This window comes from Azolla caroliniana, unplaced genomic scaffold (genome assembly GCF_043228905.1).
Source record: "Azolla caroliniana isolate FFs.n. ecotype wild unplaced genomic scaffold, voAzoCaro1.0.p SCAF_16, whole genome shotgun sequence".
Classification (NCBI taxonomy): Eukaryota; Viridiplantae; Streptophyta; class Polypodiopsida; order Salviniales; family Salviniaceae; genus Azolla; species Azolla caroliniana.
In genome coordinates this window covers 15,302,329-15,374,417 of record NW_028230451.1, presented here as the reverse complement: position 1 = coordinate 15,374,417, position 72,089 = coordinate 15,302,329, and the positions used below count along the sequence as shown (strand labels likewise).

At 44.6% G+C, this 72,089-nt stretch overlaps 2 protein-coding genes and 1 non-coding gene across 4 annotated transcripts; 2 read left to right on the top strand and 1 right to left on the bottom strand.

Moving 5' to 3' along the window:
- Positions 1 to 19,242: 19,242 nt before the first annotated feature.
- LOC147854065 (RNA-binding (RRM/RBD/RNP motifs) family protein) lies at positions 19,243 to 21,886 on the top strand. Its single transcript, XM_087332649.1, has 3 exons — positions 19,243 to 19,839; positions 20,480 to 20,540; positions 21,417 to 21,886. Exons 1-3 carry the CDS (start codon positions 19,349 to 19,351, stop codon positions 21,570 to 21,572), a joined length of 708 nt encoding a protein of 235 aa, XP_087188775.1. The 5' UTR covers positions 19,243 to 19,348; the 3' UTR covers positions 21,573 to 21,886.
- Positions 21,887 to 32,537: 10,651 nt separating this feature from the next.
- On the top strand, positions 32,538 to 36,276 carry LOC147854064 (uncharacterized). Of its 2 annotated transcripts, none has more exons than XM_087331844.1 (4): positions 32,538 to 32,992; positions 33,819 to 34,060; positions 34,587 to 34,844; positions 35,207 to 36,276. In XM_087331844.1, exons 1-4 carry the CDS (start codon positions 32,743 to 32,745, stop codon positions 36,185 to 36,187), a joined length of 1,731 nt encoding a protein of 576 aa, XP_087187970.1. In that variant the 5' UTR covers positions 32,538 to 32,742; the 3' UTR covers positions 36,188 to 36,276. The 2 variants fall into 2 exon arrangements, with proteins under 2 accessions (XP_087187970.1, XP_087187969.1); XM_087331843.1 differs by having other exon boundaries at positions 33,786 to 34,060.
- A 33,716-nt stretch (positions 36,277 to 69,992) lies between these two features.
- Positions 69,993 to 70,065, bottom strand: TRNAV-UAC (transfer RNA valine (anticodon UAC)). The gene has a single exon. It is a non-coding gene; the product is annotated as a tRNA-Val (tRNA).
- Between the last annotated feature and the right edge of the window lie 2,024 nt (positions 70,066 to 72,089).

Genomic DNA, 72,089 nt, shown 5'->3' with positions numbered 1-72,089 from the left:
TTGAAAGCGACAAGTATCATTAGGAACATACAAGAGTTTCTTAAAGAATAGTAATCCATCATGACATTCGAATTGTTGATAATCCGTACTTGGGTGTTGGGATTGTGAACAAGATACTCGAGAGGGATCAATTTGTGCTAGAATGGCTTGAGCGAAAACATCCGTCTTCAAGTCCTCACGTATGGTATCGATAATGTGGGAATCCAAGGGCATACCGAAGACCTACGTTGCTTGCAGTCGTGCCAGTCCCAAGATTACTTGCTTTTGGTTATCGAAAGCCGGCTCGCCGGGACGCGGTGCTAGATACGAACGTCGTGATAATGCATCTACCTTCCCTTGTTGCTTCCCTAGAAGATATGTAATTTTGAATTCGAAACGAGTGAGGAATTGGGCCCACCGAGCTTGACGTCAATTTAACACACGAGCATTCTGAAAGTAGGCAAGGTTTTTGTGATCACTGAATACGATGACTTGATGAGAACACCCCTCTAGAAAATGCCTCCATTGCGTAAAAGAGTGCACTATTGCTAATAGCTCCTTATCATGAATTTCATAGTTGATTTCCGCGGCGTCAAACTTACGTGAATGGAAAGCCACAGGATGGAGCTTTTCATCATCGCCTGTTGAGACAGAATGCTACCCAAGGCGAAATCTGACATGTCTGCTTCAATGATGAATGGTTTTTTTGGATCAACATGAGCTAAAATAGGAGCTGATGTAAATGCCTTCTTAAGACTCTCAAAAGCAATGTCCGCTTCTTCAGACCAGACGAACGATTTTCCCTTCCTGGTAAGTTGTGTGAGAGGCAGAACAAGCTTTGAGTAATCTTGTATGAACTTGCGGTAAAAATTGGCAAAGCCTAAAAAGCATTGCACATCTCCCAATGAACGCAGAGTCTACCACTCTACCACCGTTTTGATCTTAGTTAGATCCATGGAGATGCCTTCTGAGGAAATGACATAGCCCAAAAATTCTACTTGGTTGCGCCTGAAACTACATTTTTCCAGTTTTGCATAAAGACCATGTTCTCGAAGTCGTTTTAGTACTAACAATACATGAGAATGATGTTCTTCTTGGGTCTTCGAATAAACTAGTAGATCATCCAAATAGATGATCGAAAAATCATCCAAGAGATATCGGAATATATCATTTGCCATGTGCTGGAAGACTACTCGCGCATTAGTGAGGCTGAACGAAGTGCCCATATCTGGTGCAAAACGCAGTCTTCCATTTATCTCCTGGTCAGATCTGTACGAGATTATACGCTCCTCGTAAGTCGATCTTTGTGAAGAACCTTGCATCATTGATCCGTTCTAAAAGACTTGAGATAAGAGGAAGTGCATACCTATTCCTGATTGTGATTTTATTCAACCCATGGTAATCTATGACGAGACGAAGTGATCCATCCTTTTTCTTGATGAAGAAAATGGGTGCGCCGGCTGGAGATTTCGAATGTCGAAGGAAACCATTTGCCAAATTCTCCTCTATATATGCTTGAAGGACTTCTAGCTCGGTTGGTGACAAATTGTAGATCGGTTCCCATGGTGGCTCTTTTCCCGGTTGTAAATCGATGGGGCAATCATACGGTTAATGGTGAGGAAGTGTATTAGCTCGTACTTTATCGAACACATCAGCATAATGACGATACTTCTCTGGAAGTTTAATGGTGGACTCCTCTTTATTGATACTGGAGGGGTTTACTGATATTGCGAAGAGAAACATTTCTTCCTTGCGTCCTTCCTCACGCAACTGATGTAGCGAAATGGTTGCAATCTTACAAGTAGATCCTCGGGTTTGTCGACACCGTATTTCTCTTGTTCTCCAATCTATGGCTAGGTTATGTAATTCAAACCATGGTAATCCCAAAACAATGGGATGTTCTAGGATACTAATTATATTAAATGATACTACACACGCTAAGTTATCTAGGACAATATTAATGGGTTTTGACTCTTCTATAATATTCCCAGAAGCAATGGGACGACCATCAATGACTACTACAAAGGCTGGACATGGGAGTTTCTTTAGGGATATTTGATGAGCTTGGGCAAAATTCCTATCCATGAATCAAGAGTTGGCTCTGGAATCTAAGAGTTCTAAGACATGTACTGGAGAAGTACTTTTAGTACTAACCAATACTTGAGCTAAGAACACATTGCTAACTTGCTTAGAGGAAATGGAACCACTAATGGGTTGAACAGATCTAGGGTTGTCCAACCAAACGGCTCCTATTTTGGCTAGACTTAATCGTTTAACTCTTCTTCTAGTTGACTAAGGATTTCAAATTTGTTTGAAAGGCTTGGGCTATTAGGACTATCAGACACACCTAGAGGAATAGACTCGGGTTTAGTACTATTAGTACTAGCGGTTATTTGATTTACTTGCCTTTTCAGCGATGGGGGCAGTTCATTGCAATATGCCCCGGTCCACCACAATAAAGACATAATCGATTTGCCCTGCGTCGCTGCTTTTCTTCTTCCGATAGTGGTTCGCAGCGACGTGTGGTGTCGATTTCCATTGGAGTGGGAGCATTTGTTGGAGACGTATTGAATGACTCCCTTGGGAAAGGTTTTGCTACGATTGAAGCGTAGGTGGGCTCCGATCTTGTCCGTGGCATTTGTAACTGATGTTCTGAACGTCATTCGTAGAGGCGATTATCGCATCGCACCACACGACTGATTGCTTGTGTCAATGACTTTGGCTCCTCGAGGAAAGTTAAGAATAAATCTTTAACATCATTACGTAGGCCAAAACGAAATTGCTCCATTAGTGCCTGGTCATCCCAGGGAATATCGGTGGCGAGAAGACGGAAATCCGCAGCATAAGACGAGGTCGGCCACTCACCTTGGCGCAATCTTCGTATTTTGTTGATTGTTGTTCTAACACTGTCAGTATCTCCAAAACAGGCTTTAAACTCGGTAATAAACTCTTCGAAATTATTTAACAAGGGAGAGCTTTTTTCTAACAAGTGGGCGAACCATGGCAAAGTTGTGCCACTAAGTAGAGTGCCTACTAGTCCCACTCGTGATGCATGGGTGGGATATTGAGAAGGATGCATTTGAATGACTAATCGTACCTGATTAAGGAATCCTCTAAATTGCAATCGCGTTCCATCGAATTGCATGGGTAGGTCGATCTTGGGTTCTTTATGAATCCCTTGTGTACTGGATCCTTGTTGTTGCATCGCTACTAAGGCTGCGTCGAGTTGTTGCACGCGTACCACTAGTTCCCCATGTTGTTGTTGCTTCTGCTGCTTTTCTAAGGAGATTTGATGAAGATCCCCCAACAACCGTTGATTTTCTTGTTCCAAAGCAAGGAACTTCTCTTTCAAGCATTGCAACTTTGAGAAAACGGATTGATATTCTTGAGCACTAACAATGGCCATAGTATGAGAGAAAAGAGGAATAAGAGATTAGTATGAAGGGAGGGAGAAGTACGAAGATAAAGGAAGAGAAGGAAGGAGAGAAAAATCGGTTCAAACTGTCAGGAGCATTACTAAGACAGAGAAGTATTGTCAGGAACAGTACTAAGATAGAGAAGGAATTAGTACTAAAAAATGAAGATTAGTATTAAGGGAGGTGTAGAACTCTCAAGAGAATGAAAGAGTGAGACAGATAGATAGATTATATTATCGTCTTCAGAGGTCAAATATGACCTATGAGACCAAAAATATTACATTTCACGTGATACATGTGAAAGTGAGTAGTGACTCTCGATGTTCAAGAACTTTACCAATGAATGTTGCAATTGAGAGTGCACATTGTGGTTGTGAGAGGAATTCATGCAAATTTTGGGATCGGTCGAAGAGATGTGGAAAGCATGGTCGAATATGATCAAAGGTAGAGTATTGTATCAAAGTGTGATACTCAGACTCGCGAACTTGTTTAGGGCAAAGTGTGCATAGTCGACCACTCTCATCACTTGTGCCCCAACGCCCTGTTTCACATCACAATGCATGTGAGCTAAGTCGCATGGAAGCAACGATTCGAATGGCAGATAACAGTATGGGCTCTAACATGTATCGATGTGTACGATTTCCCCGTTCCGCAAAGAATATGGTTTTGTAGTTAGGTGCAACATGTGTAGTATAATGTGTGAAGTGCAAGCCTCCACATTTGTCCCATGTCATGATACATTGGCGTTGCAAAAAGGCCTCATTTACAGAGGAATCTAATGATGCATCATGAAGCAAGTGTCTCGCATCCCATCTACCAAACCATTTTTCTATATCTTGCATCCAACCGGAACACAAAATTTTGCTTTTATGCGTCTTTTGGATCTTTTTGCTTACTTCCCACGCAATTCTAGGAAGTCAATGCGAGGGACTTTTTTGAACCTTAAGCATGTATTCAATGTGAGAGAGTTGAGAGAGAGAGAGAGAGAGAATGAGGATAAAAAAAGATATATATTATGTTAAGGGAATATACAATAGTAGCTAGGAGGCTTAAGACTAGCGTTGAACCGATTTGGTTCGAAATAATGCCTTGTGCCTCCTTTTATAGTGTTCTCACGAGTACTCCTGAAATTTCTAGAATGTTCCAGAGAAATCTGGAATATACATCAATTTTCTATAGTAAAACCTAAATGAAAATAATATCCTTTGTATTACAACATATAGTCTAATGGTCAAGAGCTCGACCCATGTAACATAAGGTCATGACAATTCTTAGTGGAGAAGAGATTGAATTAGTCAATACCCTTATTATGCCCACTCAGAGTAAAACAACAATGGTATCAAGTAAACAACATTTGAACTTGCTTAATGCATCTCGACCATTTCATATATCTATAAAATGATCGTCTAGCTTGACAGGGTTTAATGCGAACTTCATTCGCACAATCAGGATAAACTCTCAAGTAGAAAATACTTGTGATTTTGCAGTCACTAGATGGAATGCCACAAATGGGTTTGAGTTTTTGAAAGTTTTGGGAGAAATGGTTGATAATGGGGTTGCATCAATGTGTGTTCATGTTCCTTTCAAGTCTACGCAATATCTTGTAGGCTTTTCCTTTCCTTTTGTGGATATGATAAATAAACAGGGGTGGCAACGGATGTTCGATTGGTTGTTAGACAACAAACATTACATTTCGCGAAATATGTTAATTGTGAAAATTTTGGGGAAGTAATATTAAGGGGATTTGAGGTAGCAACTATGCAACTTTTGCCAGTGTTTGATGTGATGGGGCAGAGGCAGGTGGTTGTCTCCTTAGATTCTAAGATCCTTCCAAATTGTGGATATACCTATATTCATGAAGATGGGTTATCGGAAGGGCAAGTATTAGCTAAAGCTCATCATCATTATAGAATGATACCTGATGCGATACCTTTATCATGTTCAATAAGTGGTGAGCAAGATGGCAATGAGGTCAATTTGGAACCATTAGCAAAAAACATGAAAATGGTGTCATAGCAACCTAAGTTTCCTTAAATGCAAGTGATGTCATGGAATGTTCAGGGGTTAGGGGACCCCTTATATAGACAATACAAACATCATCTCCGTCAAGCAATTAACAAATGCGTAGTGGGTGGATCCCTGGATTTTCTTTTAATACAAGAACGTCATTTAAATACTTTTAGAATTTCTCGTTATGGTTCTATTCTATCTAGAAATTGGGACATGTTTTGGTCCCCCGTAGTAGGCAACACGGAAGTCTGTGGTGGGGTTTGTATGGCTACTTCTCAAAGGTGGATTCCATCCATTATCCAAAAACAAGTGGTTATTCCTAGAAGGGCTCAATTTGTTATTATCCTAGAGGGAGAGATTACATGGGGACTCTTGAATATATATGCTCCCAATACAGCCTCTGCTCGACAACAATTTTGGAAAGATTAATTAAATAATTTGCCTCCTCTTGATCATTGGTGTATCGTTGGTGATTTCAACATGCTTGAGGACCCCATGGATAAAATGGGAGGTAGCTCAATCACGATACATGGCCATGAATTAGCAATGTGGGAGCAATTCGTGTTTTCCTTACAAATGTTAGATGCTTGGCATGGTCCTTCGATGGTTCGTACAAACACCTCACTTTTGTTTTCAAGATCAGATAGGCATGTAAATGGTACTAATCTATCTCATTTGGATAGATTTTATTTATCTGGCAAATTTCTTTCAACAACTGGTACAAACATATAATGCCTGGAACTACCTTTTCTAATCATGCTCTAGTTATTCTTTCAGTCTCAACTCAAAACCTTAAAGAATTTTTCAATTTCAAGATTCCTGAAAATCTGTTGTTAGACAATAACTTTTCATTACAAGTCACTGAATTATGGTCTCAAAAAGATGTTGTGCAAGAATCAATGGCTATGTAGGTAACTAATGGCTTACAAAGTATTTCCGAAATTTTCAGGTGTAAAGCCAAGGAAAGGTTTTCTATGATGCAAGAAAAGGAGAAAAGGTCTTGTACTTCTCTTGTTTCTTTACAACGGTTACATGAACGTTATCCACATTGTACTTGGATTGTTGCGAAACTTGGGTCAACAAAACAAGAACTTGTTGAGCGATTAGAAAAGCATGCCAAATTTCAATATCATTGTAGGACAGGTAATTGGACCCAAATGGGTGATAAATGCACAACTGAATTTTTTCATGCAATGAGACCCAATCATAATGTGGTTTCACTCAAACAACTACAACATGAGAATGGGACCATCTCATCTAACCCTCAAGTGATGAGAAAAATAGCCACACAATACTCTTCCAACCTATTATCAGTTGTTTCCTTTCCCAATGAGGAATTAATAAGTCGGTCCTGTGTATGGAATAAGTTGAATCCAAGAATAATATAAGATATGAATGTATGTCTTCAAGACGTTCTCACTTATGATAAATTGAGTGAAGCACTTCAAACTTTGCCAAAATGATGTTGCCCAAGTATGGATGGTCTAACCCCAACATTCTTCATTAAATATTGGGACTTATTCAAAGTAGATTTATGTACAACATTCCAACAAAAACTTCGAGAGGGTAATATGCCTTCACATTTTATAGAAGGACTAATTTACCTTATCTCTAAATCAGATAGTCCTTCACTGGATATCAAGAAATGACGGTCGATTACACTATTGAATACAGTGTATAAAATCCTAGCTAAAGCAGTTAGTATACGACTTAGTACTATAATGCCTACAATTATACATCCCACTCTAACAAGATTCATTCGAGAAAGGAGCATTTTGGATAATGTTTATACATTTAGGGAATCTGTGGCCTTGGCAGCCAAATCTAATCAAACGTTGGCCGTTGTTATGCTTGATTTTGAGAAAGCTTATGATCGTGTTGACTGGGAAATTCTACAAGGTGTATTGGCTCATTTTGGTTTCTCGAAAGAATGGATAAGAGGTATTTCTTCATTATATAATTCTGCACAAAGCCGAGTCTTACTGGATGGGAATTATGGCCTTTTATTTTCTATTTCTTGATTAGTTCGATTAGTTTGATTAGTTTGCCAGGGTTATCCTTTGGCTCCCTTTCTGTTTCTGTTTTTTGATGAGGCAATGGTTTCTTTTTTGAATGTTGGTGATATTGGTATACAGGGGACTATGCATCCCACTCTCACATATAGAAGTAAGGGATGCTGAATTTGTAGATGACATTGCCCTATACTTAAAAGGTGATTTGGAAAATTTGCAAATAACAGAATTGGCTATATCCACATTTTGTAAGGCTTCAGGTGCACTAATCAATTGGAACAAGTCCTTTGCATTTTGGGTGGGGGATGTAGATCCTCCTTTATGGAATCCACATCCGCAATTTTGGTGGATACCATCAGGTTGCCTAGTTCGGTACCTAGGATGCACTATAGGAGGTATTGATCTTTCAATGGAAAATCGAGTGGCAACCCTCCTATTGTCATTACGGAAAAAGTTGTTATTATGGAGTTCAGCCAAGTTGTCTTTTGCTAGTCGGATTGTAGTTGCTAATTAGGTTTTATTGGCTTCAACATGGTATGTTTTGTCACGTTGGATATTCTCCAAGTCGTGTATTCTAAAAATACGTAGATTGATTCGTAATTTTTTGTGGTCCAGTAAAACGGAAGGCAATGCTCATTCTAAAGTGAAATGGGATGTTATTACCTTACCTCATTCTAAAGGGGGATTAGGTATTGTTGATCCAGTAGACCAAATGAATCAAGAGCATTGTTAAGTAAGTTGCTCATTAGAGTATTTATGCTGGGGCGAGAGATATGGAAAATATTATTGCTTGACTCGCTTATGTTCCCCTTGGTTGAAGGATGTAAATTGGATATTTAGGGAAAATTTCCGAGTACCTTCAGCCAATAGATGGGAAGACAATTTTATTAGGACATTATTTTCAGCATGGAAACAAGTATTTTCTAGTTTGCTTCGTAATAAACCTAAACCCAAACATTATCTTGAGTATCTCAGACAAAGGATAGTTTGGAACTCGTTGTTTACAACATCAAATGGTTTAGTGTTGGGTTCTAGACAATGGTTATCATGGGAAAAATGACAGAAGGTCCTGCAAAAACAGTTCAGACTTGGCAAGGATTTTTATTGTGTTCATGGGAAGAGCAAAAAGAAATCCTAGGTAATATGCATGGTGGCCAAATAATATATCAACAAATTCAGGAATCTATGAGTAGACTCCCCATACCACCCAATAACTCTAACCACAGATGGGTTGGGGTTTTTCAAGATTGAAAGTACTCTTGGCTGTTAAGGGGTATTCCGATGATAAGACCTACCGTTATTTTGAGGTGGATGAAACAAACCAATTGTCTCAATCGGGGGAAATGGTGATATATTACCCTTATGCTATTGAACACAAGATAAGGGTCATCGAATATGCCAACCGTAATTGGTATATTGATCCAGTGATAGAGGAAATAAGGGCACATTGGAAGTTGTGGGTGTTGGCTAAAAAATCAGTATTCAAATTAGGTTGGGACCCAATTGATTATCAGTGGACAGATCCTTTTACGTGTAACAAGTTCAATTTCTTCCAATATTTTGTACAATTAGGAAGACATTTGCTTTCAGATACACAAGATGTGTTACCGGCTTCATTTCAATATTGGAATCAATAAAGTATTCCTCCCCAATTCCTTGCAAACTTTTGGGTTATATTATGGGCAAGAAAATGTCACACCAAATATTGTAGGTACAATGGTTACTTGTACACTGAGCTTTGCCGGTAGCAATGGGCGCGGTTCGGTTTCGGTTCAGTTCGGTTTCTTGGTCTTGAAACCAAACCAAACCAAACTGTTTTATTTTTATGAAGCCATTTAAACCAAACCGTTCATGAAAAATTTAGAACCAAACCAAATCGATTTATCATAAATCAAAACCAAACCAAACCTATAAACCGATAAACCTCTAAACCTTTAAACCCTCAAAACTTTTTGTAAAAAATAACGTGCGGAAGCAGGTATAAAGACCGAACAGAAGGAAGAAAGACTCAGGTTTAATGGAGAGCTTGAGCTTACGCAGTATACACGGGAGAGACAGAGAGAGTGAGAGAGAAAACACAAGAACTGTATTCCACCAAAAAACAATCTCAATACTCGACTCTATATTTCTTACATGTGTGTGTTCAATGAACACTTTTATACAAGTCGTAGAAGGACTGACCGAAGTACTGACAGTACTTCAATGCTCATTAAGAGCTCCTACACTAACTCCCAAATATATTCCTCACGGAATATCTTTCCTAACCGCCTAACCGATCGGTCCCAACCGATCTAGTCCTCGGCTTCTTCAGCCGATCCAGCCGATGTTGAGCTTGTCTCTCAACACTCCCCCTCAAGCTCAACTTGAGGCTCTTCGGGATCTTCACAGCTCCGGTTCCTCCTGGCTTCACGCCTCGCTCGCGCTCCTCGACCTGTTCGACTCCCGCGCTTCGACCCTTCCGGTCGGCTTGTCTGCTCATGTGGCCCTTATCAGCTCTTATGTTGTTGCGGTTGTTGGGAAACAGGTCCCTCTGGATGGGAAGGTAGAAGAACAGTGCCGACGAACAAACTCGGCCGAGGCCGACAGGCCAAGGCCGACCCGGTATGAACCGGATGAGGAGTACCCGACTGCGGAGAGCCGGATGGGGAGTACCCAACTGCGGAGAGTCGGATGGTGTAGGCCCGGTATGAACCAGATGGGGAGTACCCGACTGCGGAGAGTCGGATGGTGTAGGCCCGGTATGAACCAAATGGGGAGTACCCGACTGCGGAGAGCCGGATGGGGAGTACCCGACTGCGGAGAGCCGGATGGAGCCCATCGAGGCTACATTTGTAAATAGCCGAAAAGTCATATTAGTATAAATATGACTTAGGGCAAACTTTTAGCGGGGTAGTTGTTGTCGTTTTTTTTGTGGTTATTCTTCCTTGTTGGTGCAAGAAGAAATCAGAGCGCGTAACTGTACAGAGAGACAGAGAGAGAGAGAGAGAGACGAGGTCGTTGCCTCTGTTGTAACCGCCGCCTGTGGCGAAGATCTGAGAGCACGAGGTCGTTGCCTCAGTGATCTCACTGTTGTATATTTCTGCATAGTGACAGTTTGCAGCTTGTGGGCTGCCGTGGTTTTTCCTCTATTTTGGGGTTTCCACGTATACCTCCTGTGTACCATTTCTCCTCTTTTGTGTCGCGTTTCATTACCTGTTTTTCTGTGTATGAAAAGAATCTCGGTTGTGGCCGAGCGTCGGACATAAGGAACGTCGAGTTCCCAACAAGTGGTATCAGAGCGAAATCGACACAGAAAAATGGACGAATCGTTTGGCGGCATGTTCAAGCTCACCGGCTCCAACTATTCAGTGTGGAAGTCGAAGATGAGGGACATGCTCCTGGTTAAAGACCTCTGGCTGCCGGTTCAGTTCAGGGACAAGAGACCGGACAAAATCGACGCCGCAATATGGGAGGTGATGCACATGAAGACAACGGCGTACATACGGTGCTTCATCGACATGAGCCTGTACAACAACTTCAATGAAGAGAGCAAAGCTCATGAGCTCTGGGAGAAGATCGGCATGATGTTCCAGAACAAAAATGTTGTCAATCAGGCGTCGGTATTCCAGAAGCGAATGAGGGTGTTCGGGTGTCTCGCGTACGTGCATGTAGCAAAGGACCGGAGAGGAAAGCTAGATCCAAAGACCCGGCCATGCATATTCCTCGGTTACGGTGACGATGAGTTCGGCTACCGAGTGTGGGACCCGGTCGACAAGAAGGTATTCCGGAGTCGAGATATTATCTTCATGGAGGACAAGACGCTCGCCGACTGGGAGTCGGAGAAGAAGATAATGAACTCCGAGTCGACCGTTAAGGATAGACTCTACAATGAGCAGACCCAACCGGCAAGAGACCGGTTAGCACTCGAGGAACCAGCCGGTTACGGTGAGGATACCGAACCGGCAGAAGAAGAAGTAGAGGAAGCTGAGACCGGAACCGGTCAAGACCCCGAATCGGATTCGGATGAAGAGAAAATGGAGGAACCGATTACCGAAGCCCTAAGACGTAGATATCCTCTCAGAGAGAGAAGGGCGCCCCGGAGATTTCCGGATGCAGAGCATGTCCTGCTGACCGATGAGGGGGAGCCGGAAAGCTTTGAAGAAGCGAGTATAGCAGCAAGCATGGATCTCGAGGTAGAGCAGCTGGACGTGAAGACGGCATTCCTTCACGGCGACCTCGAAGAGGAGATCTACATGCAGCAACCGGAAGGATTTGTGGAGAAAGGGAAGGAGCACCTGGTATGCCGGTTGAAGAAGAGCCTATACGGACTGAAGCAGGCTCCCCGGCAATGGTATCGGAAGTTCGACTCCTTCATGACCGATCAAGGGCACCACAAGACGCAGGCCGATCACTGCGTGTTTGTGAAGAAGTTCGAAGGAGGGGACTTCCTGATACTCCTCCTGTACGTGGATGACATGTTGATCGTCGGACGAGACCAAGGAAAAATACGGATGCTGAAGAAGGCTCTCAACCGGACCTTCTCAATGAAGGACTTGGGTCCGGCAAGACAGATGTTGGGGATGCACATCATTCGGGACCGGTCAGTGAAGCAATTATGGCTGTCACAGGAGAGCCGGATGGGGAGTACCCGACTGCGGAGAGTCGGATGGTGTAGGCCCAGTATGAACCAGATGGGGAGTACCCGACTGCGGAGAGCCGGATGGGGAGTACCCGACTGCGGAGAGTCGGATGGTGTAGGCCCGGTATGAACCAAATGGGGAGTACCCGACTGCGGAGAGCCGGATGGAGCCCATCGAGGCTACATTTGTAAATAGCCGAAAAGTCATATTAGTATAAATATGACTTAGGGCAAACTTTTAGCGGGGTAGTTGTTGTCGTTTTTTTTTGTGGTTATTCTTCCTTGTTGGTGCAAGAAGAAATCAGAGCGCGTAACTGTACAGAGAGACAGAGAGAGAGAGAGAGAGACGAGGTCGTTGCCTCTGTTGTAACCGCCGCCTGTGGCGAAGATCTGAGAGCACGAGGTCGTTGCCTCAGTGATCTCACTGTTGTATATTTCTGCATAGTGACAGTTTGCAGCTTGTGGGCTGTCGTGGTTTTTCCTCTATTTTGGGGCTTTCCACGTATACCTCCTGTGTACCATTTCTCCTCTTTTGTGTCGCGTTTCATTACCTGTTTTTCTGTGTATGAAAAGAATCTCGGTTGTGGCCGAGCGTCGGACATAAGGAACGTCGAGTTCCCAACAGCGGTGTCGACACTTCTTCTGCTGCCTTTTCTTCCGCTTGGGCCTCGGTTGATTCAACGTGTCTGAATCAAACATCCGAACCGACTCGGCTACCTCCGATCGGTTTTCGCTCTCGTCCGAGTTGGCTGTCTCCAACTCGTCTTCGGTCTTCTCGCCCTTGATGGCGTCATCTCCCCCATGCGTGGTTGGCTTCGGCTCTCTCCTTCGGCTGCTCCCCTTCTGTCCGCTTCCGGACTTTTCCGCGGGTCTGCCCTCGGCTTCTTCAACCGATCCGAAGTCGAACTCGACAACCGACTCGGTGTCGCGGTCTCCGCTCCTTTCCTGCTGCCTTGCTTGGTCATTCAGGACTGTTCTCCCCCTCAAGTTTGGCACGTCGAGGTGACGCAACCCGAGCGCACCGGAGAATTGCCGCAACTTGTCCAGACCAAGAGGCTTGGTGAAGATGTCGGCAATCTGCCGATCCGTCGGCACGTACTGAAGTTCGACTTCACCGGAAAGGACACGCTCTCAGACGAAATGGTAGTGCACCTCAATGTGCTTGGTCCGTGCATGGAAAACGGGGTTCTTCGCGAGCTGGATGCTGCTGAGGTTGTCGCAGTAGATCGTCATCGGATCTAACACCTCCTCTTGCAGGTCCTTAAGGAGCCGCTTCAACCATATGGCTTCTCATGTCGCGACAGCCGCTCCTCGGTACTCAGCTTCGGTGCTCGACAGTGCAAATGTCGGCTGCTTCTTACTGCTCCACGCGATCGCGGCACTCCCGAGGGAGAACGCGTATCCAGACGTGGATCGGAGATCGGCGGCGTTGCCAGCCCAATCAACATCGGTGTAGCCGACTAACTGCGCGGCTACACTGGTCTGATATAGCAGTCTGCGGTCCTTAGTGCCACTTACGTACCGCAGTACGCGTTGCGCACACTGAAGGTGCTCCTCGGTAGGTCGCGCCATGAACTGACTGATCACCCCGACCGGATAACTGAGGTCGGGTCGGGTGATGGTCAAGTATATGAGGCTTCCGACAATTTGTCGGAACCTCGTCGGGTCGCATACCTCTCCCGTATCGGGACGAAGCTTGATGGTTCTGTCTAGAGGAGTCGAGACGGACTTACAGCCGGCCATCCCGAGTTTGAAGAGCATACCCAGCACGTAATGACGTTGGCTGATCAATATGCCTTCGGGGGTACGGATCACTTCGATCCCGAGGAAGTAATGAAGGTCCCCCAGATCCTTCATGTCGAACGATGCCGCAAGCTGGAGCTTCACGCGGTCGATTTCACCTAGGTCGGCGTCGGTGATGACCAAGTCATCGACATATAGTAGAATACTAACTGGTCCGAGTCGACCTTTCCGGATGAACAGGGAAGAGTCCGATTTTGACGTGACGAAGCCCATCCGACGCAGTTGTTGCATGATCTTCGCGTTCCAGGCACACGGGGCTTGCTTCAGTCCGTAAAGGGACTTCTTTAGTCAGCATACTGCCAAGGAGTTCGTTCCGGAGTGAAATCCGGGGGGTTGTACCATGTACACTTGTTCCTCAAGGTCACCTTGCAGGAACGCATTCTTTACATCCATTTGATGTAGGTGCCACCCCTTGGCTGCGGCTACTGCGAGCAAAACACGGACGGTCGTAATTTTCACGACCGGCGCAAATGTCTCATCGTAGTCGATGCCGTGTTTCTGCGCTAGCCCTTTGCCACTAGCCAAGCCTTGTACCGGTTGACGGAGCCATCGGTGTTGTACTTGACTTTGTACACCCACCTACACCCGATCGGTTTTACCCCTCTTGGTGCGTCAACCAGGTCCTAGGTCTCGTTCTTCGCCAATGCGTGCATCTCTTCCTCCATCGCGGCACGCCAAGTCACGTCTTTAGCCGCTTCTGCGTAGCTCTCCAGCTCACGCACTTCCATTACACGGGTCATGTACGCATAATGATGCGCCATGTACTCGTTGTATCCGAACCGCAAAACAGGATTCTTCTGGCAGGTAGATCGGCGTAATCTCGCATTAGCCGATGTCGAGGCCTTCTCGATCGACGCGGACTTCACTTTTAAGGACCCGTCACCGGTTCCCTTGGAGTCGGACTCACGTCGGTCTGACTCTTTCCTATCCGTGCCGGAATCTGACACCTTCTTCTTCCCTTTCTCTTTGCGTGTAAGCCGTCTCCTCGGCTTCCTGCGCGGGGAATGCACGGCCGAGTCTCCACTACTCGCTGACTCTTCATCGGACTGGTCATCGTCAGAGCTCAGATTGGGGGCAGGGTTCGGAGTCGGGGGCAGGTACCAGGACACGGACTCGTCAAACACAACGTCGCGGCTGACACGCGCTTGTTTGGTGCGAGGGTTATAGCACTTATAACCCTTCTGCTCGTCCGAGTAACCAACCAAGATGCATTTCTCGGCCTTTGCGTCCAGCTTCCTCCTTTTCTCCTTCGGTATATGCACATACGCAATGCTACCGAACACCCTCAAGTGACGCAAGTTCGGCTTCGTTCCGAAATATAGCTCGTGCGCCGACACTTTGTCTCCGATCCGGTTCTGGATGTATACCACGGTCCTTACCGCCTCGGCCCAGTAGAACTTGGGCAAGCTCTTCTCCTCCAGCATTGCCCGTGCCACTTCCACAACTGACTGATTCTTCCTCTCGGCCACGCCGTTCTGCTCCGGCGTGTATCTACAACTGAATTCGCGCCGAATTCCCATTTGTTGTAGATAACCGTTGAATTGACCGAAGAAGTACTCTTTCCCGCCATCCGACCGTAGGCACTTGATCTTTCGTCCCGTTTCCGTTTCCACGAACCCTTTGAGGTCCCGAAAGCAGTCGAAGACTTCGCTCTTCCTCTCAATGAGGTAGATCCACGTGTGCCGCATGTGGTCATCGATGAAGGAGACGAAATATTGGCTCACGCCAAGACTAACGTTTTGTGTCGGCCCCCATACATCGGAGTGTATAAGGTCGAGCTTGTTCCGGCTCCGGTTTCGCTCGTTGGGGAAAGGAAGTCAGTGTTGCTTCCCGAGTTGGCAGGCTTCACAAATTTGTGCCTTTCGGCCACTAAATTTGGGCAATCCGAACACTACCTGTTTCGATTGCAGATCTTGAAGCCGCTGGTGGTTGACGTGGCCTATCCGCTTGTGCCACAAGTCGATGTCTGACTCGGATTTTTGTCCCTTCGCGAACATTGCGGTGCCGCCGTCAGTGGAGTCGAGGATGAACATCCTCCCGTCTCTGCGCCCTTGCGCAAACACACGGCCTTCTTCCTCAATGAAGCACTCGAGGTGTGTAAACCGAACCTCCATCCCTTGGTCGACGATCTGTCCGACCGAGACCAAGTTTTTCGTGATTGTTGGAATGTGCAGCACGTTCATGAGTTTCCCTTTCTGCCCGACATGGCTAAGGGGAACTTCTCCGACATTCGCGATCGGATACGGAGTGTCGTCTCTTGTTGCGACTACTCCAGGTTGTATCGGTTTTTCAAGGTACAAGAACCACTCCTTATGGCTCGTCATGTGGTTTGACGCGCCAGAGTCTATGTACTACACCTCGTCCGATCTCGGGGTGCTCTGTTTCATTGAGTTTGCTTCATGTCTCGTCACGAAGGCAGACCCTTCTCCGGCTCTCCCGGAGTCTTCGGTGTAGTGCGATCGCTGCCGATTTCCCTTGTCGGTATGTCTGGAGCCGTTTCCGGAACCGGTTCTCTCCGAATCGGCGCGCTTCTTCCAGCACTCACTTTCCTTGTGGCCTTTCTTGCCACAGTACCAGCACTCCGCGATGGCCTTCCCTTGCCGGTTCTCATCGCTTCGACTCCCCCTGTTTCCGGAGGGTCTAGAGTTGTTGTCGGCATCACTTTGGTGCCTTCTTCCTTGATCTCGTCGGCCGCCTCCATTGCGCGCCGACTCGCCTCGTCCTCCACGTCCACGGGGCCTATCTTCCTCCGTGTACAGCATTTCTGTTGTCGGTGTGCGTGCTTATAGACGCACCTGCGTGGTTCTCCTCTACCAGGAGCATTGACTGTAAGTCAAAAAAGGACGGCGTATTCTCCCGGGTACACACAGCCGTTCGAAACGCTCCGAACTTCGACGCCAAACCTCCGAGACAGATCTGGACCATCTCGCTCTCCTCGATGTTCACCTCTATGGAGGCGAGGGAGTCGTAGATATCCTTGATCTTCGAGGTATAGTTCGCCACCGACAAGTCGCGTTGTCGTAGGTTGCTCAACTCCTGTCGGAGCTGAAGCTTCCTGGCCCTCGCGGCGAAAATCTTCTTCAGATTTTCCCACGCACCCTTCGGCGTCTTTGCATCCCGAACATAGCTCAATAGTTGTTTGCCCACACACAATGCGAAGCAGTATAATACCTTGCTCGCTGATTGCTCCCATGACGGGAAGTCTCTGTGTGTCGATTCGGGTGCCGCGTCATTAGCTCCTTCGACATAAGTCCAGTAGCCGTGCCCGAGCAGGTACTGGTGCATCTTGTAGGACCAAGACGCGTAGTTGGTTCTGTCGAGCTTCTCTGTTGGAAGCGAGCTCGCCATCGTTCTTCTTCGTCAAGCTGTGTCGGCTGCAGAGAGGTTCTCAACCCTCGCGCTCTGATACCATGTAAAAAATAACGAGCAGAAGCAGGTATAAAGACCGAACAGAAGGAAGAAAGACTCAAGTTTAATGGAGAGCTTGAGCTTACGCAGTATACGCGGGAGAGACAGAGAGAGTGAGAGAGAAAACACAAGAACTGTATTCCACCAAAAAACAATCTCAATACTCGACTCTATATTTCTTATATGTGTGTGTTCAATGAACACTTTTATACAAGTCCTAGAAGGATTGACCGAAGTACTGACAGTACTTCAATGCTCATTAAGAGCTCCTACACTAACTCCCAAATATATTCCTCACGGAATATCTTTCCTAACCGCCTAACCGATCGGTCCCAACCGATCCGGTCCTCGGCTTCTTTAGCCGATCCGGCCGATGTTGAGCTTGTCTCTCAACACTTTTAAACCTTTAAACCAAACCACATAAGCCGCTAAACCGCTAAACCATAAAATTCAGAACCGAACCGAACCGAAACCAAACTGGATCATAATATTTGAAACCAAACCAAACGGTTTATTTATCTTTGAACCAATAAATCGTTAAGCCATGGCTTAACGGTTTGGTTCGGTTTGAGCCGAAACCGTGCTCATTGCTACTTGCCAATTGGCACATGGTTGCATAGAATGGGAGTATCTTCTGGTTGTGCTCGATGCCATTTACAAACGGAAACTCAAAAACATTGTTTATGGGAATGCATTGAGTCTCAACTGATATGGCAATGTATCCTTAGAATTTTTGCTAACTATTTTCCCCCATTGGTTTTCACTTGGGGCATGGTGGTTTGGACATCACTTGTCCGTGTTGTGTTTCATTTATGACACCGAATCTATGGACCATGGATTTTACACCAAATTTGGAAGTGTTCATACGTTACTATTGATGTCATTACATTTTTCAGGAATACGGAAGGAAGTCCAACCAGTATGGGAGATATGAGTAGCACCACTATATATCACATCTAGAAGGCTCGATGCTCTTTCATTTTCCATTAACTTAAAACATCAGTGGTTGAATTGGTTTCAAATATTTGGTTAGACATAGTTCATACTTTGAAGGGACAATAGGATGGTATAGCTGGAGATTCTGATGCTAAAATTGCTCAACGGCATGAGTTTATTATCATCTGGACAACTACTCCATTCATGACATTTGATTATGGTACTCCTTATTGGCATTTTCAGCCTTCGAAATGGTGTTTCCCTCGCCAATCACATAGATTTTAAAAATCTTGTAAAATGTTTACACTAATGACAGGATATATTCTTTAAAATAAAAAACCCGAGAGAGTTGAAAGTAAAGGGAACATGTTGAGGCTCAGCATGCACAATGGCCTTGCGCCACATAACTCTTCTCCCTACCCTTCTAGCCTTTGAAGTGGTTCTAGTCGACGATGGGTGGCTTCTTAGTATAGTAGTACAGAGGCAGGTGCATGCATACATACATGTAAGCGGTCTTACCATGGCCGACATGATCAACGGCTGGCTCGAAGAGGTGTTACGGAGGAACTAATTTGACTTGTCCCCAGCACGAGCGCGTGCGCGCGCGCGCACACACACACACACACACACACACACACACACACAAATCTGACTTGTCCCCAGCGCGAGCGTGCGCGCGCGCACACACACACATACACATACATACATACATACATACATGTAAGCGGTCTTGCCATGGCCGACATGATCAACGGCTGGCCCGAAGAGGTGTTACGGAGGAACTAATCTGACTTGTCCCCAGCGCGAGCGCGCGTGCACACACACACACACACACACACACACACACATACATACATACATACATACACACACACATACATACATACATACATACATACACACACATACATACATACATACATACACACATACATAGACAAACACATGTTTCTAAAGCCTCTCTACCTTGCCTTCATCTCTGTGTCTGTGTGTCTGTCTCTACCTGTGCGCCTCTGAACGAGAATGAAAAAGAGACGGTGAATGAAAATGGGCATAATCAAGTTGAATGCAGACAGACAGATAGACAGACAGACAGATTAAGCAGACAACAGAAGAAGCCAAAGCAGAAGCAGAAGCAGAAGAAGAAGAAAGAGGAGGAGACGAGAATGGGAACTCCGGCCGTGGTCCCATCCTCAGAGAAGAAGCCTCCCCCCACCTCTTCTTCAGCCTCCTCCTCTTCCGCCTCCTCCACTTCAGCCTCTCTTGCAAACCAAGAGATGCATCGTTTGTTCGGCGAGAAGCTGCGGAGATCGCTGATGCTGGACGATGTGACCCCCCAAGCCACAGTCCCGATGATCCGGACTGCCCTCGGCCAATTCGGGAATGTCACATCCGTCAATATCATCACCGACCCTCTTGACTCGAAGCTCTCTGCTAGGAAAGTGCTGGTAGAGATGGCATCGGCCCGTGAGGCTTCTCATGCTGTGAAAGAGATCCAAGAACATCCTTTCATGCTTAAAGGAGTGCCTCGGCCCGTCCGAGCTGTGCCTGCTTCTTCAACTATGTTCCCCGATCGGCCCCGGAAGATAGCTAGTAGTAGTAATGGGAGTACTAAGATTTTCAAATGGGTCAAGAAAGGCGATCCTGACTGGGACAGGTAATCTTGGACACATGGACTGGGGGCTCACCCTGGATAGGATTATTTGTTTTAGTTTGGTATTTGGACGAGACTTGGTTTTGAAGGCAAGGAAAATACCACAAAATTGTATGGAGTTTGGGTAGATAATTCTCAATTTAGTAGTGCAAGAATGGTACAAGTTAAGACGTTATCCTGACAAAGACAGATATGATGTGCTATGTGTGCTTCGAAATCATTAGAAAAATACGGCAATTCTGTAGAAATTTATTTGAAGCTCTACTTACTCTTGGAGTTTTGATAATAAAAAAACTTCCACAAATTTATCAAACCTTTAACAGAAAATTTGAATACTTGGAGTTTTGTTACCTTTTTTAATATTTCAACTATCAAAAGAAACAAAAAATCTAAGCTGCAATTTAGTGAATGAATGCATCTTTTTTTTTCAAGCAGGTATAATCAGCAGAAACAATTTCCAAGTAGTCTGGAGTTTTGATAATAAAAAAACTGCCATAAATTTATCAAACCTTTAACAGACAATTTTAATGCTCCAGAAATTTACGTGGAGTTTTGTTACCTTTTATAATATTTGAACCATCAAAAGAACCAAAAGAATCTAATCTGTAATTTAGTGATTGAATGCATCTATTTTTTCAAGCAGGTATAATGAGCAGAAACAATTAGCAAAGAGGCATGCTTCGGAGGTGCAATACCTTATGCAGGTTCATATAAATCTAGATACCTTTTCCAGTCCTTTGTCTTATTGTATCATCAATGTTTTGGTTTATGAATTGTTCTGGCTGTTTTACATCAGCTACGGATTTTGATGAAAATGTACGTCTGTGACTATAGTATAGAGTCTTCAATAATTTTCTTGTGAATACATATATAAGAAATTAATTAGTGAACCATCCATGAATTTGATGAGAATGTAGATTTAACTGTAGTATAGAGTCTTCGATAATTTTGTTGTGTATACATAGATACAGGACTAGTTAGTGATCTATCCATGCCAAAGCAAAAATTGTGATCTATTAGACACCAGAAGCAATGTGTTTCCAAGACCAGGATGAAATGGGGTGATACATACTGTCAATGGTGATGATGCATGTAATCAATTAGGACGGTGATGGTACACTGTGATTGTATTACAATAAGGTAAATGACATACAAGCATGTGCTATATATGCAACTATATTGCTAGCGCCATATCTGTAAGTTATTGTAGGATATAGGAGGGTGTGTGTTGGGATACCATCTGTAGTTTGTGGAGGATTTATGAAGCTTTCCAGGATACGGGTAATATATACATCTAGATATGTTGGCCTTGATTTAAATATGGTGTCCTTCACAAAGATCTTGGGTTAAATTCCCAATGGGGAGGATCATGGGTATTGGCATGTGCATTTACATGAGGTTATTGAAGCGTCAACTGGAAATTTCTGTAATTGAAACACTTTAGAGGGATTAATAAAGCTTAGAGTTTGCATTCAGATGTTTTGGGGAATAATTGCAATTATGTTGACAATTGGGGAAGAGAGCATTTTTCTGTTTTTATATATTTTCATGATTTTGATGTGTTGGTTTCATTACAACAGGAGATTAGGAAGGAAGAAGAAAAGCTGGCACAGGAGCAGGAAGAGAAAGTGAAAGAAAACCTCAAGAAGCTAGATGAAATCCAAGCTTGCACAAGCGAGAAGACAATACAGCGTTTGAGCCGATATTACGGACTAAAATGTGAAAGTGCTGACTAACCATTATTATTTTGTTTCTACCAGGCTTGGAAGGCACAGTACTGACCAAAGGGAAAGTGAATACACAGAGAATGTGTTTTATCCCTGGGTATGGCAAAACAAAGACTTCTCTATCTCTGCTTAAATGCAATGAATGGTAAAAGAAAATCATGAGGCAACAACTTGTTAGATGAGGTTCACCAGTGTGTAGAACCATGAAGGAAATTTGGTTCTAAATGCATATATGCTGTTTGTTTCACATGTCAAATTAACATAGCTTGTATTCTACTTTGATAAATCATACGTATATAAGATTTTTATAGGTTCAATTGAAATTAGCAGGCTCTTCTATAGTGCATTTGTCACCCTATATTGCACCCTTTTCAATCCATTTTCAAGCAGGTGTGCAAGTGATAGTTTCTTTAGGATATTTGTAAAGGAAACAAATCAGCGCTTATTGATAGTTTGAAGGTGCGGAAGTGGTAGGTTTTCTTTAGGATTTTTGCAGGGAATTTCCACAGATTTCAGGAAGGAAATAGTGTTTGGAGATATTTGTTCTTCATGCAAATGATGATCTCAGTGCATGGATGTCAAGAAAACTCCCTATATACATTAATATTGTTATTCATGTACCCCCTTCATCTATGCTTGTTCGTAGGCAGATTTCAACCTTTTCTTCCAATCTACAATTGAAAGTGTTAAATTTGGTCAGTCAATATGCGCTCTTTTTTATATTTGATATATATAGTGATCAACTTGATTACATTCACATGATGACCATATTGAATGACCAAGTGAATCGTGTAAGGAGTAATGCTTTTATGGCAGTTTTGGATCTTGAAGGGAAATAGGCTCTTACCTGATGTAATGTCTCTTAAATATGCCTTGATTGGTTCGCCAAAGGTGGAGGCAATTTTATATGTAAATGGGGACTGATAATTATTGTCGTGTCGAATAATGGAGTTACCTATATGGTCACCATATGCTTTTTCAACCATCCTTACAGAATGTGCCTTGCAAATTTGGTATTTTGTGACAAGATTTTCATCCAAGAGGTAGCTAACAATAGGCTGATTCTTAGAAGGCTGGCCCCCTAGCTTTGTTTTTTGTCTTACACTAACAAAGGTGTCTACTCGTTTGGTAGTGTTACCCCTTCGATTAATTAGACACTCCACCAAAGCGACTACCTCTTAATTCATTTCAATCACATTGGACATAATGAGAATGTAAAGCTACTTTGTGGTAGACAAGATATTTGTTATTGTGCTTACTTTGTTACTCTTATGTTAACCCAACTACCTTAATTATTGATGTTAATGAAAACACGTGCATGTATGTTCGTGTTGTAAGGTATGATCATATCTAAGGGTTCAATTTGGTAGAAGAATAGAAAAAAGTTCAATATTTGGAGCAATTAATTTGGTACATGAGGTGAACTTGATTGTCACAACATTGAGACCTTAATTGCATAACTTATGGTTCACACTTCATGGGTTGGAAGAAGTAATACTACCTCATGCTACATGTGCTTTTATTTTATTAATCATGTTTATTGGGTGAACTTGATTGTCACAGCATTGAGACCTTAATTGCATAACTTATGGTTCACACTTCATCGGTCACCTCTACATGGATGTTGGTCAAACACAATTCCCAAGCTAGACATGGCTAAATCCATTATGATCGTGTAGAAATTGGATTTGTAATGGGTTGGAAGAAGCAATATTCCTCATGCTACATGTCCTTTTATTTTATTAATCATGTTTATTGGGTTAGTTACATAATTAGGAGAGTGTGATTGTAGTAGTATTTGCAATTGTGAGACAAATGAGAACCACCAACACACCATGATTAGATTGTCCTCCTGACTGTGAAATATATAGTAACAAGATGTAGTCATCTTCCTTCATGCCTCACTATTCACACAATCTTTTTTTTTAAATGATTGTGTGTATTATCCTTCTCTTGTAAGAACCAGGGGTTAACCCATGTCATCTCAGTGTTTATCCTTAGTATGTTGGCTTTTCTCACGTGACTTGTTTCCAATAGGTTAAGCCACAAAGTGGGGAAATTTGGTTGTAGAAAGGGTTAGAGTGAAGGTCATTAATTTAGTATGCATACCATACAAGAGCAAGTACTCATCTAAGCATATTAAAATTGTTTACGTCTAACAGTTGGTAACCGTACAACAAATATGAGAGAAAGTTGCGAGTAGCTATTGTCAAGGAGGTTATAATAATCTTGCTATGGAAGTCACTACCTTTGATAAAGATTCAACTATGGTCATCACTGCTACTCATAGCTATGCTCTAATGATATGTTATGGCATTAACAATGGTGCTCATATTACATGTGGTACGAATATTGTTGAGCGGGCAAGCTCAAATTGATCTGGATCGGCTGAACAAGCCAGAGTCGAATCGGTGTCCGGAACCAGGAGCCGGATCGGACTGTAACTGGTAGGCCATTAGAGGCCTACGAATCTAGCATGGTACATAAGCAGATTCCTTGGAATCAGTGTCAGTCGCTCATATGAGCATTGAAGTACTTGTCAGTACTTCTATCAGTCCATATAAGAACTTGCATAAAAGTGCTCTTTGAGCACATTCTATGTACAAAGTGTTATAGAGTGCTATTATTTTGAATCAAGTTTATGCTTTCTGCTCTTTCTGTCTCTCTTGTGGATTCTGTGTTCCTAAGCTTTCATTAAACCTTTATTCTCTGTTTTCTGTTGCTATCCGGATAAACTGGTTTGTCAAAGCTTCCGCATATTAACTTTGACATGGTATTAGAGCGCGGGTTGAGAACCTCAACTGCTGACAATTGCTAGAAACAAACAAACCCTAATCACCGGTAAAAGAACAAACCTAAAAGAGAAGGTATGGACAGAAGCATGGCGAGCTCACTTCCAACGGAAAAGCTCGACCAGAGCAACTATTCGTCCTGGTCGTATAAAATGCACTAGTACTTGCTTGGGCATCGATACTGGAGGTACGTGGAAGGAGCGAATGAAGCAGTGCCGAATTCGGCACACAAGGACTTCCCGGTTTGGGAGCAAGGACGGAGCAGGGTTTTGTACTGCCTCGCGTCTTGTGTGCACACAGATTCTTGGCTACATCAGAGATGTAAAATCACCAAAGGAGGCCTGGGAAAATCTCTAGAAGATTTTCATCACAAGTACGAGGGCCCGGAAGTTGCAACTCCGGCAAGAGCTTAACAAGATTTGGCTAAGGGACATGTCAGTCACCGACTTCACCACCAAGATTAAGGAGATTTACGACGCGCTCGGTTCCATGAACGTGACGGTCCAGATCTGCCTCGGTGGTCTAGCACAATGGTACGCGCAGATCCAGACGGCAATTTGCACCCAGGAAAAACTACCGTCCTTCTTCGACCTATAATTGATGCTGATGGTCGAAGAAAACCACGTGTGTGGGTTGAGGACCACTCAATCAAATTTGGATACTATACAAGGAGGTGGATCGGCCCTGTGGGCCTGGGGATGAAGTGGGTCAACACACAATGCAGGCAGCCGACAAGAGCAGAATCGAAGGCACAATGATGGTGGCGACAACAGTTCCGGACCCTCCACAAGCAGGGGGAGTCAAGGCGGTGCCGGGAGCAGGCAAGAGAAAACCGCAACGAAATGTTGGTATTATGGCAAGAAAGGTCACCGAGAAAGCGAGTACTGGAAGAAGCGTGCCGATTCGGATAAATCCGGATCTAGCAAGCCAGACAAGGGAACCAACAAAGCTTGCACTACGCAGAAGAATTGGAAGTATCCGGAACCGAAAAGACCGGAAAAGGGCCAACCTTTGTGATGAAGCACAAGGCAAACTCGATGAAGAAGACCACTTCCGGATAGGAGGAAGTGTGGTACGTTGACTCTGGAGCATCAAACCACATGACGAGCCATGAAGAGTGGTTCTTGTTTTTGGAAAAATCGGAGCAACAAGAAGTTGTCGAAATCAGAGACGACACTCCTCACCCGATTGTGCATGTCGACGAGTCCCTTTAAGCCATGTTAGACAAAAGGGAAAGCTGATGAACGTACTACATGTTCCGACAATCGTAAAGAATCTGGTGTTGGTCGGGTAGATTGTTGACTAGGGGTTGCAGGTGCGGTTCATGCACCTCGGGTGCTTCATAGAGGAAGAAGGGCAGATAATCGCGCAAGGGCGCATGAATGGGAGGATGTTCATTCTCAACACCAATGACGTCGACACCACTATGTTCACAAAAGGACAGAAGATCGAATCAGACATCGATCTCTAGCACAAGCGGATCGGCCACGTCAACTACCGGAGGCTTCAGGACCTGCTATCGAAACAAGTTGTTTTCGGATTGCCGAAATTTAGTGGCCGAAAGGCCCAAATTTGTGAAGCTTGCCAACTCGGGAAGCAACAACGACTTCCCTTCCCCACCAAAAGAAACCAGAGCCATAACAAGCTCGATCTAATACATTCGGATGTATGGGGACCGACAAAGAACGTTAGTCTTGGCAGGAGTCGATATTTCATTTCCTTCATCAACGACTATAGCCGGCACACATGGATCTACCTCATCGAGAAGAAAAGCAAAGTCTTTGACTGTTTCCGAAACCTGCAAAGTCTTGTTGAACGGGAAACGTAGAGGAAGATCAACTACCTGCAGTCGGATGGCAGAAAAGAATACTTTTCTGGCCAATTCAACAGTTATCTGCAATAGAAAGGAATTCGAAGAGAATTCAGCTGTAGATACACATAAGAACAAAACAGTGTGCCCGAGAGAAAGAACCGGTCGATTGTCGACGTGGCAAGGGCAATGCTTGAGGAGAAAAGCATGCCCAAATTCTACTCGACTGATGGCTGTCTACATCCTAAACCAGATCGGAGATAAGGTGTCAGCACACGAGCTATATTTCAGGCGGAAGCTGAATTTAAGACACCTTAAGATATTCGGTAGCATTGCATATGTGCATGTTGTTTGAAATCGACCGGCCACAACCGGTTAGACGTTCATGTTCGTGTGCAGAAATCAAGAACAAGTACACAGACAAGAAAAACGTGCAAACACAGAGACACCAATGTTTTTCGTGGAAAACCCAAAATGGGGAAAAACCACGGGGGCCACAAACCCTGAGAAAAACAGATCATTATAGTAGAAAGGAAGTACAAGTACGAAACTCAGAGGCAACGACCTCGAGTTCTCATTCGTCTGACAGACTGCTACAGAGTTACACTCTCACACTCATTGTTACAAAGGCAACCACCTCGTTCTAACTTTTTCAATAATGATCAACTAACTACTTACTAAAAGTTGCCCTAGTTGCTTATAAACAAAAGCAACTTTCTGGCTATTTTCAAGTATAGCCCACAAGGGCATCTCAGACTATTTACAATTATAGTCTTTCGAAATGATTTCGGTTTTCTATTATGATTTCGATTTCGGTTTCGTCCTCGGCCGAGATACTCGCCAACACGGTACTTCACTTCCCATCCGGAGGGACATGTTTCCCAACACATGTGCCAGATGAGAAGTGGAGAAAGTTGAACCCGAAGTTAGAGGTGTGCATCCTGGTTGGCTACTCACATGAGCAAAAGGGTTATAAGTGCTATAACCCCCAAACAAAACAAGTTCGAGTGAGCCGCATGAGTGACTGAGTCGGAATGACCAGTCCAATGAAGAGCCGGTGAGTAGTGGAGACTCAGTTGTGCTCTCCCCCCTTAAGGAACCAAGGAGACGGTTCACATGCAAGGAAAAGGGGAAGAAGAAGATGCTGGAATAGGACACCGGTCGAGACGAGTCAGATCAAAGCGAATCCAACTCGAGGAAGAACGAGGACGGACCTTCAGGAATGAAGTCTGAGCCGGCCACGAGGGTCCTCAAATCATCTAACGAGAAATTACGCTGATCAACCTGCCAGAAGAACCACGTAAAGAGGTACAGATAAAATGAGTACATGGCGCATCACTATGCGTACATGATGAAAGTGGTGGAAGTGCGTGAGCTCGAGAGCTACATAGAAGCGGCAAATAACGCACACTGGCATGCCACTATGGAGGAAGAAATGCGGGCACTCGATGCCAACAACACATGGGACCTGGTTGACCCTCCCCAACATTGCAAACTGATCGGGTGCAAGTGGGTGCATAAAGTCAAGTATCATGTTGACGGTTTGGTCAACTGGTTTAAGGCTCGATTAGTGGCAATAGGATACGCACAGACCCAAGGAATTGACCATGATGAGACCTTCGCTCTGGTAGCGAAGATGACAATGGTCTGTGTGCTGCTAGCGGTTGTTGCGGCAAGGGGATGACATCTTCATCAGATTGATGTGAAGAATGCGTTTCTTCAAGGTGACCTTGAAGAACAGGTCTATATGATCCAACCCTTGGATTTCAATCGGAGATGAACAAGTCGGCAGTGTGCCGACTTAAGAAGTTGATTTACGGCCTGAAAAAGCCCCCTCGTGCTTGGAATTCGAAGATCATGCACTAGTTGCGTAAGATGGGGTTTGCGGCCTCAAAATTCGACTCTTCACTATTCGTTTGGAAAGGTTCGGACGGTCTGGTATATATCCTGTTATATGTAGATGATCTAGTGATCACCGGACCTAGGCTCGATGAAATCAGTGGAGTGAAGTCCCAACTGTCAGACACATTTGAAATGAAGGACCTGGGGGACCTTCATTATTTCCTTGGGATCGAGGTGATCCATAACCTCGACGGCATATTGCTCTCACAACGACATTATGTGCTGAATATGTTGTACAAGTTCGGCATGACGGATTGCCGATCGATCTCCACTCTGCTGGACTAGAACCTGAAGCAATGTCTTGACTCCGAACCGATTTGCAACGAGACATGGTTCCAAAAAATTGTCAGAAGCCTTATCTACTTAACTATCACCCTACCCGACATCAATTATCCGGTCAGAGTGATTAGCCAATTCATGCAGAAGCCGACCTTGGAGCACCTTCAATGTGCACACTGGATACTACGGTATGTTAGTGGCACTAAGGATAAGGGTTTGTTATAGTGACACGGTATAGTTGAAAAGCTCGTCGGGTATACAGATGCTGACTGGGCTGGTGATGCATCAGATCGCCAATCCACCTCTGGATACATGTTTTCTCTTGGTAGTGCGGTTGTTGCATGGAACAACAAAAAGTAGCCAACCGTAGCTCTGTCGAGCACGGAAGCTGAGTACCAGGGCACTACCATTGCCACTTGTGAAGCTATATGGCTTCGGCAACTGGTGCAAGACCTCCGGATCGAGGTACCGACCCCGATCGTGATCTATTGTGACAATGTAAGCAACATACAACTCACTAAGAACCTTGTATTTCATGCTCGGACAAAGCACATAGAAGTACATTATCACTTTGTGTGTGAGCGGGTCCTAAGTAGTGAAGTTGAACTTCGGTATGTTCACACGGATCGGCAGGTTGCCAACATCTTCACCAAGCCGCTCGAATCGGACAAGTTGCAACACTTTTTGGAGATGCTCGGTCAACATCTCGACGTGCCACACTTGAGGGGGAGAATGGAAATAGGTAATGGCACCAGACAAGGAGCCGGAGAGAAAGAAAGAACAAAGACATGTGGAGACAAGAAGGAAAAGGAAGCTGGGTTGACTGAAGAAGTCGGCATATTCGAACAAGTCGGAACAAGTGGCGATAGAGGCAGAGTCAAGAAGGACAAAGCCGACCGGAAGAAGACTAAGACATGGACATGGTCCGATGTCGTGAAGGGTCAGGGATCAGGAACGAATTGTAGAAAGCCAACTCAAACAAGAGCGGGAACGAATCGGAGACAGTCGATTCGATTCAACTGTTTGATTCGGAGGAGTTGAATCTACTAAAGGCCAAGTATACGAGGAGGTAGCCGAAGTTGACGCCAACACGGAGGAGACAACGAGTTTACAAGTGCCGGAGTTGCAATAGCAAACGACTGTAACTGGCAAGCCGTTAGAGGCCTACGAATCTAGCCTAGTACATAGGCAGATTCCTCGGAGTCCGTGCCAGTCGCTCGTATGAACATTGAAGTACTTGTCAGTCCGTATAAGGACTTGTATAAAAGTGCCCTCTGAGTACATTCTATGTACAGAGTGTTATAGAGTGCTATTATTTTGAATCGAGTTTATGTTTTCTGATCTCTGTCTCTCATGTGTATTCTCTGTTCCTAAGCTTCAATTAAACCTTTATTCTCTGTTTTCTATTGCTATCCGGATAAACCGGTTTGTCAAAGCTTCCGCATATTAACTTTGACAAATGTGTTAAGTGGTTTTGCCATGTACTTCCAAACATTGTAATACTCTTTATGTGGATGATCCATGTCATGCCCCTATATTTAACCTCATCACAATACTCTTTACGTGGGTGATCCATGTGTTTGACATGTCATGCCCGCATATGTCACTTGGCAATAGTTTAAAAAGTTGTAACATGGTTTGTGGCAGTTTAGACATAACTTGATCGATTCTACTTAGTTCCAAACAACTTAGCTTTAGCTTTCACAAGATACACCATGTTATCTCTACTATCTTAACAAAAGGTGTGGAGAACATCTAGGTGCATTTGAAGCCTCTCTAGCATGTCATAAATAAGCACAACTTAGAACAATATTATCATTGCTCTCACTAGTCTATCTCTAATATTTCCTCCTCCAATTTGTTTTGGCATATATTATCCACCATATATTCTCGGGTACTTTCATGGCATGTGCTCTTTTTATTACTTTTGCTCGTGACACTATCAGATGGTTTGTAGAAGTTTATAAAGAAACACTATATATTTTTCATTGGTGCTCAAACTTACTACATGGTTGTGCTTAATGTGAAGTTATGATCCTTTTAATTGTATATCCTTCCCAATATCCACAACTTGTTTTGTTGATCTTTACTCGGTCCATTCACTAAGTCATGGTCTAATGTACATCCATTTATTTTGCCCAAAGTATCCTTGACCAAGATGATATATCATATGAGAGAATTATTTGGACGTTGTGTGGTCTTCAATTTGGAGCATGTTGTTTAGGAGGTGATAAATGGTGTAACACAAAGATGTGTGAAAGTAGGAATTTGAATCTACTACCTTTTGTTAGAAAAACTAATCCTTTTTCACTAAGATAATAGACCCTTTCGGGAAAAACGGTCCTAGAGGATCATGATCATTTTCATGCGAACCACAAGGTTATTTGTTTGAGAGAGAGAGAGAGAGAGAGAGAGGTTACATTTTATAAAACATGTGAATGGTTGGTCCACCATCCAAGACACCACCTTTCTTTAGGTTTTCGCCCAAGGGAGAGTGCTATAAGGTAGTCTAATGGTTTCCTAGTGGAAAAAGGGAAGCACAAAATTGATTTTCTTTTCCTTTATTTGAATATCCATATGTTGAGTCAAGTACTTCTATATTTCCTCTACCATATAATGATTGCTATCAATGTTAGGTAATTGATTATTCTCTCCCTTGTAATAACTTCTCTGATTTTTAATTGGATGTTAATTAACAATATAACTAGGAAGTTCGAGCCACTAACACCCTAGTGGCACTATTTTACGCACATACACACACACACACAAATCACACAACAAGCATTTTAGTTTGATAGTCATTTCTATCCCAACCCCAGTTTATTTCCATGGTAATCTACACCATTATACATTACAACCAAGCACCATTATACTTGACATAATGTCTAATTTGTGTGGAAAATTTTCATTTTGGTTCCATATATCACTTTTGACCTTCAAGGATGTTAATAAAATCTACTTACCTCTCAACTTTGTAAAGTTAATTCTACCCACAATCTATATAAGGCAAAAATGAACTAACGACAAACATGGGGCTTAGGTGGATGCATCACTAATGGGTGATGATCATAAAGTCATCAAGTTGAGATATCGTACAAAAATCTAGAAATAACCTTTATTCGTTACTATTTTCTTTTCAACAAAGAAGATATGGAGGTGACTAAAGATTCAGATTGCATGTGAACAAAATTACCTTGTGATAGAAATGATTGGAGAGCTTTTCTCTAGTAAGGACCCTACAAGTAATGTATGCACCATCTAAGAAACAAAGCTACAACTTTAAAAAGGAGCTTGGACAACAAATGTCATAATTATGTTGTTGCAATCTTCATTGGGTTGAATTAATTGAGAGGCATTACAGATGCTCTCATGTTTGCTTATTGAAATAGAAATAAATGGACCTAGAGAGAAGCTATGGAAGCCATGCATAATATATACCCTATGTTTCAAGGTTCATTAAAACTCGACTCTTCAACCTTATTTAACTATGGATGTCATATGATAAATATGCTTAACGATTCTAATGTTTAGATAAAAAAGAACATTTTCATATGCCTCGAAGAATTTGAGGCAACTTAAATGAGCTAACATTAAAATGAATAATTACAAGACTCTTTTGAAAATGTCGGTCATCGACGAAATCAAGAAACACGAACATAGGATTTAAGGATCTATTAAGCATTTTGATGCAAATTATGTGTTTTTTGTTCGTTAGGAATGATCCACAACCATTTACATCAAAACATATTATATAATGATGATCATGGCAATGAATTGTCACATGCATTACAATGCTCTTAACTCTCTTTAGTAGTGACCATATCTATATGGATAGAATAGGAAAAGATGGTCATAGAAAGGATGAAACTTTCCGAAAGAAGGATCTAACTAGAAGAAATATCATCTTGTAAAGGAACAATATATTATAGTTAAATATCTTTGCTTGTATTGCAAGCCTAGAAGGATTTTTTCCCAATGTATTATATTCTTAACTTGGAGCAATATTTGTTTCCTTTTCTTTTTAGATTTACCCAAGAAATCATGACTATAGTTTCAATCACAAAAAAACAAGTAAAATAAAAAAAAAGCAAAAGGGCAAACAACACACCCTTACTTTTATAAGTGTATATTTTGTTCTAAGTGCACATTAGAAAATTTTCCAATCGAGATAACAAATGGTAGTATAAGTGTCGAAAGACGCTCATTTTGTAGTAGTGAAACATGACATTGAAAAGGTGACACGTACACTAATCTCATGAGTTATAGGTTTTTGAATGCATTGAATACACTTATATGACCCACTGTTTATAACTATTATAGGTTTCCAAATCACCCACATTATAGCTCTCAAAATATCTTTGCTACACGTCATTTATTCTCTTATAAGTAGTTCCACATGGATCATAATTTAGCCACTAGTATTAATTATAGTCGAGTTACATTTAACTCTTGTGATGGTAAATTGACACCAAGCTCGAACTCATGTTCGATGATTTCGCCACTAGTGCCACCTGGGTTTCGATTCCATCCCACCGACGAAGAGCTTGTGAACTACTACTTGAGAAAGAAAGTAAATATGGAGACATTCGATCTAGACGTTATTAAGGATGTGGATCTCAACAAGCTTGAACCATGGGATCTCCATGGTAAGTTGTTAAAGATTTTGATTGTAATTAATGTCTAATTATAATTAATAGGGACTTGCATGTATATATTATATTGACAAAATGCTTGACAAGGAACTATACCTGGTACTATGTTATTAAACTTTACATATAATGCCCATAAAATGAAATATGTTTAGGAATATGTGATGCTTCAAAGAAGTAGCAAGATTTAAAAAAACAAGGATGAATGATTACATCATTAAAGTTCACTTCACTTGATGGCCACTTAATGATTTGTATTGTGTGTCATTTGATAGATGTAAAGGGCCTCGTCCATGCATTGGTCAAGGTTCCATTAACCTAGAGATGTCTAGGATGGGATTCCTCATTCTTGGAGAGGCTAAATAATCACATGCCTAAATGCATGGTTATTATATAATATTGTTCTTATCATGCCCCACGTGGAAGGGTTTAAATAACTTGCCTACATTTGTGTTAGCATGCATATGGATGTGCATATAGGCTTTTAAAAAGCCCAATTAATCATCATTTACCATGCCAATATCCATAATCTAGAATCAAGGTTTTATCAAGTTGGTGCAAGTAGCAATAGTAGTAGTCCACATTGTTAATTGGATAGTTGGGATTACAACAATCTTCAACATGTATGATGACATGATGATTCAAGAAATGTATAAACAAGGATAGTGCTACATTAAAATTACTTAATGGCCATTCAATGTTTATAGCTATATGGCAAGCTAAAGTAAATAATTTGAACACTAATTGATCAACATTGCAATCACATTCACAATTAATGTTGTAATTTTAGAGACTTGTCAGATTGACTCGAGCCAATCTGCAGAGTGGTATTTCTTTAGCCACAAGGACAAGAAGTATCCTACTGGCTCTCGAACCAATCGGGCTACAATGGCTGGATTTTGGAAAGCGACTGGTCGAGATAAGGCAGTGCATTGCAATTCTGAGCGGATTGGCATGCGGAAAACTTTGGTATTTTATCGTGGTCGTGCTCCGCATGGGCAAAAGACTGATTGGATAATGCACGAGTATCGGCTCGAAGATCACACATTGCAAGATCAAAACAATGTAAGTGACACTAGAATTTCATAAAATGGGGAATAGTGTTAAACTAGAGTGAATAATGATATGGATACTACCCAGACACACACATATGTATGTTTGCATGCATATACCAATTGATTCTCATTACTTGAGACTAATGTTAGTGTTAAATTAGAGTGAATAATGATATGGATACTACCTAGACACACACATATGTATGTATGTATGTATGTATGTATGTATGTATGTATGCATGCATGCATATACCAATTGATTCTCATTACTTGAGACTAACGTTAGTGGTGAGTGTTATATTGTAGTACCACCATAAGTACATAAAATATGAATAACGAGACCAACCATACATTAATTTCAATTGTCCTATTTTTAGTAGAGTAAGTAATTATGGGTTCTCATTATAAGCTAAAATTAACTGAAAAACAATGAGATCTCAAGATTAATACCACTAGAACAAGTATGGTGATTACTATCATCTACATAAAATGGTAGATTAAGTATCCAAATCCATGATCTAGTTAATTACTTGTAGGAAGACGACGGATGGGCAGTGTGTCGAGTCTTCAAGAAGCGAATGCAACATCAATATGCCAACAGTCACCATATTGAAGTCCATAACAATCTTAACATGACCAAGACTTGTAAACGTCGTGTACTTACGCGACTAGAAAGTGTTTGCCCAACAACCATATTTGACAATGACAATGATGCAATTGACAAATTCGCTAAGTTGGAGCAATATTCAAGCAATCGCCTAGTCTCTATTGCAAACATTGAATCATACAACCAGGTATATGTATGTGTGTGTATGTGTGTGTATGTATGTGTATGTGTTGCAGGATACATATGTGTGTCACTATATATAGGTACATAGTCCAAAATGGTTCGAGAACCTAAATACACATTCATGTATAAAAGCTAGTTGTAATGAATTGCGATTCAAGTTGCATTTAGAGGGTTTTAGAAAAAGCAAAAGCAATGTGAGGCCGAAAATTTGGCCTTGAATACTTGGGAGTGGTGGTGTACACAAACAAGAGTGTAAACGACTTCATTCTAAGGACAAATCAAATAAACAATGTAATGAACCTTATTTTCCCCTCCATGAAAGTGGCTAACATTTTGGAGATGTTTTTCCTTCTAAATCCACCAAAGAATGCTGAAGAACCTTATATTGATGGAGCTCAGACCCTTGGGTCATATCATTGCAAAGAAGAGACAATACATGATGAAAACAATTCTCGTGACAATGAAGAAAATTGTGGAAGTCAATGTGATGCAAAATTAGTCCATGGTCAAGACGAGCAACAACGAGGACAACTTCAACATGATCAATGTCTAGTTCATGATCATAATTATCCATTATTAAACGATACTCATAATCAAGATCAACTAGCTCCTTGTACAAGTTTCTTGCCCTTACCTCGACTAGAGAGCCCAATTAGGGTATCAAGATGCATTGAAGCAGAACAACGGAGGTCACCAAGAGATCTTTCTCACCCGAATTCAAGCAATGTCGACAACATTAGCATATCTTCTAGTATTAACAAATGCAAGACGCCGGCCATAGCATACGACAATGACCCAATGGTGTTGGGCTCTAATGTTGATGTGAATCACCACAAGTATGCGAATTTAAACATCAATAACAAGAACACTACTATTACTATTAGTAATACCGAACATATGACCAACAATACTTCTCTTTTCTTCCCTTATCATGGAAGCCATGATGATGAGGGCTTTACTAGCATTACTATTCCCAACTTATATAATCATGTTAATCAAGACCACCACCTTGGTGATTTTGATCGATATGATTGTAGTAATTACCTTGTCAATCCACTAGTAGAACAATGGGCTTATACTCATGCCTTGGATCATAGTAAGCATTACAATCATACTATCGATATAAATTCTACTACTAACAATAAAATCAACATTGATATAATTACTAATAGACCCAATTCCTCGAACAATGTATCTAGTCCTCATGAGAGTAATTATAACTCAAATAATGTAAATACTAATAATTTCCATGGCCAATCCCAACCCTTTATCAATGCATTAGAGTCACCATCATCATCATGCAATGATGCTGACATGTGGAACACCTTCACTTCATTGTTGAGGTAATTTATTTATTATATGAGGTAGACGAAGTTTAGTTTTGATCACAATCATGTTCTCTTGATAAATGGATCATATAATCATGCTATTTGTTTTATTCTGTGTTCTCATCCTTGTCAATGTTGAGTGTAGTTACATTGTTAAAGAAAGAAGTTACTCTCATGTAAGTTTCCTTCAAACTCTACAAACAATTGTATTATTAGGATGATCAATTGAGGTAGTATTTATAATGGGCCTACTATAGCCTTAACCAAGTGACGAAAATAGTTGTGTCCTCCATTTGAGATATACATTTACAACATTATCAAGTATCTTAGCTAGACAAATATCTTATTATCTCAACCCATTGGGAGGGAGAGTCTAGACTCTTGTGGTTGGATAGTCTAGTGGTAAGTGTATTGATAAGATGAATACCTGGAGGAACAACTAACATGTTGGTGCACCAATGTATATTCACATGCATAGGATTGGTTTCCTATCACAAACATGACACTAATTGCATGACTACGGCTTACTAGCAGTAATAAACTAATGGTTAGTGTAGACAACTTAGAGCCCTAAGGAATGCTTAATGTGTTGGATGAACAATGTAAATTGACATGCATTCCAACTCATATACTTGGTAGCACTATATTGACAATCAATATTTATGTCCTTTTTGTCTTACACATGGGCCTCACCAAATTCAAAGGTGATTTATTCATCTTCATAAAGATAAGCTCTCTAACACTTGCATGAATGTTAAGTCTTAGTAGGAAATAAACAAAATTGTGACTTTTGCTACTATACAAATGCTCGAAATTCACAATTTTACTAGAATACCCCTATGCCTTGTTAAGAATGATGAGAATACCTTGACTTTATAATAAAATCAAACGAATTCCAAACATTAGATGTATGTTGATAATTAACAATAACAAAAATCTTACTATTTGTGTTTTTTGTTATCGAGCATATGAATAATATGTTACCAATAAATATTGTTAATAGAGATTTTTTTTAAAGTAATAAAGTGTTTTTACATTTATGGTAAAAGTTAAGTTTTTTTTTTCATGATTTCCCCCTTGTTTTCTAGTGTTGGAAATATTGGTAATAACCTATTGGTTAGTGTGATGTCAATTTTTGCTCGTTAGAAAAGACCGTGGCAAATACATTGGATGCTAAGGTGTATAAGAATAAAGCACGATATGAAAGGTTCAAGAGTTAAAAGATGAAGAAACTTGAAGGGATATAAAGTTAGATGCGTTTTTCAAAAGTAGAAAAAACAGGAAAAAAGAAAAAGGCAGAAAACGTAGGGCAAGGAAAAAAGCTCATAACTTCTTCATCTCATATCCAAATTTCAAAAGAAAAGATTCATAAGAAAGTTGACAAACAGAGATTTCTTGTTGGCAAATTTGAGATGACAAAACAGAAGTGGTGATATAAAAAAATGCCTTACATAAACTCGAGAATATGTAAAAAGAAAAGAAAAGAAAAGAAAAAAGCAAGAATAACGCAACCAAAAACCTATAAACAGGAGGGTATTCTTAGCAATTGGGGAGGAATAAGAAGGCTAGAAGAAGTGAGAGGAGTATTAGTAGAAGAAAGAGAGAAGAAGGAAAGGCTATAATGAATTAATGTCATTGAGATTAAGGTAGTTCTTTGGGGTTATTACTTTTTGAGTCTAAGAAGATGGTATTGTTATCTTAAAAGTATATTAAAGTATTACTTTCTCTTCCACTTCTCTTCTCTATCTTTTTCTATATCTCTCCATCATTTTGGCTCTCCAAGGAGGGTCAATTCTCTTTGTACCCCAAGGAGGGTAGATTCAGTTCACATAATTGGAAGGTCTTGTTTTTAGCCAATACGGCTTTTTAGTTTGCCTTTGCAGGTGATGGGGTCCAAGATGCGGGTGCTTTCTTGTCCGCCTTTGAACATCATGCAATATCAAGAGGGAAAACGATGGATTTTGAGAAGCTTCCTCTATTGGTGGCTACTTTTTATGGATGGCAAGGGATTGGTATGAGTCCTTGCTACCAAACCAACAATTGAATTACAAACTATTGGTAAAACAATTTAAAGCTAAGTATATTCGATGCCGAAATGTGAGGGAAGTGCGAGAGGAACTCTTTCGTTTACGAATGTCAACAACAATGGAGTATATCGATTATGAGAGGGAATTTATTAACCTCTACAATACGTGTATTCGACTATGTGGTGGAATGGAGGATGAATGGTTTAAGGTGGACCGCCTTCAAAGCGGGATTAAGTCCACACTTTGCGTTGGAGGAAAATCTAAAGGATCCTACAACTTTCCAAGCACTTATCCAAACTTGTCAAGCCTACAATAGACAAAAGCAAGTTCTACAAGCGTGAATGGATTCAATGGTTGCAACATTTAAATATCCTATTCTTCAACAATCACCAATTGTGTATGGAGATCAAGTATTCTGTAATGTTTTTACGACATATCAACCTAATGTTTTGGTGATGCAAGAAGCTACTCAACCTAAGGTGGAAGGAGGTTTCTCGGAGCAAGTAAATCAATGTCTCAATGAAATTACTCGAAAAATACAAAACATGCAAGCAAATGTTAATGTAAGTCAAATTCGAGATGCTCCAAGGCAAAGGAGAGTGATTGTGTGCTACACATGTGGTGTTGAGGGACATATATCTACACGATGTCCTTCACGACAACAAGGTGATTGGGGTCAAGGCATGGATCAATTTCAGAGTAATCAAAACAACACTAGAAACAACTTTCACCAACTCAACAACCATGTGGTAGGAGGGGAAAGTACTTTAGTGCAAATTCCAACAATTACCCCTAAGGTAAATCTGATTGACTATCACATAAAAATAAAGAGTTGGAAGGAGAGTCTAGTAACTCTCAATAAAAGAAGAAGGCCAATGAGACTAACTTGGAGGATGGACCTAGAAAGAAACATCCGTGAAGAAAGATTAAAATTGATGATATGCCAATGGGGAAAGGTGTGGAACCATTTGCTCTCAAGCAAGAGCTAATCTCTAGTGGACCTTGCATCACTTGGCCACAATTTCTTCAACTTTCTCCATCACTAAAAAAGGAGTAGGGACGTGTATCAAGTATACAACAACGTATAAAGACATTACATTGTGCGAAGATTGTGCAAGTGAAAGATCGAACGGATATTCGACCCACTATTTCGGTAACCATTAAAGGTCTTTTAATTAAGGATGCCTTAGTAGATAATGGTATTAGAATTGATGCCCTTATCTTGGCGTAGGTGGGACACTTGCATGTAAAGTGGTACTCATCCTCTATCTCTATGTGGCATAAGCTACATATCCTTTCCTCCCTACGGACTCCATTAGTACGACCATTCTCAATCTCCAGTTGGTGAGATGATATTCTAAGTTGTCCAATGGCAACCCTTAGTGCATGTGGTTAGAATACATTTAGATATTTTGGCCGCGTAATAAAACCTAACTTAGAGAAGTGCATGAAGTGTTCCTTATAGTACACCATTTTATATAGGAGTGACTATAGTGGGGTGATCCATTTATACCAAGTGTAAATTTGCCATATTTCTTGGTGTATTACTTTATTGCGGTCCTCATGAGAGATTAAAGTGTTATCAAGCGCGTGGTTGTACCTAAGGGGAGGGAGGTTATTAATGTCTAGACTGTTCGCAAGAAGCCAACTCACTATCATGCCATACCATGAGCTAGTATAGCCGGACTCATACATCACTAAAGGCTAAATGGGATATTCTATCATGTGGTTGGCTATGTATCTTGTGGATAAAGACTACAAGTTAAAAAAATGTCTCTACTAACATCGGGGGGTAAAGTGAATTCAGCCCTAATAATGTCATGTGGTACTGTCGATTTGCTTCGGAGTTGTCGTGATAACATTATCAATAATGGTCTCTCTAATTGCGTCCACATGAAAGATGGTAGTCCTGGAGCCCAAACCACTGATGCATACATGAGGGAGGGAGTCACTAGCGCTCTTGAAAGTATGCTTGATGGCATTGTCTCTCGAGGAGTGAGAGGGATGCATGTCCTCTTGTAAGTCTATCCTTCGCTGCTTGTGTCATCGAAAATTTATCTGAGCGGGCACTGAAAGTGACTCCAGATAGACATATGATCCAACCACCTCAACTGGGCTATAGGAGATAGTTAGGTGACACTTAGCTCTAACTTGGGCCGATGTGTGGAAGATAAGGACTTTAGTTTTCCCTAGATTCTGTCATGATATGGCAAGACTCGAACCCATGACCTTATGTTAGTCGAGCTCTTACCATTAGGCTATGTTTTGTAATACGAAATATATTATTTTCATTTAAGTTTTACTATAGAAAATTGATGTATATTTTAGATTTCTTTGGAACATTCTAGAAACTTCAGGAGTACTCTTGAGAACACTATAAAAGGAGGCACAAGGCATTATTTCGAACCAAATCGGTTCAACGCTAGTCTTAAGCCTCCTAGCTACTATTGTATATTCCCTTAACATAATATATATATCTTTTGTTATCCTCATTCTCTCTCTCACTCACTCACTCACTCACTCATTCCTTCTCTCAAGAGTTCTACACCTCCCTTAGTACTAATCCTCATCTTTTAGTACTAATTCCTTCTTTGTTTTAGTACTGTTCCTAACAGTACTTCTCTGTCTTAGTACTACTCCCGACAGTTTGAACCGATTTTTTCATCTCTTTCATTCTCTTCCTTTATCTTCTTACTTCTCCCTCCCTTCATACTAATCTCTTATTCCTGTTTTCTCTCATACTATGGCCACTGTTAGCGCTCAAGAATATCAATCTGTTTTCTCAGAGCTGCAATGCTTGAAAGAGAAGTTCCTTGCTTTGGAACAAGAAAATCAATGGTTGTTGGGGAATCTTCAACAAATCTCCTTAGAAAAGCAGCATATGCAACAACAACATGGGGAACTAGTGGTACGCGTGCAACAACTCGAAGCAACCTTAGTAGTGATGCAACACCAAGGACCCAGTACACAAGGGATTCATAAAGAACCCAAGATTGGCCTTGCCATGAAATTCGATGGAACGCGATCGCAGTTTAGAGGATTCCTTAATCAGATATGATTAGTCATTCAAATGCATCCTTCTCGATATCCCATCGATGCATCACAAGTGGGACTAGTAGGCACTCTACTTAGTGGCACGGCTTTGGCATGGTTCGCCCCCCTGTTAGAAAAAAGCTCTCCCTTGTTAAATAATTTCGAAGAGTTTATTACTGAGTTTAAAACATGTTTTGGAGATACCGACGGTGTTAGAACAACAATCAACAAAATCCGAAGGTTGTGCCAAGGTGAGCGGCCGGCCTCGGCTTATGCTGCAGATTTCTGTCTTCTCGCCACCGATATTCCCTAGGATGACCAGACACTAATGGAGCAATTTCGTTTTGTCCTACGTAATGATGTTAAAGATTTACCCTTAACTTTCCCTGAGGAGCCAAAGTCATTGACAGAAGCAATCAATCGTGCGGTGCGATGCGATAATCGCCTCTTCGAATGACATTCGGAATGTTAGTTCCAAATGCCAAGGACAAGATCAGAGCCCACCTATGCTTCAATCATAGCAAAGCCTTTCCCAAGGGAGTCATTCAATACGTCTCCAACAAATACTTCGACTCCAATGGAAATCGACACCACACGTTGTCGCGGACCACTATCGGAAGAAGAAAAGCAGCAACATAGGGCAAATCAATTATGTCTTTATTGCGGTGGACTAGGGCATATTGCAGTGAACTGCCCCCATCGGCTAAAAAGGCAGGTAAATCAAATAACCGCTAGTACTAATAATACTAAACTCGAGTCTATTTCTCTATGTTTGTCTGATATTCCGAATAGCCCAAGCCTTTCAAACAAATTTGAAATCCTTAGTCAACTAGAAGAAGAGTTAAACGATTAAGTTCAGCCAAAATAGGAGCCGTTTGGTTGGACAACCCTAGATCTGTGCAACCCATTAGTGGTTCCATTTCCTCTAATCAAGTTAGCAATGTGTTCTTAGCTCAAGTAATGGTTAGTACTAAAAGTACTCCTCTAGTACATGTCTTAGCACTCTTAGATTCCGGAGCCAACTCTTGCTTCATGGATAGGAATTTTGCCCAAGCTCATCAAATATCCCTAAAGAAACTCCCATGTCCAACCTCTATAGTAGTCATTGATGGTTGTCCCATTGCTTCCGGGAATATTATACAAGAGTCAGAACCCGTTAATATTGTCCTAGATAACTTAGCGTGTGTAGTGTCATTTAATATAATTAGTATCCTAGAACATCCCATTGTTTTGGGATTACCATGGTTCGAATTACATAACCCAGCCATAGATTGGAGAACAAGAGAAATACGGTGTCGACAAGCCCGAGGATCTACTCATAAGATTGCAACCATTTCGCTACATCAGTTGCGTGAGGAAGGACGCAAGGAAGAAATGTTTCTCTTCGCAATATCAGTAAACCCCTCCAGTATAAATAAAGAGGAGTTCATTGTTCAACTTCTAGAGAAGTATCGTCATTATGCCGATGTGTTCGATAAAGTAAGAGCTAATTCGCTTCCTCACCATCGACCGTATGATTGCCCCATCGATTTACAACCGGGAAAAGAGCCTCCATGAGGACTGATCTACAATTTTTCACCAACCGAGCTAGAAGTGCTTCGAGCCTATATAGAGGAGAATTTAGCAAATGGTTTCATTCGACATTCGAAATCTCCAGCCGACGCACCCATTTTCTTCGTCAAGAAAAAGGATGGATCACTTCCTCTCGTCATCGATTATTATGGATTGAATAAAGTCACCATTAGGAATAGGTATGCACTTCCCCTTATCTCAAGTCTTTTAGAACGGATCAATGGTGCAAGGTTCTTCACAAAGATCGACTTATGAGGAGCGTATAACCTCGTACAGATCCGACGAGGAGATGAATGGAAGACGACGTTTCATACCAGATATGGGCACTTCGAGTATACGGTCATGACATTCGGCCTCACTAATGCTCCAATAGTCTTCCAACACATGACAAATGATATATTCTGACGGGAACTTGTCGTTCCTTATGCGCAAGACTCGGCCACAACCGAGATTCTTTTCATACACAGAAAATGGGAAATAGAACACGACACAAAGAAGAGAAATGGTACACATGAGGTTAACGTGGAAAACCCCAAACTAGGGGGAAAAACCACGGCAGCCCACAGGCTGCAAACTGTCACTATGTATGAATGTACAAAACAGTGAGTTCACGGAGGCAACGACCTCGTGCTCACGATCTTCGCCACAGGCGGCGGTTACAACAGAGGCAACGAACTCTTTCTCTCTCTCTCTGTACAACGTTACGTGCTCTCTCTTCTTCTTCTTGCATCAACAAGAAAATGACAGCCACAACTTAAAAGTTTGCCATAAGTCATATTTATACTAATATGACTTTTCGGCTATTTACAAATGTAGCCACAATGGGCTCTCAAAAACATATTTACGAATATGTCTCTTCCTCCGGTTCATACCGGTTCTGCACCATCCGGCTCTCCGTAGCCGGGTACTACTCATCCGGTTCACACCGGGCCTGTATCATCCGGCTCTCCGTAGCCGGGTACTATTCATCCGGTTCACACCGGTCCTGTATCATCTGGCTCTCCGTAGCCGGGTACTCCGGAGGGACCTGTCTCCCAACAAACTCCCCCTTCACTCCGGCATGGGGTGTCTTACCAGTCCGATTCTCTTCCGGCATGCATCCAGCTTGTCGGGTGTCAGCACTTTGGTCAGCATATCTGACCCGTTCTCGGCCGTGTGGATCTTCATCAGTGCGAACTCCTGGTCATCTACTCTTTCCCGGATCCAGTGATGCCTCCGCTGGATATGCTTCGTCCGGGAATGGTAGGCCGCATTTTTAGCAAGGTGGATGGCACTTTGACTGTCGCAATAGAGTCGGTATTCCTCTTGCCGTATACCGAGCTCTCCGATGAAGTCCTTCATCCATAATATTTCCTTGCCGGCTTCCACAACCGCCATGTACTCCGCCTCTGTGGTTGACAATGCAACCGTCTTCTGCAGCCTCGACTGCCACGAAACAGCTCCCCCTGCATATGTCATCACATACTCGAATGTAGATCGGCTGGTATCCACATCAACCGACATGTCCGAATCGGTGAAACCGTCCAGTTGAGGTTTTCCGGAGACGAATCGGAGACACATATTTGAAGTGCCCTTCAAATACCGGAGTATCCACTTGACCGCGTTCCAGTGCTCCTTGCCGGGATTGCTCATAAACCGGCTCACCACTCCGACTGCGTATCCAATGTCCGGTCGAGTACAAACCATTGCGTACATCAAGCTTCCGACGACAGAGGCATATGGGATCTTCATCATATCCGCCTTCTCTGCTTTCGTCCTCGGGCTTTGCTTACCGGATAGCTTGCAGTTTACCGGAAGTGTCGATCCGACCGGTTTCGCTTCTGACATGTTGAACCGGTGAAGCACCTTTGTCACGTACTTCTCCTGTGACAGCCATAATTGCTTCGCTTTCCGGTTACGGATGATGTGCATCCCCAACATCTGTCTTGCCGAACCCAAGTCTTTCATTGAGAAGGTCCGGTTGAGAGCCTTCTTCAGCATCCATATTTTGACTTGGTCACGTCCGACGATCAACATGTCATCCACGTATAGGAGGAGTATTAAGAAGTCACCTCCTTCGAACTTCTTCACAAACACGCAGTGATCGGCCTGCATCTTGTGGTACCCTTGATCGGTCATGAAGGAGTCGAACTTCCGATACCATTGCCGGGGAGCCTGCTTCAGTCCATATAGGCTCTTCTTCAACCGGCATACCAGGTGCTCTTTCTCTTTCTCCACAAATCCTTCCGGTTGCTGCATGTAGATCTCCTCTTCGAGGTCGCCGTGAAGGAATGCCGTCTTCACGTACAGCTGCTCTACCTCGAGGTCCATGCTTGCAGCTATACTCAGCACCGTCCGGATGGAGGTCATCTTTACTACCGGGGCAAATATCTCGTCGAAGTCCACGCCCTTCTTCTGCTGGAACCCCTTCACCACAATCCTGGCTTTGTATCTCGGGGGGTTGCCGGCATCTCCCGGTTTCAACTTGTACACCCACTTGTTTCGGGATGCCCGCTTTCCTTTCGGCAACTCCACCAATTCGTATGTATGGTTCTCATGCAGGGAATCCATCTCGTCCTGCATGGCACTTAACCATTTTCGGCTGTGGGTGTCTTCCTTCACTTCTTCGAAGCTTTCCAGCTCCCCCTCATCGGTTAGCAGAACATGCTCTGCATCCGGAAATCTCCGGGGCGCCCTTCTCTCTCTGAGAGGATATCTCCGTCTTCGGGCTTCGGTAACCGGCTCCTCCATTTGCTCTTCATCCGAATCCGATTCGGGGTCTTGGCCGGTTCCGGTCTCAGCTTCCTCTACCTCTTCTTCTGCCGATTCGGTATCCTCACCGTAACAGGCTAGTTCCTTGAGTGCTAACCGGTCTCTTACCGGTTGGGTCTGCTCATCGTAGAGTCTATCCTTACCGGTCGACTCAGAGTTCATTATCTTCTTCTCCGACTCCCAGTCGGCGAGCGTCTTGTCCTCCATGAAGATAATATCTCGACTCCGGAATACCTTCTTGTTGACCGGGTCCCACACTCGGTAGCCGAACTCATCGCCACCGTAACCGAGGAATATGCATGGCCGGGTCTTTGGATCTAACTTCCCTCTCCGGTCCTTTGCTACATGCACATACGCGAGACACCCGAACACCTTCAGATGCCGGTAGGACACTTCCTTACCGGTCCATACTCTCTGTGGCGTGTCTCCGTCCAAGGGTACTGAGGGTGATCTGTTTATCACATATGTCGCCGTCGACAGTGCCTCAGCCTAAAACTTCTTGGGTAGTTTTGCATGTGCTAGCATACTCCGCACCCTCTCCATTATGGTCCGGTTCATCCTCTCGGCCAGTTCGTTTAGTTCCGGCGTCTTCGGCACGGTAAATTCGAGCCGGATTCCCTTCGAGCGGCAGTACTCCTCGAACTGCCCCCGGTACTCTCCTCTGTTATCTGCTCGAACCGTCTTCAGCTTCCGGCCGGTTTCTCTTTCCACTCTTGCGTGGAGCTCTTTGAAGACGGATAACACCTGATCCTTTGTCTTCAACGGTGTGGCCCACAACTTCCGACTGTGGTCATCTATGAACGTCACGAAGTACTGCGCTCCGGCATGTGACTTCGTGTCTACTTGACACACATCCGTATGCACCAACTCCAGTGGTGCATTACGTGTCATCGGTGGCCTTGATCGAAAGGAGGTCCGGTTCTGCTTACCGGCCAGACAATTAGTGCACTTCTCCAAGTGCACGATCTTCACTGGAATGAGGTTGTCATCTGCAAGCCTCTTCATCCCCTTCTTGCTCATATGACACAGCCTCTTGTGCCACAGCTCACCGGCAATGTTGGATGCCACGTTCACTTCTTCCGGACATAACCGGGCATTCATCAGGTATAGTGTGTTTACCTTCCGGGCCCGAGCCACAATCAGGCTCCCTTTGCTGAACTTCATGACACCGTTCCGGATGCTACCCGTGTAGCCTTCATCATCTAGCCGACCGGCTGATATCAGGTTCAGACGAACCTCCGGAACGTGTCGGACATCCTTCAGCAGCAACTTGCATCCTATTGGTGTTGACAGCCACACGTCTCCTATGCCGATAATTCGGCATGTACCTTCATTCCCCATCCAGACACAGCCGTGGTCACCGGCTGAGTAGGATGAGAAGCATTTCCGGTCCGGGGTAAGGTGGAACGACGCTCCGGAGTCTACCACCCAGGTCATCTCGTCGCCGGCAAGGTTCATCTCACTCTCCTCGGTGATGAGCATCAACTCTTCTTCACTTGCCGCGATTGCCGTTGTTCCCTTCCGGTCCGGCCCCCTCCGGTCTTTACCGTTCCGGTCCGGGGTTTGCTTCGAATCGGTACCGTCGGTTTCCTTGTCTTTACGGAAATGCTGACAGTTCTTTTGGAAGTGTCCCGGCTTGCCGCAATAGAAGCAAGTAGGTCTCCCCCTTGACTTTGACCGTGTCCCCGACTTCTCCCGGTTCTGAGGACTACGGTTTCTTTGTCTTCCGCGTTCCGATTCGGTAAGGAGCGCTTTGGAGTCGGAGCTCGTATCTTTATCCTTCAGACGCGCCTCCTCATCTAGCAAGCTCGACTTTACTCTTGCTAGGGATAACCGTTTTCCTTCCGGCCCGGCGTTGCCCAAAGTGACAACCAACGTCTCCCAGCTATCTGGGAGGGAACCGAGCAGGAGTAGCGCTAGTACCTCGTCGACAAGAGGTACTTCCAATGACGTTGTCTGGTGTATCAGCCCCTGGAAGGCATTCATGTGCTCCGCCATGCTGGAGCCATCTTGGTACCGGAGTCTTACTAGCTTCTGGAATACCGACACCTGATTGACAACATTTTTGTTCTGGAACATAATGCCGATCTTCTCCCAGAGCTCATGAGCCTTGCTCTCTTCATTGAAGTTGTTGTATAGGCTCATGTCGATGAAGCACCGTATGTACGCCATTGTCTTCATGTGCATCACCTCCCATATCGCGGCGTCGATTTTGTCCGGTCTCTTGTCCCCGAACTGAACCGGCAGCTAGAGGTCTTTAACTACGAGCATGTCCCTCATCTTCGACTTCCACACTGAATAGTTGGAGCTGGTGAGCTTGAACATGCCGCCAAACGATTCGTCCATTTTTTGTGTCGTTTTGCTCTGATACCACTTGATGGGAACTTGTCGTTCCTTATGCGCAAGACTCGGCCACAACCGAGATTCTTTTCATACACAGAAAATGGGAAATAGAACACGACACAAAGAAGAGAAATGGTACACAGGAGGTTAACGTGGAAAACCCCAAACTAGGGGGAAAAACCACGGCAGCCCACAGGCTGCAAACTGTCACTATGTATGAATGTACAAAACAGTGAGTTCACGGAGGCAACGATCTCGTGCTCACGATCTTCGCCACAGGCGGCGGTTACAACAGAGGCAACGACCTCTTTCTCTCTCTCTCTCTGTACAATGTTACGTGCTCTCTCTTCTTCTTCTTGCATCAACAAGAAAATGACAGCCACAACTTAAAAGTTTGCCCTAAGTCATATTTATACTAATATGACTTTTCGGCTATTTACAAATGTAGCCACAATGGGCTCTCAGAAACATATTTACGAATATGTCTCTTCCTCCGGTTCATACCGGTTCTGCACCATCCGGCTCTCCGTAGCCGGGTACTCCTCATCCGGTTCATACCGGGCCTGCACCATCCGGCTCTCCGTAGCCGGGTACTACTCATCCGGTTCACACCGGGCCTGTATCATCCGGCTCTCCGTAGCCGGGTACTACTCATCCGGTTCACACCGGGCCTGTATCATCCGGCTCTCCGTAGCCGGGTACTCCTCATACCGTTTCCCATCCGGAGTTTGTTCGTTAGCACTGTTCTTCTCCCTTCCCATCCGGAGGGACCTGTCTCCCAACATATTCTGAGATCTCTTGGATGATTTTTTGATCATCTATTTGGATGATCTACTGGTTTATTCGAAGACCCAAGAAGAGCATGATTCTCATGTACTGTTAGTACTAAAACGACTTCGAGAACATGGTCTTTATGCATAACTGGAAAAATGTAGTTTCAGGTGCAACCAAGTAATATTTTTGGGCTATGTCATTTCCTCGGAAGGCATCTCCATGGATCCATCTAAGGTTAAAACGGTGGTAGAGTGGTAGACTCCGCGTTCGTTGTGAGATGTGCAATGCTTTTTAGGCTTTGCCAATTTTTACCGCAAGGTCATACAGGATTACTCAAAGCTTGTTCTGCCTCTCTAACAACTTACCAGGAAGGGAAAATCGTTCATTTGGTCTGAAGAAGCAGACATTGCTTTTGAGAGTCTTAAGAAGGCATTTACATTAGCTCCTATTTTAGCTCCGGTTGATCCAGAAAAACCATTCATCATTGAAGCAGATGCGTCAGATTTTGCCTTGGGTAGCATTCTATCTCAACAAGGCGATGATGAAAAGCTCCATCCTGTGGCTTTCCATTCACGCAAGTTTGACGCCACGGAAATCAACTATGAAATTCATGATAAGGAGCTATTAACAATAGTGGACTCTTTTACGCAATGGAGACATTTTCTAGAGGGGTCTTCTCATCAAGTCATCGTATTCAGTGATCACAAAAACCTTGCCTACTTTTAGAATGCTCGTGTGTTAAATCAACGTCAAGCTCGGTGGCCCCAATTCCTCACTCGTTTCGACTTCAAAATTACATATCGTCCTGGGAAGCAACAAGGGAAGGTAGATGCATTATCACGACGTTCGTATCTAGCACTGTGTCCCGGCGAGAAGGCTTTCGATAACCAAAAGCAAGTAATCTTGGGACCGGCACGATTGCAAGCAACGTAGGTCTTCGGTATGCCCCTGGATTCCCACATTATCGATACCATACGTGAGAACTTGAAGACAGATGTTTTCGCTCAAGCCATTCTAGCACAAATTGATCCCTCTCGAGCATCTTGTTCAGAGTCGCAACAACCAGGTGCGGACTATTGACAATTCGAATGTCATGATGGATTACTATTCTTTAAGAAACTCTTGTATGTTCCTAATGGTACTTGTCACCTTCAAGTAGTCCAAAACTCTCATGACACATATACAATTTGGCATTTTGGTGTACTAAAACACTAGATTTAGTACAAGGATCGTTCTGGTGGCCCCATATGCGACAATTTGTCAAAGATTTTGTTCGGATTTGTGATACATGTTGTAGAGAAAAAATGCCAAGGCATCATCCATATGGTTTATTAGAACCATTACCAATTCCAAGCAAGCCATGACAATCCATTGCCCTAGATTTCATCACAGATCTTTCGGTCTCTAAGGGATTCGATGCAATCTTAACAATAGTAGATCGATATACAAAGATGGCCCATTTCTTGCCATGTACTAAGGAAATCTCCAGTGAAGAAACCACCGAAATGGTCATGCGTGAAGTATGTCGGAATCATGGCCTTCCCGATAGTATCATTAGCGACCGCGGACCCCAGTTCGTCTCGAAGTTTTGGAAGCACCTCTTTAAAATGCTTTAGGTCACTTGTAACCTCTCCTCCGGCTACCACCCACAAACACACGGCCAAGCAGAACGAACAAATCAAACGCTGGAGCAGTAGCTTCGGTGCTTTTTAAGCTATCATCAAGATGACTGGGCGGATATTCTCCACTTCACCGAATTTGCGTATAATAACTCTGTCCACTCATCGACAAAGGTGACACCATTTTATGCTTACATGGGCTTTCACCCTCGGTGGTGTCTATTTGAAACCCTAGAGTTACCTACAATTTCTTGTGCAGAGGATCGTTTGGAGCGGCTACATAAGATACAAGCAGATTTATCTACTCATCTACAACAAGCTCAACAAACACACAAGGTTTACGCGGATCGTCATCGGTTTCCATCCAGTTTTGACATTGGAGATCGGGTGTGGCTACTACGACGACACGTCAAGACTACTCACCCATGCGAGAAGTTGGATTACTGACGATTAGGTCCTTTCCGTATTATCGGAAAAATTAATGATGTCGCTTTTCGTCTCGATCTACCTCCACAACTTCGGATACATTCGGTGTTTCATAGTTCTCTCCTCGAACCCTATCAAGACACCACCATCCCAGGTCGTATTAAACAACCTCCACCCCCGATCGAGCTTGAAGATGGACCTGAGTACGAGGTTGCCGCCATCCTCGATTCCAAGATTGTTCGCAACAAGATCTACTATTTAGTCGATTGGCTAGGATATAGTCCCAACGAGTGTACTTGGGAACCGATAGAGAATGTGGCCAATGCTCGTGGTCTTCTTGAAGACTTCTATCGTCAATATCCAGACAAACCTGATCCTCAATCCAAAACGACTCATGCCACTCGTCGTTTTAAAGTGAGGAAAGTGTCATGATATGGCAAGACTCAAACCCATGACCTTATGTTACATGGGTCGAGCTCTTACCCTTAGGCTATGTTTTGTAATACGAAGGATATTATTTTCATTTAAGTTTTACTATAAAAAATTGATGTATATTCCAGATTTCTCTAGAATATTCTAGAAACTTCAGGAGTACTCCTGAGAACACTATAAAAGGAGGCACAAGGAATTATTTAGAACCAAATCGGTTCAACGCCAGTCTTAAGCCTCCTAGCCTTTGTAAGTCGTGTTCGGATTTAGAGAGAAAAATTATGTCTTCTATATAGAGGATGTTGTTATTGAGTGTTTTGGCATATCCATTTCAATGGATTTACATGTGATACTCCATAAAGGGCCATCTTGCTCCTTAGTATTAGTAAGATCTTGGATGTAAGAATTACATGTAATACAGGATTGGAGTATGATGAACTTATCACCATCAAAGTGGTTTAACATATTCTACGACTTGTATCTACAACGAGTACTCAAGTGTATAAAGGAGAAGGAAACATCTATCGACAATGGCAAGCAAGAAGAGGAAAGCATAACAAGAGATCGATCTTCGTGGGATATGGAAAAGAAATTGTTCCACGTGGTGTCGAAGGATGAAGGAGAAGTCATTGAAGTAGGTATTATTACCATAAAGGGGAAAAAGATGATGATTCAAACAAAGTGCAAGGAGAAGAGAATCTAAGGTTTATTTTTTTTCTTTCTAAGTTTCCAAAGTTATTCATAAATGACTATTCACAGATAAGAGGAGAAGGCATCAAACACCACATCAAGTTGAAGGAAAGTGTACCAATTGCCCAAAAGCTTCGACAATTGGGGATTGTGAAAGGGAAGACCTAATAAAGGAGTTGAAAGCATTGTTTCAAGTGAGTTTCATTTATCATATGGAGGATTTGAAGTGTGTGTCACCTATTGTTGTGGTTCCAAAGAAGAATGTCATTGACTTCAAACCCTTGAATGACTCAACCAAACGAGATCAACTTTCACATCATTTTCAAGATGAGAATCTAGATAAAATAGTCGTATATACAAGTAAAGGTAATGTGGAGAATGTGGTGTGCTAAGAAGGAGTTCATGTTGATGAAGCAAAGATCGAAGTAATTCAAAAGGTCACAACTCGAACAAGTCTCAAAACATTGAAGGTATTTGTGCAAAAAGTTCGCTCGCTTCTGTTACTCCTGGGCCGGACTTGCCTTTAACACAAGGTGTCCCTTTGGAACACTTCACCAAAGGGTGGTTATGGTAAGGGATTCAACACTAACAACCATAACCGGTTATCTTCCGGTTCTGTATCTGGATTCACTACACACCTCAATTACACACGTAAGATCCATACGTTAAGTGCATACCGGAATAGGAACATAAACATCCACAAGATAAAATAACAAAACTTTCTTATATTAATATTCCGTCGTCTAAATACATCGATACCCGGATCCTTTTATAGGCATCTGGTTAAGTGCTACAAAATGGTGCCTAACTAGCAACCGGCTACGAATCAGTCTGGATCCGGATTGGCATACCTATTCCGGATCCGTCCATAACTAATAATATTATTATATATCTGGAAACCGGCTCACCCCTTCCTCATTACATACTTGGCCGCCAACGGCCAACACATGGCACGCCTGTGGGACAACACCTTGTATGACGAACCCATGGGTTAGCTCCACTACTCCTCATCAAGTATGTCTAAGATAGTCAGGTCAAGGGGTTCCTCACTTTGTTGCTCCCGCTCTAGCTACTGTTGCTCCTTTCCATTTCCGGCATTTCCGTCTTCTCCGGCTCCCTTCGCTCTCGGCTCTTCTTCTACTCCTTCCGGCTGCTCCTGTTTGGCTTATGTTGGTTGTTCCGATCCGGCTTCATCTGGCTACTCTGTTTTGTCTCTATCCGGCTGCGCTGCCCCGGCCTCGGTTTCAATTGGTGGCTGATCCGGAGATTGTTCTTCATCATTGAGGTTGATCGCGACCTTCATCTGCACTATCTCCTTTTGTCGATGCTCCCATTCGAATCGCTCGAATTGGAGTTGGGTGCCGAGCTGGTCATCATCTAATCGTTCCACCAGCCTTTTGACAACAGCCAATTGCTCTTTGGCCAAGGACAGAAAGTCATCCGAGAACTCTTCTCGGATGGTGACAATGCTTTCCGCATCCATCTTATAGAAGTGGTAGTATTCTTTTCTCCAATTCTTGACGTCCGCTCGTAGGACCTGTAACTCGGCTGCTTGTTGCGTCCATTTTGTCCACTATTCTACCAAGCTTTTTTCGATCATCCGCTTCATTCGTTCTTTCCATGCCAGCACCATAGCCCGGATTCGGTTGACCCCCTGCTTGGACTTGTCCTTTGCAGCCTTCTTGTTCTCCTTCAACTTCTTTATCAGAGCCGTGGTTGCGTGGGCCTGTACCCCATAGTCCAACAATTGGGTCTGATAGGTCGTATGAACCCTATCCAGAACCATTTTTGGTCATTCAACCTCCTCGTAATGTTGCTGGGTGAGCACCGTCCTTTCTCTTGGTGCCTCCTCTAGCAGCTTCGCTGACTCGACTGCCTTTGTCTGTTCCTCTGCCAAGGCATCCACTTTCTTTGCTACTTCAGCTTGGAGCTCTCTGATCTTCTCTTGCTGCCGGTCACACTCTACAATTAACTTCCTATGCTCCGCATCAAGTTGTTTGTGATCCCCGTGCAGCTTCTCAAAATCATTTGTTTTTTGTTTTAACTTCCGGTTGATTTTCCCTCGTGCGCGGTCCTCCCTATCTTTCTGTTGCCAGAGCTCCTCCTTCAGCCATTCAATTTTGCTTTCTGCCATCTTCCGAAGCTTGTCTTTTTCTTGCAACAGTTTTTCTTTCTCCTCCTTCAGCCGGTCGTTGCTTGCTTGAGCTTTTCGGAGGGTTTATTCAATTCTTCGCTTCTCTTCCTCGACTGCTTTCTTCTGATCCCTCTCTTTGCCTCGTAGGGCCTCCTGAGCTGCTAACTCTTCCTTTAAGGTGGCTATTTCTTGCTCATGCTCGTTATTCGTTATCGGTGCTATGTTAGCCCCTGGTTCATTGCTTGTTTGTGTATTAGCCCGTGCCACCGGCTTTGTGGTTGTCTTTGGCGTCGTCTGGGCCGTACCGACCGCATGTTCTTGCTTCTTCTAAGCTCCGAATCCGTTTTCGGGACTTTTCTAATTCTTTAGTCATGGCTAGCAACCGATCCATTTGCACCCTTTCCTCTTGCTCTAACCGGTTCACATTTCTCGACACCTGCTCGCCTAGCCATCTCAGCCATTGTCGGGAGGTTCCTTGTTGTATTGGGAGGACGAATGGCAGTCCGTGTGCCACTGTTGGTTCGGCCTCCGTTTTGAACCCTTGGGTTAGTGGTACTGGTGTCTGCTCTGGATGGCTTTCCTCGTGTTTCTGTTCTTGAAGGCCTGGCGAGGTCTACATCACTATAACTGGTTCTTGCTGACCTGTGGTCACCGTTTCTAGCCTTATTTCAGGTTCTGCCTCTATCCGGGGTTCTCCCACCACTGAGCAGGTCACTGGGGTGTTGTCGAGCGTTGGACCCACTCCTTCCCCCTGCTGCTTTGTGTCGTGCTTCCTTGACCGATGTTGGAGGGTTTCGGCTGGTTCTTCCTCTGCCTCTTCCCTCGTGTTTTCTTGGTGCGCCCTCCAAACAAGGTCGTCCATTTCCTTTTCCTGTCGACGCAGCTTGATTCTGAAGGCCTTTGCTTGCTTTTCCATTGGCACCACTGTTTCCATTTCCTTCTGCACCGAATCCCTTGGCTGCTCCGTTTCCTTCTGCGCCGAACATCCCTCTGCCCATCTGGGGTTATGCTTGGCCAGGAGTTGTTGCAGCTTGGATGGCTTGTTCGGCGTTGTATCTCTCAGTCAAGCCCTCTTCTTTGCCTTAATGGCTGGCACCTAGGCTGCGAGAAGTGTTAGTCACTACGCTACTGCAGTCCATACCTTCTTCCCATCCACAACCGATTGGATGGACACTCACAATGAATTAGCGATGATCACCGACCAATCTACTTTAACTGCTTTGTATGTTACGATGATAAATACGGCTATATTTTAAGGCATTGCTGGAGGGTGGGGGTGCAGGAAGCCGTATTCGTGGAGAACGCGTGCAACCTCTCGGAATAGGGGGTCTTTGCCCCCTTGTGTTCTATACGCCTTGCCAGTGATGGAGTACTCACCAAAGTACTCAGTCAGGGTCTCGGTGGAAGGGCTTTCAATGGAGAATAGTCCTCCCACCAGTAGTCCGATTAGGGTACGCACAACTTCCTCTATTATTTCCTCGAGGTTTGTCCGCATAACGACCTTCTTCGGTTCCTCGTGCGGAGGTGCTTCTACTATTCGGAGGAATCCCTCTAGTCCGTTCCGGTTGAACCATGCTTTGGTTGCTTTGGATAACGCCATGGGTGCGGGGTCTTCTTTGCTTTCACTGGTGTTGAGAAGATTTGGAGTGCCTGGGCTTGTCTGCATTCTTCGGATTACCTGTAAGCACTTATGCTCTCCAATTGCTCTATTTTCACGAAATGAGAGTGCCTTAGTTACTCGGATGTTTTGTGTCCCCATTCTAATCCACCGCCTTATCTTGTGACGTGAAATATGCGGACTAATCTCCGGCCACAACCGAAGCGTAGATCACTTGATGAAAATCAAACACAGAGGAAATGGGAATGGAGGTAAGTACAAAAACAGAAAGAGAATACACAAGATGTTAGCGTGGAAAACCTTGAGAGGGAAAAACCATGGGAGTCCATAGACTCCAAACTATCACTATGTCAAGGAGTACAACAGGGAGCATGGAGGCAATGACCTCTTGCTCACAATCTTTGCTTGGCGGCGATTACAATAGACACATGCTCTGTATCGCTCTCTCTTTGTCTCTGTCTCTGTCTCTCTCTCTCTGTACAGTCATTACACCAATCACACTATACAAAGGTAATAACAACAACTATGATTCCCATCACACTGTTTTCCCTAGGTCACATTTATACTAATATGACATTAGGACTATTTACAGATATAGCCCCAATGGGCTCTCAGAAACATATCTACATATGTGTCCCTTCATCCGGTGAGAGGTTCTCACCAGGCTTGCAACATCCGGTTCTCACCGGGTCTTCCTGGCCGGGTACTCGTCATTCGGTTCTCACCGGGTCTTCTGATGTTGGGCCTTCGTATCCCATCCGGAGGGACTGAGATCCTAACAAACTCCCCCTTCACTCCGGCATGGGATGCCTCGTCAATCCGATCTCCTTCCGGCATGCGTCTAGCTTGTCTGGCATCAACACGTTGGTCAACATATCCGACCCATTCTCCTCCGTTTGGATCTTTGTCAGCATGAACTCTCGGTCTTCTACTCACTCCCGAATCCAGTGGTACCTCCGCTGGATGTGCTTCGTCCTGGAATGATACGCTGCATTCTTCACAAGGTGGATGGCACTTTGACTGTCACAATAGAGCCGGTATTCCTCTTGCCGGATCCCTAGCTCTTTGATGAAGTCCTTCATCCATAGTATTTCCTTGCCGGCTTGCACAGCCCCCATGTACTCCCCTTCCGCGGTTGACAACGCAACCGTCTTCTGAAGCCTCAATTGCCACGAAACAGTTCCCCCCGCATATGTCATGACATATTTGGATGTTGACCGGCTGGTATCCGCATTAGCCGACATATCCGAATCGGTGAAACTGTCAAGTTGGGGTTTACTGGAGCCGAATCGGAGGCACATACTTGAGGTGCCTTTCAAGTATCGAAGTATCCATTTTACCGCATTCTAGTGCTCCTTACCGGGATTACTCATAAACCGGCTCACCACTCAGACTGCATTTCCGATATCTGGTTGGGTACACACCATTGCGTACATTAGGCTCCCGACGGCAGAGGCATATGGTATCTTCATCATATCCGCCTTCTTGCCTTCATCTTCGGGCTTTGCTTAGCAGATAACTTGCAGTTTGCCGGAAGTGTCGATCCGACCGGTCTCGCATTTGACATGTTGAACCGCTGAAGCACCTTTGTCACGTACTTCTCCTGTGACAGCCACAATTGCTTCGTTGGCCAGTCTCGGATGATATGCATCCCCATCATCTGTCTTGCCGGACCCAAGTCTTTCATTGAGATGGTCCGGTTCAGGGCCTTCTTCAGCGTCTGTATCTTGACTTGGTCTCGTCCGACGATCAACATGTCGTCCACGTATAAGAGGAGTATCAGGAAGTCTCCACCTTCGAACTTCTTCACAAATACGCAATGATCGGCCTGCGTCTTGTGGTACCCTTGATCGGTCATGAATGAGTCGAACTTCCGGTACCATTGCCGGGGAGCCTGCTTCAACCCATAGAGGCTCTTTTTTAACCGGCAAACTAGGTGCTCCTTCCCTTTCTTCACAAATCCTTCCGGTTGCTGCATGTAGATCTCCTCTTCGAGGTCTCCATGGAGGAACGTCGTCTTCACGTCTAACTGCTCTACCTCGAGGTCCATGCTTGCCGCTATGCTCAACACCGTCCAGATGGAGGTCATCTTTACTACTGGGGCAAATATCTCGTTGAATTCCACGCCCTTCTTCTGCTGGAACCCCTTCACCACGATCCTAGCTTTGTACCTTGGAGGGTTGCCGACATCTCCCGGTTTCAACTTGTACACCCACTTGCTTCAGAGTGCCCTCTTTCCTTTCGGCAACTCCACCAATTTATACGTGTGGCTCTCATGCAGGGAATCCATCTCGTCCTGCATGGCACTTAACCACTTGCGGCTATGGGTGTTGTCCTTCACTTCTTCGAAGCTTTTCGGCTCCACCTCATCGGTCAGCAACACATGCTCTGCATCCGGAAATCTTCGGGGGGCCCTTCTCTCTCTGAGAGGATATCTCCATCTTTGGCTTTCGGCAACTGGCTCCTCCATTTGTTCTTCATCCGAATCCGATTCGGGGTTTTGGCCGGTTCCGGTTTTAGCTTCCTCTACTACTTCTTCTAGCCGGTTCGGTATCCTCACCGTAACCGGCTGGTTCCTCAAGTGTCAACCGGCTCTTAGCCGGGTGGGTCTGAATCTCATCAGAGTTCATTATGTTCTTCTCCGACTCCCAATCGGCAAGAGTCTTGTCCTCCATGAAGATAATATCTCGGTTCCGGAAAACCTTCTTGTCAACCGGATCCCACACTCGGTAGCCGAACTCATCATCGCCGTATCCAAGTAATATGCATGGCCGGGTCTTTGGATCCAACTTTCCTCTCCGGTCCTTAGCAACATGCACGTACGCGAGTCACACGAACACCTTCAAATGCCGATAGGACACTTCCTTACCGGTTCACACCTTTTGCGGCGTGTCTCCATCCAAGGCCACTTAGCGTGATTTGTTTATCACATACGTCGTTGTCGACAGCGCCTCAGCCCAAAATGTCTTGGGTAGTTTAGCATGGGCTAGCCCAAAACGTCTTGGGTAATTTTGCATGCGCAAGCATACTCCGGACCCTTTCCATTATGGTCTGGTTCATCCTCTCCGCTAGCCCATTTAGTTCCGGCATCTTCGGCATGGAAAATTTGAGCCGGATTCCCTTCGAGCGGCAGTACTCCTCGAACTGCCCCCGGTATTCCCCTCCGTTATTTGCTCGAACGGACTTCAGCTTCCGTCCGGTTTCTCTTTCCACTCTTGCGTGGAGCTCCTTGAAGACGGATAACACCTGATCCTTTGTCTTCAACGGTGTGGTCCATAGCCTCCTGCTATGGTCATCTATGAACGTCACAAAGTACTGCGCTCCGACATGGGACTTCGTGTCCACTTGACACACATCGGTATGCACCAACTCCAATGGTGCATTACGTCTCATCGGTGGCCTTGATTGGAAGGAGGTCCGGTTTTGCTTACCGGCTAGGCAGTCGGTGCACCTCTCAAGATGCACGTTCTTCACCGGAATGAGGTTGTCATCGGCAAGCCTCTTCATCCACTTCACGCTCATGTGACACAGTCTCTTGTGCTGCAGCTCACCGACAGTGTCGGAAGCCACGTTCATTTCTTCCGGACATAGCCGGGCATTCATCAGGTACAACGTGTTGACCTTCCGGGCCTGAGCCACTATTAGGCTCCCTTTGCTAAATTTCATGACTCCGTTGCGGATGCTACTCGTGTAGCCTTCATCATCTAGCCGACCGACTGATATCAGGTTCAGTCGAACCTCCGGAACGTGTCAGACATCCTTCAGTAGCAGCTTGCATCTGGTTCGTGTTGTCAACAATACGTCTCCTATGCCGATAATTCGGCATGTACCTTCATTCCCCATCCGGACACAGCCGTGATCACCGGTTGTGTAGAATGAGAAGCATTTCCGGTCCGGGGTAAGGTGGAACGATGCTCCAGAATCGACAACCCACGTTGTCTCGTTGCCGGCAAGGTTCAACTCACTCTCCTCGGTGATGAGCATCAACTCTTCTTCACTTGCCGCGATTGTCTTCATTCCCTTCCGGTTCGGCCCCCTTCGGTCTTTACCGTTCCGGTCCGGTGTCCGCTTCGAATCGGTACTTTCGGTTTCCTTGTCCTTTCGGAAGTGCCGACAGTTCTTCTGGAAGTGTCCTGGCTTGCCGCAATATAAGCAAGTAGGCCTCCCCCTTGACTTTGACCGTGTCCCCGAATTTTCCCGGTTCGGGGGACTACGGTTCCTTTGTCTTCCGCGTTCCGATTCAGTAAGGAGCATTTTGGAGTCGGAGCTCGTATCCTTGTCTTTCCGACGCACCTCCTCGTCTAGCAAGCTCAACTTCACTCTTGTTAGGGATAACTGTTTCCCTTCCGGCCCGGCATTGCCTAAAGTGACAACCAACCGAGCATGAGTAGTGCTAGTACCTCATCGGCGAGAGGTACTTCCAATGATGTTGCTTGGTGGATCAACCCCTGGAAGGCATTCATGTGCTCCACCATGCTGGAGCCATCTTGGTTTCAAAGTCTTATTAGCTTCCGAAATACCGAAACTTGATTAACAACATTTTTGTTCTGAAACATAATGCCGATCTTCTCCCAGAGCTCATGAGCCTTACTCTCTTCATTGATGTTGTTGTATAGACTCATGTCGATGAAGCACCGTATGTACGCCGTTGTGTTCATGTGCATCACCTCCCATATCGTGGCATCGATTTTGTCTGGTCTCTTGTCCCCGAACTGAACTGGCAACCAAAGATCTTTAACCACGAGCATGTCCCTCATCTTCGACTTCCACACTGAATAGTTGGAGCCGGTGAGCTTGAACATGCCTCCCAACGAATTGTCCATTTTTCTGTGTCGTTGAGCTCTGATACCAGTTTGAGATGAAATATGCGGAATAATCTCCGGCCACAACCGAAGCATAGATCACTTGATGAGAATCAAACACAGAGGAAATGGGAATGGAGGTAAGTACACAAACAGAAAGAGAATACACAGGATGTTAGCGTGGAAAACCCTGAGAGGGAAAAACTACGGGAGTCCACAGACTCCAAACTATCACTATGTCAAGGAGTACAACAGGGAGCACGGAGGCAACGACCTCTTGCTCACAATCTTCGCCTGGCGGCGATTACAACAGAGACATGCTCTGTATCACTCACTCACTCACTCTCTCTCTCTCTCTCTCTCTCTCTCTCTTTGTACAGTCGTTACACCAATCACGGTATACAAAGGTAATAACAACAACTATGATCCCCATCACATTGTTTGCCCTAGGTCACATTTATACTAATATGACATTAGGACTATTTACAGATATAGCCCCAATGGGCTCTCATAAACATATCTACACATGTGTCCCTTCATCCGGTGAGAGGTTCTCACCGGGCCTACAACATCCGGTTCTCAGCGGGTCTTCCTTGCCGGGTACTCGTCATCCGGTTCTCACCGGGTCTTCCGATGCCGGGCTTGCAACATCCGGTTCTCACCAGGTCTTCCTTGCCGGGTACTCGTCATCCGGTTCTCACTGGGTCTTCCGATGCCAGGCCTTCGTATCCTATCCGGAGGGACCAAGATCCTAACATCTTGATTCCTGTGCATGCACGTTTTGTACTATAATAGTAGTGGTATGTTGCGTGGTGCGCTTTAAATGGCTGACATCTTTTTGTGGTGTCCGTTCCTTTTTCTTTAATGTGCCACACTCTTCTTCTTTTTTTAATTACTGACAGGTGGTATTATACTTCGGTAATATCTGGCGCCACCAAATCAGATACTGGCTCCTGGTTTCCTCTACCAGCTTCAGTTCCATTGTCCCATTGCTCGAACGGGTCTCGTGGCATTTGTCTGTGGTAGGGTTTTAGCCGGAATCCATTAACCTACTTCTCTAGAACTACAACGGCTAATGTGCCGAGTTGATAGGACCCCTTAAATTCTCGCGTTATCCAATACGGCCCGGTCCACCAAAACCCTAGCTTTCTTGGCATTGCGCCCATGTGGATCTAGAACACTAATACTACCTTGCCGATTCCGAACTGTTTTTCATTTCCCTTTTTTTGCCGGTCCACAAATGCTTTCCATCTTCTTTGATCCGGCTCCAATTGTAGCACACTGGCTATTTGGTGCTCTTTTAATTCAAATAAAGTTGCCAGCCAGATCTTTTCCGATTCCCTCTCGCTTAACCGTTCCCGAACCTGTATTCGAAAGCTTGGAATTTGAAATTCCATCGACATGACTGCTTCCAATCCAAATGCTAACCGGAATGGTGTCGTCCGGATACTGGTCTTGTATGTTGTCCGGTATGCCCACAACGCGCTTTGTAGCTTTGTATCCCAGTCGGTTCGGTTTTCGTTTACGATTTTTCGGAGGATATTTTGGAGCGTTTTACTGGTGGACTCCGCTAATCCATTGGCCTGCGGGTAATATGGCGGACTTCACTTGTGGACCACCGCATAGAATTTCGTCAAGCTTTCCACAACTTGTTTAAGTGCTTTGGTTTCCACCCACTTTGTATAGTAATTGGTTGCCACAATTATGTACTGGTTGCCGGTTCTCATTGCCGACAGTTTGAATGGTCCGACAAAATCCAATCCCCATGTTTGAAAGGGGTCTAACGGCAACACCGGTTGATGCGGCATTCGTGCTTGCTCTGACGGTTGCCCTATATGCTGACAAAGGTTGCATTCCTTTGCATACCTAACAACGTCCTTCAATGTTGTGGGCCACTACAATCCGCTTCTCCAAATTTTCCTTGCCATCGTGTCTCCGGCATAGTGGCTTCCTGCCACCCCGCAGTGGGCTTCTGGTAGTATTGCCTCCTTGTCGTTCCGGACTACACGTCGCCAGATTCCGTTGGCTCCTTTACGGTGCAGGGTGTACTGTAATAAGCAGAAATGCGGACTCTATACTACCAATCACTTCCGTTAATCTCGATTCAATTCTTCCGAAGGTAGTCTGGTGCTCGGGAACAGGTGCATGTTAGTGAGCCACTTATCTTCTCCGGCCACTGTTTCATCTGTTGTCATCTCCGCGGTCACCCTAAATAATTGTGCGTCCCAAAACTCGTTGCGAACACCGTCTTCGGTTTCTCCGGATTCTAATCAGCTTAAGTAGTCGGCTACAGCATGTTGCACTCCCGTTCGATGGAATATTTCAAATTTAAATTCTTGTAGCTATAGTGTCCATGGGGCCAACTTGCCGGTTAAGGATGCTTTTCAGACTAAGTATAGTAATTTTGTTACGCTATAAACCATCCCCAAGGCTTCTCTCTCTGTTGTAGAGTAATTTCGTTCGGCCATTAAGAGCTTTTGACTACCGTAGTACACCGGCCGGTACCACCTTGGTTCGGTGAGCTGCATGAGAACGCTGCCGATCGCTATATCGGACGTGTCTACAAACACATGAAATTCCTTGGTCCAATCCGGGGGTTGCACCACCGGCGCCTGCGACAACATTACTTTGAATGCGTGGTATGCACTATCCTCCAATTCCATCCATTGGAATGGCATTCTGTGAATGGCCGCGTGTAAAGGTGTGGCAAAGTAGGCCAAATACCGGAGCATCCGGCTATGCCACCAGATCTGTCCTAAAAACCGGCTTAGTGCTTTGGCATTTGCCGGTGGCGGTGCTTCCAAAATCACTTTTACTTTATCCGGATCAACCACAATCACGATATGTCCTAATAATGTCCCACTTGTCACTCCGAACCCACATTTCGTCGGGTTCAGGCTCAACCGATATCCTCGGCACTTCTCTAAACATAATCGGAGGTGATCTAGGTGTTCACCTTTTCGGTTGTATACCGCAAAATCGTCTAGAAACACTTGCATGAACACTAGAATGAATTCTCCGAATATCTCCATAATGATTCACTGAAATGTTGCCGGTGCCGTCTTTAGTCCGAACATCATTACTACCGCCACAAATACTCCCCACTCTGTAACGAATGTTGTCTTCTCCTGGTCCACTGGGTGCATCTGAGTTTGATTGTATCCACTAAATCCATCCAGGAAGCTATATACTTCGTGACTGGCTATCGTGTCCAGAACCCTATCCGTAAATGGGAGTGGAAATGCATCTGTTACCGTTGTTGCATTTAACTTCCGGTAATCCACACAAACCCTGATCTTGCCATTTTTCTTGGGCACAACCATAGTCAGGCTCAACCATGTTGCTTGCTTCACCGGCCGGATAAAACCTACTCGAAGTAATTTATCAAGCTCTTCTTTCAATTTGGCCACATAGTTCGGATTCATGCGGTATCGTCTCTGTGCGACCGGGTTTGTGTCTTTGCTCAAGTGAATTTTGTGCCGATACAGTTGGGGCTCCAATCCTCGCATGTCTTCATACGACCATGCAAATACGTCCTGGAATTCTTTCAGTAGTGACACCATCGCTGATTTTTCCGTCGGTGGCATTTCTTTTGCCAAATTGACCGGTTTCGATCCCTCCCCGATTTTGAGGTTCACCTCCTCCAACTGTGATGCTCTTACTCGTTTCGATATTGCCATTTCCCGTTCTAGGGATTCTTGGGCTTGACGTAATTCCCGGATTGCGTCCTAATCCAGCTCATCATCGACTTCTTCCGGTTGCACGATGTAAGGTGTAACTACTTTTGCAACGTCCACTTCGAACAATGGAAATATCCTTGGATATTTGTCAAGGTAACGGTGTACCTCTTTGTCGGTTAGCCCTTCTAGCATGTTAATGCTTTCCGCAAATAGTGGTGTCAACTCCTTACTGGTGCCCATTCGTGGGCGTGTCGATACTCGCACTTTTTCTTTGTGGTGCCCATTCGTGGGCGTGTCGATACTCACACTTTTTCTTTGCCTCGCTGGAAACTAATGATATTCCTCTGCCAATTCTATTTTATGTGCACCGTTCGCAACCATGGTCTCCCTAGCAACAAGGGATATGCTCCTTGTGCGTTTAGCTGCAAAACCACGACGGATATTCGGAATGCATGTCCGCCGACTATGACCTACAAATCCCTAATTAGTCCAGTTCGCCGGACCGAACTAGTATAAGCCATTCGGAGCTAGAATGGGCATGGTTCCCATCCCCGGATTCCCAATGTATCGCATGTACGTTGGCTAATTACGTTCACTCCCGGTTCGCCGTCCACGATTGTTTGTGGTACTTCTCGTCCTTTGACGATGACTGTGATTGTAGGGTTGCTCGTGTCCACGATGACCGGTTCTTCTTCTGGATTCGAAAAGAATGCTGGAGCCGGTGCGGAGTTTTGTGGGGCCAATACCGATTTCAGCCCGTCAGTGAATTGGGGCACTAATTGCAGTAGATGGCCTAGTGGTAGCATAATCTTGCAGTCCTATAATGCCTGCCTAGGAAGCATTGCACATCCCGCACCGAACGCGGAGTCTGCCATTCTACCACTGTTTTGACCTTAGCTAGGTCCATGGAGATGCCTTCTGACGAAATGATGTAGCCGAGAAATTCCACTTGGTTGCACCCGAAACTACATTTTACTAGCTTTGCATACAGACCATGTTCTCGAAGTCGTTTCAGTACTAATAGTACATGAGAATCATTTTCTTCTTGGGTCTTTGAATAAACCAGTAGATCATCCAAATAGATGATCAAACAATCATCCAATAGATCTCGGAATATATCATTAGCCATGTGCTGGAAGACTGCCAATGCATTAGTGAGGCCGAATGGCATGACCGTATACTCGAAGTGCCCATACCTGGTGCGAAATGCGGTCTTCCATATGAGGTTATATGCTCCCTGTAAGTCGATCTTCGTGATGAACCTGGCACCATTGATCCGTTCTAAAAGACTTGAGATAAGGGGAAGAGCATACCTATTCCTGATTGTAACCTTATTCAGGCCACGATAATCTACAACGAGACGAAGCGATCCATCCTTTTTCTTGACGAAGAAAATGGGCGTTCCGGCTGGATATTTCGAATGCCGAATGAAACCATTTTCCAAATTCTCCTTTATATAGGCCTGAAGGACTTCCAGCTCGGTTGGTGACAAATTGTAGATCGGTCCCCATGGCGGCTCTTTTCCCGGTTGTAATTCGATGGGGCAATCGTACGGTCGATGATGAGGAAGTGTGTTGGCTTGTACTTTATCGAACACATCGGCGTAATGATGATACTTCTCGGGAAGTTGAACGATGGATTCTTCTTTAGTGGTGCTGGAGGGGTTTACTGATATTGCAAAGAGGAACATTTCCTCCTTGCGCCCTTCTTTACGCAATTGATGTAGCGAAATGGTTGCCATATTTTGAGTTGACCCTTGGGTTTGTCGACATCGGATTTCTCTTGTTCTCCAATCTATGTCTGGGTTATGTAACTCGAACCACGGTAATCCTAAAACTATGGGATGTTCTGGGATACTAATAATATTAAATGATACTACACATGCTAAGTTATCTAGGACAATATTAATGGGCTCTGACTCTTCTATGATATTTCCGGAAGCAATGGGACGTCCATCAATGACTACTACAGAGGCTGGACACTGGAGTTTTCTTAGGGATATCTTATGAGCTTGAGCAAATTTCTTATCCATAAAGGAAGAGTTAGCTCCGGAATCTAGGAGTGCTAGGACATGTACTGGAGGGGTACTTTTAGTACTAACTATTACTTGGGCTACAAACACATCACTAACTTGCTTAGAGGGAATGGAACCACTAATGGGTTGCAGAGATCTAGGGCCGTCCAACCAAACAACTCCTATTTTGGCTGGACTTAGTCGTTTAACTCTTCTTCTAACTGACTAAGGACATCAAATATGTTCGTTAGATCTGGGTTATTAGTGCTATTAGGACTATCACATATCCCTACTGAAATAGGCTCGGGTTTAGTACAATTAGAACTAGCGACTATTTGGTTTAGCTGTCTTCTTGGCCTATGGGGGCAATTTATTGCAATATGTCCTAGTCCACCGCAGTAAAGACATAGTCGATTTGTACAACGTCGCTGCTTTTCTTCTTCGGATAATGGCCCTCGACGACGTTGTCGAGGTATTCCTCGCGGATGCGTGGAATGGGGCGGGACCTCGGGGGTCTTGTACCGAAGAGCAAGAGAGAAAGGAGAAGGGAGGGGACCCACTACGTGCGAGCGTAGATTCACAGGGACACGGCCCTTCGATACAAAGACGCGAATGGGACGCAGACACCGAGGGACACGAATGTATGTAAATATATATATTAACAAACAAACAACAAGAAGCACGAAGTTTGTTACAACCGAACAGGCCGACGAACAGATGCCGATGCCTGTTCGTAAACGCACAGAAAGGAAAGAGTAGGTTGGAGGTGCTGCCGGAAGCACTCGGGCATTCCTCAGAGCAGCGCGAGCCTCCCGAAACCTGCACAGCAAGAAGCTACGGAGTTTGAGAGCCAGAGAGAGAGAGAGAAGCCTTCGCCCACAAACCGACAACACTTCGTCCTCGACTCTCCGCGATCCCTTCCTCTTCCTCGTCTCCCTCCTTTTATAGGCAAGAAGGGAGCCGTTTCCTATTAACTTCCTACCTACCGAATCTACCTACCTCGGATCTTCCATGTCCCTAATTCTCTCTTATGTACAACATAAGGCGTACGTGCATGAAGAGCCGGTTCCTATGCTCTGGCACACCGATTCTGCTCGTGGACGGTTTTCTTCACGACATCCGCCCCCACCTAACCGCGCATCCACCGGCATGCGCCAAATTGAGTTGGGACGGAGAAAACCGGTCTAGCCTTCATTCCCCGCCCGCCGGTTCTTCCTCGGTTTCGGATCGTTCGTCGTCCCGGCCCAGGTTATCCGGATCCGGCTTGTTGTCGTGACGCTTCTTGAACGCTTTGATCCGCTTCCCAGCTACCGGTATCGCCATGCTCGTGCCGTCGAGTTCCGCCAGATGGTACGTCCCGTTGTCGTTGGCGCTTTGTACCACGTAAGGCCCGAACCACCTTCTTGCGAACTTCCGTGTCGCTCGGTGCTGGTTGTCGAGGCTGCTGTCGTAGACTAGCACCCACTCGCCTTCCTCGATCTTCTCCGGTCGGAGCCGGTGCGTTCGGTCGAACCGGGCTTTGTTCCTCATCCTTGCATCCCGAAGCTTTCCCGCAGCCTGCTCCACGTCTTCCGGCCTTCGCTCGAGCTTACGTATGCGCGCCGCCAATAGTTCCTCCCGGCTCATCTCGTCTCTCCAGTCCACGGTTGCCCATGAGAAGACTGTACGTTCCATCGGCATGATCGGCTTCTGCCCAAACATGAGCTCTGCCGGCATGAATCTGGTTACCGAACTGTGCGTAGTTCGGTCAGCCCATAATGCGTAAGGCAGCAGCCGCGGCGAGTTCCCGACTTGACCCCCGCATGCCCGAACTAATGCCTTGACGATCGGTCCGTGTCCGCGCTCCACCTTTCCATTTGCCTCCGGATTGTATGCAGTGGTAAGTGAGATCTTGACTCCTAACCGGTCGAACAACTCCTCGGCCTCTTCGGCGTCCAAATCCCCGCGATCAGCCACGATCTTCCCGACGCACCCGTACCGGCATATCACGTCCTCGAGCAGGAACCGACATACGGCTGCAGTCGTTTTGTTCTGAAGGGCCCGACCTTCCACCTGGTTCGTCAGATCTTCCCGAGCCAGGACCAGGTACCGCATCTGTCCTACTCCCATCGGCATCGTCACCAGATCTACCATCCATTTGAAGTGGATGGTCGGAGGGTACGTAGGGTGAAGCTCGTCCCGATGTCGGACTATGGAGTGCATCTGACAGCTCTCGCAAATTGTCACAAACCGATGCACGTCCCGGTACCAGTACTTCCCCTTTATCTTCTCGAACGTGGCCCACGTTCCACGGTGTCCAGCCCAAGGGCTGTCGTGGTAGGCCGTCAACAGCTCCTCCTGTTCTTCCTTCATCGCCACCACCCGGAGCGGGACGCCGTTCCTCTTCTTCGGGTGCTTCCATAAGTATCCGTCCTGGAGAAAGAATCGGTATGCTTTCTTCCTGATCTGGTTGGTCTCGTCCCTCATCCATGACGCATCCGGCGTCATTGTCCTCAAAAATCCACTGATCTAGAGCCACTCGCCGTTGTACTTGCTCTCGTCGAAGTCGTTAAGTGCCGGAGTGCTCGTCCCATCGGTCGTCATGTACGCCGCCTCGAAGAAGTCCACGCCGACTTCTTCGTCCTCCGAAACCATGCCGCCCTCGTCATCAAACCTCGCCCTCGAAAGCATGTTGGCCATGGCGTTGTCCTTTCCGGAAATGTGCCGTATTTCCGGGTCCACGGACTTGATGTACGCTATCCACTTGAGCACCGCCAGGTCCGGTGTCGCGCATCCGGAAACCATGCCGAGAATTGGCAGGAAATCCGTCTCGATAATCACTTCTGTCCCGATCAGGTAGTCTTTGTCGGCCTTTACTGCCGAAACGATACCCCAGAGTTCGCGTTTAACCTGGGCGTACCCTCGCTGCCGCTCACTGAGGACCTTCGCACCGAATCGGATTGGGAACCAAATGCCGTCCCCGTCTTCTTGGTTGACGACCCATCCGATCCCGGTCGGACTCGTATCCACCGTTATGTATACCGGGGTACCCTTCTCGTAGACAGCCTTCCGGAGCGCCGGTGCTGCCGCAAGAGCTTCCTTTAGCTTCCGGACCGACTCTGTGTGCTCGTCTCGCCACTCAATTTTCGCCCCCTTTTTAGCAACCCGTATAGCGGCTCCGCAACGTGGGCGTAATGCGGGATCCATATGTGGTAGAACGCACATGCCCCCAGGAACCTCCGAACTTCCGTAACCGAGCTACAGTCGGTCTTCATCGCGGAGATGGCTTCTACTTTTGCCGGAGACGGCTTCCGGCCATACGGTCCACACAGGTGTCCGACCACCAGGATTTCTGATTGCCCGAAGGCTGATTTCTCCCCGGAGAAGGTGAGCCTCGCATCCTCTAGCCTTTGTAGCACCTTCTCGCAGTCGTCGATGTGTGTTGCCACGAATCGCCGGCATCCGTCTGGCCCGACTGTCCCGTCCTTCTCTTCCACCGGGCACCCCTTTATCGGGATGTCGTCCAGAAATGGCATGGTGAGGTCCGGGATGCAATCCCTCAGTACCTTGTTAATTGCATTCACCATGTGGGCCACCGAGTTGGTCCCTCCTTGTGGCAGGGTACACATTCGCACTAGGCCGAGGGAACCCCCGGTATCTCTCCGAATACTTCGGTTTTCAAGACCGACTCTTTAAACCGCTCAGACATCCATCCCTTTCCCGACAAGATCACGAGCCATCAATAATCAACGGGAAAGCGTGCCAAGCTTTCAGGTCTTTGTAAATCGCACGCAACGCCTTCAGAAAACAAATAGGTTGTACCGCAGGGCCTCCTCTTTGGCCCCTCCGACCAGAAAGGTTAAGCGTGGTAATTGATCATTCTATTTTAGATTGATAGGAACTAAGGCGTCCTAATAACCAAGTTTACAACCATGGGCAATAACGGACTCGAACCGCTGACTCCCTCGGTGTAAACGAGGCGCTCTACCAACTGAGCTAATTACCCGGAGTGCCGGCGATACTTCGGAGTCTCGCCGGCTCTGTTTTCTGTAGGTCACATAGAAATTTATCCATTCTTTCTACGGCCACGTCAATCCGCTTCTTTTCTTGTTGGGCCGCTAGCAATTGTCTAGCTTCTGCTAGCAACTCCCCCATCGGGCCGTCTGACTTTACCGTAGCCGATAAGTAGCGTTAATCGTCTTCATCGCGCTGATGAAGCAGCGGGTTCATCCACCACCTTGGTTCTTCCCCGCAAGCAACTTCCGCCGTATTATCCATAGCTGTTCATCAAGAAGGCCTAGAGTTAGTTTTCCGATAAGATTCAAGCTACAATTTCAAACAACACCTTTTCTTCATGAAGCGCAAGAAAACTGCACTGCGGAAGAAGAAGAAGCGGTAAAAAGTGTAATATAAATGGCTACCAAAGTTCTTCTTTTGAACTTTCAAGAAGGCCTGAATATTCATGGATTATTATACGATAATCTTTAATGCGGCTCAGATTGCGGAAAGAGTTGAATGCTGGAATTTCGAAATTCCGTTGGTAAAATTCAGAAGGATCATGCAAGAAGGCAATATCATCTTCTGGCCATAATCTGCGAATCCAGCAAAGCAAAGCAAAGCAGCACTTTTCTTTTCACTTTAAACCGAGCCGGCGGCAATCTTGATGAATCACTGGCAAGAAGATGCTTTGCACTTTTCTTTCCACTTTAAAGCAGCGATCTTTGAACTCGGAAATGGCACTTTTCCCTGCAAGCCTGAAATGCACGCCTTCCCCAAAAGAAAAGCGGAACCACCTAACGAGTATTTTAAACAGCAAGCGTGATGAACCGGCATGTTCATCAAACCAAACAGGTTCTTCATGCATGCATGAAGGCCTTCATGATGATGAAAACCGCTTCATTGGAATGTCACCGTCTCATTGACAACACGAATGATAACGAATTGACAATATGAATAGTCACGTTAGTTTCCCATTCTTAAGCATGGATTATTATACAATAATCTTCATTTGCTTTTTTACTGTTGACAACATGTAGTGCGGGGGCAAGGTTTGAACCCGCAGTCTTCAGGTCATGAGCCTGACGAGTTGGCCATTTACTCCACCCCGCAAGCAAGCAAGCAAGCAAGCAAGCAAGCAAGCAATTGATCTCTCTCTAGCGAATCGGAATTTATTTTAGAAAAAAAGAAGCCGGCCAACTCCTATTCAATCTACTTGTGCGGGGGAATGTTTGCTTGCCCGCAGACCCAACTCCACGTGTTATTGATCGCATTTCCCGCTGTCCGTCCAAATGAACTTGCACTACTGGTTATTAAAGCAGCATTGATGTTACCTTAAAAGCAGCAAGCGCGCAAGAAAAGAAAAGAAAAGAAGCAAAAACTAGCACTCCCTTACCGGCTAGGTCTCTCCCGGCAGGCCACTGCCGCATTCCCAAAAAGCAATGTATGGGTTTCTTCCATCACGTCATTGTCGCATCGCTCGTGCTTCGCACTCGCTCGGAGGAAATGGAATTCGAACCCATGATACAAGAAGATTGTATGTTGATTTAGCAAACCAATGCCTTAAGCCGCTCAGCCATACCTCCGGTTGGGATGGGGGCTTGATGCTGAGATGGATGATAATCCTTTGGCCCTGCCTTTCCTTTCACAGTTGTCTTGCCGCTGGGTGTCCTGGCAGAACCTTGCCATTCCACTCGTGGTAGGTGGTGAAATCTCTGTCTAAATCATCGAAGAAAAGTCGAGTCGATTTTTTCGTGCGTGCTGCATCGGTAAAAAATCCCCTAGGAATATGTCGTCTATTTGCCTGCCAACAAAACGATTACACTTCAGTCATACCTTTCAGTTCAGTGTTGCTCGAACTATGCTATCCATGATGGGTAGCACATCCTGCTCTTATGTATCCACATCAATCGGTCCAGAACCAGGTGTAGCTATTTGAAAAGTTTATTTCCTTAATCTTTCAAGGAGAAAAATATGGCTGCTTTGCCCTCAACAGATCCATCGACTCCATTACTTGAGAGGGCTAACAGCTAG

Bases quoted from the DNA above. Each gene is read 5' to 3' on its own strand.
- LOC147854065 (XM_087332649.1), top strand. From the start codon at position 19,349: ATGGGAACTCCGGCCGTGGTCCCATCCTCAGAGAAGAAGCCTCCCCCC. The intron at 19,840-20,479 runs GTAATCTTGGAC...TTTTTCAAGCAG, and splicing joins GGCGATCCTGACTGGGACAG to GTATAATGAGCAGAAACAAT. The intron at 20,541-21,416 runs GTTCATATAAAT...TCATTACAACAG, and splicing joins AGGTGCAATACCTTATGCAG to GAGATTAGGAAGGAAGAAGA.
- LOC147854064 (XM_087331843.1), top strand. From the start codon at position 32,743: ATGGATCATAATTTAGCCACTAGTATTAATTATAGTCGAGTTACATTT. The intron at 34,061-34,586 runs GTAAGTGACACT...AATTACTTGTAG, and splicing joins CATTGCAAGATCAAAACAAT to GAAGACGACGGATGGGCAGT. The intron at 34,845-35,206 runs GTATATGTATGT...AATCCACCAAAG, and splicing joins ACATTGAATCATACAACCAG to AATGCTGAAGAACCTTATAT.